A 71,757-nucleotide genomic window follows, 5' to 3' on the forward strand; every position below is an offset into this window, starting at 1 on the left:
TGAAAGGCAGGTTCAGGCTTGTCATCTGGTGTCCTGACACCCAGGCGAAGCTTCACCATCATTGTTAAGCGAGGTGCAGGCTTCTCATCTGGTGTCCTGACGCTGTGGGGAAGCTGCGCCTTCAGACTGAAAGTGAGGGGCAGGCTTCTCATCTGGTTTCTTGACACCCAGTCGAAGCTCCAGCTTCAGACGTAGAATTATGACCTGGTTGTTCACAAAGTAATCACAGTAGATAGATTCAATTTTTATTTACTTATTTATGTATTTGAAAACTCAGTTATAGAGAAGCAGAGATAAGAGAGAGAGAGAGACAGAGAGAGGGAGAGGGGGAGAGAGAAGTAGTCCATCCCCTGGTCCACTCTCCAAAGATATAAGTGCAGAGTCAGCACGCCTTTTCCTCATCTATAGGCTTTGCAGCCTGGACTCTAAGGAGGCAGCCAATTGGAGTTTTCAGAGGCCAGGGCTGAAGGGTTCAGAGAGCAGGCAGCAACTCCCTGCCTCCACTCAGCTCCTCTGGCTGCTGTCACTTGTTCAGCCATCTTGGCTGTATGCGGCCGTCTGGCCTGCTGACATGAGGTGGTCTTTAGAGCCAGATGCTTGGACCGAGAGTTAGGCCTGAGCCTGGGGAGAAGCTGGATGGGGCTGGCCGAGGGAGGGGGTCCCACTGGGGAAGAAGGAGGAGAGGCTTCTCCACGGCTCCAAGCACTAGATCCCCGCATTGTTCCCTAGCAGTTTTTCTGGCAATGAGGCACCATGACCTCCATGTGCCAAATCAAAGAGCAGACATCTTACCTGTGATTTCCTGGCTTCTTTTGGTAGAGTAGGTGTTTCTGGAGCTGCGAGATGGGGCTGAGAGGTATGCCCATGAGGCGGCTGTGGTTGATTTTATCTCCAGAAAGCAGGGAGGGGCTTCTTGGACAACATTTCTCCTTGGAAAGGCCTGAATCAGAGAAATACAGCTGATGGTTGAGGCAGAGAGGAGGGCAGGGAGAAAGGGCAGAGAGCAGGAGAGGGCAGCAGCAGAGTACTACCTGGAGGGAGCCCCGTCACCACCAGCAGCCTCGGCCCAGCAGGGGCCTAGAGTTAGGGTCACTGTGCAGCAGAGACTGGCTTTCTGGAAGAACACTGCCGTGCTGCTTGATCTTGGTGCCCGTTCCTTCTGCCTGCTGCAGCTGCCAGAGGTCAGAGCCCTTGCTGAGGTCCAGGGAGAATCAGGACCTTGTGTCCACAGAGGTCATAGCCCCCTTCCTTTGAGCTTTGGCCACCTGAAAAGATGCCACGTGTCCCCAAGCCTGGGCAAGCCATTCCCACAACCCCTGTGGTTCCCAGCATGTATGACTGTCACTCTGACTGCTACGACATCTTCCTACCTGCTCTGTGCCCTTGTGTCCATGGCAGCGAGGCACCTCCTCTCCTGCATGGCCCCCTAACCCCCTGCTCTGTTCCCTGACAGGCGCCCAAAGACTGCACTGCTCCTGCACCACCCTCTGCTGATGCCACTGTGTTACCTGGTGGTGTAGCGCCCCCTGGTGCTAGTCTACCTAGCATGACACCAACTCGGGTTTCTGCCTCTGTCCTTGTGCCTGCTACCCCATATGCTTGTACCATCTCCCTTCCCAGAGGACTGCGCCTGCTGTGCCTTCTCTTCTCCTTTCTTCCAGCAGCTTGGCTCCCAGTGCCAGGCACCCTTCCCAGCACTGGGGGGGGGGGCAGGCCAAGACAGGGCTTTCTCTTGAGCTTGTGGCAGTGGCAGGTTGCTGGAAGGAGATGGGCTCCTGCCACCCTGAGTGGTTCTTACTGGAAATCAGGTGATCACTGTCTCTTTGTTCTCCCTCAGATCCATGATGCTGACCATGGCCCTGTCCTCATAGATGAAACCAAGTGAGTGTCTTCCTGTGTGGGCAGCATTCCCTAAGCCATGGGAATGAGGGCAGGCCACGGCCCAAGGACCTCTTTTGCATCAAGCCCCTGCACCCCTGACCTCTGCGTGCCTGTCCCTAGGACATTGTCCTCCACGGAGAGCCTGCGTCAACCTGCTCGGCAGCTCAATGGTCTTGTCTCCGAGGTACCCCAGACACTGGGACTCAGGAAGAGAGGAGAGAGAGGAAAGGACAGAAATGGAGGCTGGGATTCCTGAGAGATGGGGAGATCCTGGGAGAGACTGACCTGCTGGGCTGTGTTGGGCAGGCTAGGTGTTGGCTTCTTCTTGGAAGCCATACAGATGAAGGACGTGGCCATGAGAACGGTGACCATGTATCTCAGCGCAGGAAGCACTGGGAGAGCATCATTCAGGAAGGGAGGGGGATGGTGATGAGACCCAGGAGAAGCTGGCATAGAGGGTGATGAGAGGAAGAGGCCAAGCTGGGCAGAGGAGTTGTCAGGTGAAGGTGGGAGGAGAGGTAGTCTGAGGGTAGGCATAGAGGGTGATGAGAGGAAGAGGCCAGGCTGGGCAGAGGAGTTGCCAGGTGGAGGTGGAGGTGGGAGGAGAGGTAGTCTGAGGGTAGGCATAGAGGGTGATGAGAGGAAGAGGCCAGGCTGGGCAGAGGAGTTGCCAGGTGGGGGGGGGAGGTAGTCTGAGGGTAGGCATAGATGAGAGGAAGAGGCCAGGCTGGGCGAAGAGTTGCCAGGTGGAGGTGGGGGGGGAGAGGTAGTCTGAGGGTAGGGACTTGGCGGTGGAGGGCGTAGCATCTCCATGGGAGCTCTTGTCTCTTCTAGTCAATGTCCTACATCGGTGGAGAGGGCCTCACATCTTCCTACATGAAGGATCTGGAGGTGAGTGGCTCTTCAGGGCCAGCCCCCCTCTTCTCCCACAGCAGGGGCTGAGTGCCCTGCTGCCAGCTGAGACAGCCCGTGCCCCCCCAGCCCTAATGACTGCTCTCTCTGCCTCTCCTCAAACCCTCCTGCAACTCCTCCTCTCTGCATGCACCTCAGAGCCAGTACCAAGAGCTGGCAGTAGCCCCAGACTCCAGCTATCTAACAAACAAACAACTCAGTAACACCATAGGGGAATTGGTAAGAGCCCAGTGGGGTCCCCTGATTCCATGCTGCCCACCCTGGGCTTCTGTTTCCCCGTGGGCTCTGAAGAAAGGGGCTGGGGGCCCCTGGTGCTGAGGGAGAGTGGGGTGCTGGGTGGGCCAGGTCTCAGCTGGAGGGACCCCAGAGCATGGAGCATGCAGCATGGCTCTCATCCTGTTGCTGCCCTCTCCACCTCCTCTCTTCTCCAGACACCCCTGCTTGCACCCTGGCCACACAGCCCTGGGATTGTGGCCTCTCATTCAGCGCTGGCCATGAGACTCATGTCCCCACCCTGACTCAGGCCCTGACCTGAGCTTTGAGTTTGGACAAGCGCCTCTCCACCCTGGGCTTGAGTTTCCCAAGGAGGTTGAAATGGCAGTTGTCAAAAGTCTCTTTTAGCTCTAAGAATCCAAGATTTCCAGGCTCCCTGGGACGTCAACCTCAGGGAGAGAAGGGATCTTACCTGTGCTTTTCATTCCTGTATCCCCGCTGTTAAGAGCAGCCCCAACCCCTATGTAGCACGTGCTGAGCTTTTGAACGATGCGCACACCCATGTAAATCCAAACCTTGCGGAAGGCCTGTCTTTTCTCACATTCTGTTTCTGGAGGCTCACCTTACTGTCCCCTAAGAAGAATCCCGATTCAGACGCAGTTCCATAGCTGTGAGCAAAAACCAGCAAAGACCCACATGCTCTTTCCTTGGGAGCCTCGGGACAGGCCCTGTGCCCATAGGGTCTGAGAATGTGCCAATCCCGCTCTGGCCCCCTGTGCACCCCCTCTTGCTCTGGGAGTGGAGTAGAGGGGACATCCTTAGTCACCTTCCTTTCTTTGACTCTCCCCACAGAAACAACAGCAGCATCGGTTTAGAGGGAGGCAGTGGCCCCTGCTCATGGCTCTTTTCCCTGTGCTCTGGGCAGCTCTGCACACTGAGGGAGGAAAAGGAGTGCAGCCTGAGTCAGGTGTGGGAGTTGGAGATCACCTTGGCCGAGCTCAAGAGCCAGATGGGTAAGCAGGGGCAGAGGTGGCCTGGGAGCAGGATGGGTGTTGGGTGCCCCGGTGAGTGGTGTTGTGGCAGAGGGAAGCAGGTCTGTGCTGGTGGATGGCGAGTCTTGTCATCTCTCTGAGCACAGGTGACCTCATCTGTAAATAGGGGTGGCGCACCCACTGTCCACCATGCACGCTCAAGCACTCTGTGTCCTGACTTGGAAGGGTAATGACCATCTGAATATGGAAAGTTGTTAGCCAAGAAGCCAGCACCGGGGTGGGGGCAAGCCGTTGGCCTGAGGAGCTAAGGACCAAGACAGGAGCTTTTTGAAAACCCAGAGGCTGGGGCCCCTGATGGCTGCTTCCTTTCTCAGCTGAGCCTCCCACCCCAGAGTCCCCAGCTTCCCCTGCGGGGCTGTCGGCGGTGGAACAGCAGCTGCAGGCGCAGGCTGAGCAGCTGCAGAAGGAGCTGGAGAGCCTGGCGGGACAGCTGTAGGCCCAGGTGCAGGACAATGCAGGCCTGAGTCGCCAGAACCAGCAGCAGGAACAGCGGCTGCTGCAGCTGGAGCGGGAGGCGGAGCTGTGGGGCAGCCAGGCTGAGGAGCACAAGCAGAGCGACCACGTGACCATCAGCCGTGCGCTCCTGCAGAACCGGGAGCTCAAGGAGCAGCTGGCCAAGCTGCAGGATGGCTTAGTGAGACTGGTATGTTCGGCCTCCCTGGACAAGGCCTCTGGTACAAAACACTTCCCTCTGGGCCTTCACTCCCCCCCCACCAAAGGGGACGGTGATGACCTAGGCAGGCACCCTGTGAGCCAGGACCCTGCTCAAATGTCTGTTGGAGGAGAGGGGCTGAGCTTCCAGCCCTCCCAGCACTGTGGGAGGTGGGCACCTGGTGCTGGGATCCGGATGCAGCCACTTTGGGTGGCAACGGATTGCTTCTCTCTGTGCAGAGCAATGACAACATGCGGCTCACCCTCTCGCTGCAGGCAGAGCAGCACATCAAGAATGAGCTGGCCAGGGAACTCGGCCAGCTGCAGGAGAAGCTGGGGGAGCTGAAGGAAACGGTAACGCTCAGCCCGACTGTGAAGGACTGGGCCATGGGGACAAGTCTCTGGGGAGGGCAGTGCTAGGCCCAGGAGGGAGGCCGCTCCAGTCTGGAGTGACAGGTGACCTCCATATCGACTGTCCTGCCTCTCTTAGGGCTGGTAGCCCCGGGCTCCTCCCAGGCCTGGACATCATTGTCCCACGAGAGGCGTTTCACCCACCTTAGCTACCCTTTGCTAAGCCTCAGATTCCTGACAAAGGAACTTAGCATTTTTTCCTTATACAGGTGTTGAGGATGAGCTGAGATTGTGCATGTAAAGTATTAGGCACGAGTGTTCCCCTAAAGATGATGCCTTCCCTCTCGTGTGTGGCCTCAAGTTAAAGTGATGGGAAAGAAGGGGATGAGGTGTGAGGCTGGGTGCAGGAGACGCAGCGCTCTGTGCCACTCCCCTGCAACCAATGGAATCAGTTAGCAAGCCACCACCTGCCCTCATGCTCCCCCCACCCGCCTTGGTCTTCCGCAGATGGAGCTGAAGAGCCAGGAGGCTCAGGGTCTGCACCAACAGCGCAACCAGTGCCTGTTCCACCTGCAGCAGCACATGGCCGCCTACACACAGCTGCACTCTGAGAAGAAGGTGCTACACAAGCAGAACCCTACTGTGCAGCAGCTCAGGAAGCAGCCACAGGAGATGCAGAACCCCCGGGAGCGCCCAGGCCTGGGCACCAACCGCTGCATCCCCTTCTTCTACTGGGCTGACGAGCATGACGACATTATCATCTAACACCAGATGCCATCAGCCCGGGGAGCCCCAACCCCATCCTTGCCACTCCACCCCTGCTAGCCACCCTATCCCCTGCCGTTCCTTCCCAGTTCCCTTCCCTCCTTAGCCAGAACCCCTGATGGGGAGAGAAAGGCCTCTTTAGGCTGCCTCTCTGGAGGACCCCGGGGGCTCCTGGGGCCTCCTCATTTCCAGCTCCATCCTCAGAGGCCGTGACCAACACAGGCAGCATTTGTGTGGCCCCCAGAACAGCCGAGACCAGGGGGTGCTCATCCACTTGGGCAAGTCAGCCAGGCAGTTTTCATCACCCCTCTTGGGGCTAACTGTCAGCCTGGCCAGCATAATCTGGCCGGGAACATCACGTGGGGGCATCAGCAGGCACAGACATGAGGGCATCAGGAGAGGAGGGCATCTGAGTGAGGGTCATTGCTGGTGGGGGGCACCCGGGCAAGGGCATCACTGGGCAGGGGTCACTTCTGGGGCAGGGGCATCATCATGGGCAAGGGTCACTTCCAGGCCAGGGGCATCGTGGGTAAGGGTATATGGGCGAGGAGGGCACAATAGGATGAGGGTCCTCTGGGCGAGGGCAGTCCCTTATTAAGGGAGGCTCCCGGTCCCAAATCGCAGGGTGGCCTAGGCAAGCTGAAGCTAATGGGAGGCCAAGCTTGGTCCAGCTCTTCACTCCGTGCCTGTGCCCCCAGGCAGGCCAGCTGGGAGGCACGGTCAACAGCCCTCAAAGGGTCGGCTGGGGCAGGTGATGCAGGGGCGCCTGTCCCCTTACTAAGAGAGGCACACCAGCCAGGCAGGGCTGAGGCAGGCTAGGCAGGCATTCGGGGGACTCCCTTTTCTTTGGAGGCACTTTGGGGCAGGGCAGTAGGCAGCATTCTGTCAGGCCCTAGGACAGTTGGGGCTAACTCTAGGCCTGATGAGGGGAAGAGGCTGCCTCCAGTGGGCCTCCCCACCCCCACCCCCACGTACATATTGTACTTGTGTATATTTTGTATATGCTGGGGGTAGGGCCTCCCCTGTATCATAGCTGAGGCTGGAGCTCGCAAATGAGGAGGAGGCCTTAATAATTATTTGGGGCTGGGAAACATTTATTGACAGTCTATGGCCCAGGAAAGAGGCGGAGACAGGGTTAAAGCACCATGGTGATGTGGCTCCTGTTATTATCTTGAAATAAAGAGATAGAGCCATACTGCTTGGCCCCGTGAGGAGCAGCTTTGTCGCAGGGTCCAGGGTCTGCTGTGCTGCGGGTGGGCACTGCACAGGGCAGCAGGGCCTGCCAGCAGTGGGCAGCCTCTGTGCTGTGCTGAGCATTCAGTGGGGTGAAGAGGCCTCTTCCAGGCTGGTCTCCTTACACTGCGACTCCAGGGGCACTACCACATGTGTGTGTGTGTGTGCGTGTGTGTGTGTGTATTTATGAGTACTTATAGATATTTATAGAACAGGGCAGAGGCAGGACCCCAGAAGGGCACAAATTTTCACCAAGGTCACGCCTGGAGGTATGAGCTCACCACACAACAGAAAGTCACAGATGAAGGGGAGGCTTTGGGGCTGAGGGGCCCTTGTCAAATCACAGAGCAGGTGTCCGGGCAGGCTTGGAAAGGGAGGTCTCTGAGGAAGAGGAGGGATCTGGTTAGAGGTCGAAGGGAGGCCTGGGGCTCTCAGGACGGGATGGCCTTGCCTGACCCAATCAGCTGGCAGTGGGAGAGAGAGCAGAGAGAACAGTGGAGAGAGAGGAGGGAGACAGGTGGTAAGGCAAGAGCAGCCAGGCCATGGCACTGGTGGGCAGGGCGGAGGTGGGAAGCAGCAGGAGGTGGGCACATGAGTGAGCTTTCTGGAAAAGGCCATGGACAGGAAGGGGAAGGAAGATGGGAGGAGGAGCTGGAGTGGGTGACCAGAGCTTCCGTGGAGTCGGGGTGGAGGCTGGAGAGGGCCTCCCCTGCCACTCACACCACCTCTCACACAGCACCCAGGCAGCACAGCCACAGTCCTGACACAAGCCTGGCCCTCTCAGACTTCCCTCCTCCCTGACGGCCCTGCCTTTGGACCCACGGGCCAGGGCCAGCACTAGCCTGGGAGGCTCATGTGGCAGCCAGAAGGCCTGATGGAGAAAGACAGGAGGAAGAACCCTGCTTGAACCAGGAGCACGCAGCTAAAACGGGTGGCTGGAGGGGGCGCTGGAGGCCCCTCGGGTACTCACAAACCCCAGGAGTCCTCTGAGGGGACCCTGGGGAGCGAGGGCCGGCAGGCGGCCATAAACTCAAAAATCTAAGAGGGGAGTCTCGGCTGGTCGGGGGGCTGCAGGTCATGGAGGCGAGGCAGGACCCTCCCTGCTGGAGAAAAGCAGAAGAAGGGGAGAGTCAGAGGCCAGCGAAGAGCGGCAGGTGGGGCCCTGGGCCAACTCTGAGGCCTGGCTGGGCTGAACTCAGAGTAGCTGACCTGTCCTGGCTAAGGGGCCTCATCCGGGGCTGAGGATCCCACCTTCAGCCAGTAGCAGGTGTGACAATGCCCAGGAGGGAGGCAGGAGGCCTGCACGTCCCTGCCTCGCCTGGGCTGATGGGTGCAGAGGATTCTCAGGCTTTGAGGTCATCAAGCAACCAAAGGCTTCACCCCCGGCCACTCTCAACTGCACACCCAAGGGACGAGGTGACCCCCGGCATGTCACCCTGGCCTGTGCTGGGGCTCCCAGGCTGGGGGCAGGATACCACCCTGCCCCCAGCAGCACAGCTCTGATTGGGGCAGGTGTGGCACACCCAGGAGGAAGTTCAAAGGCTTCTGGCTGTCCCACAACAACACCCCCCAAGTTCCCAGCCCCTACACCATCAACCACAAGCCCCTGGCCTCTCTGACAGCTCCAGAGGGCACCCACATCTGCCAGTGGTGCGGATCCTGTCTAGAGAACCCCCAGGCTCAGCCACGGAGGCCCTGGGCAGCGACACTGAGTCCCGAGGCTGCCTGGGAAGGGAGAGGAGAGAGCCAGCTGGCCCAAGGAAAGAAATAGGAATGAGGGAGTCTGGCGCTGCAGTAGGGAAAGGGAAGGGCCTGAGGTCCCAGGGGCACCCCCCAGTGTGGGGCTGGTGCAGTGCAGCAGATGCAGTCCTGAGGCAGGCAGAGTGTCAGGTACCTACCTTGGCTGACGCTCCTCAGGGGCCACTGAGAGGGATTCTGAAAGACAGCTCGGGAGCCTCCCGGAGTTTTGTCTGCTCAGGAAGACTGAGGAAGGCCCACCTGTGGGCTGTGGTTGGGGTGGGGGAGGGCTGGGGGTAGTCATGATGCCACTGTGTGGGGGGGGCACGTAGACAACCTCTCCCCAATTGGGTGGGCTCAGAAATCCTCATGGGGGATGGAGGGCATTGGCATCACAGGGGTTGGCGGGCGCTGGCAACCTCATGGGTCGGGGGACAGAGGCACCCTCACGGGTCGGGGGCATGGGCACCATCACCAGGGCGGGCAGCAGCCACCCTCATGGGGTTGGTAGTTCAGGCACACTCATGGGGCTGGGGATGCTGGCACCCTCATGGGTCGGGGGGCACTGGCACCACATGTTGGGGCCCCTGCACCCTCAAGGGATCATGTGGTATTATGAGAAGGCCATGCCAAGATGGCTGCTGGCAAGAAAGCATCAGTTACTCAGGAATTGCTTCAGAAACTCCCTGGGAAACCACCTGGCAATGGAGTCTGCCTGGCAACAGGCTGTGATTGGTCAGGGCATAAACCGCCCCTTGACAAGATTGGCTGCCTTGGCTATATAAACTGCTGCACCAACTGAAATAAACAAGTCTGCTGGCTGCTCACCTCTGGCCTGCTTTCACCCAACTCCCAGCATCTGTGTGGTGACTCTGCGCCTCTTGCCCCCACCACACTCCTCCTCTCAGAATGAATCCATAGCAACATCTGGCACCAACGTGACTGAGAGACAGTGTGTCGGACTCGGCGAGGTCCCCCCTTGATTTCAGCAAGTAGGCCCCTCGGTGTTTTGTGTGCTATTCGGTTCTGTGAGGGTGAGCACAGAACCCCCTCCTACGCCCCGTTCCTTGTCCTTGTCCTCGGTCTAAGTGACCCCAGGTTAGGCACACACTGCCCAGAAACCTAATGCCGCTTCGCGGCTCCTCCTTTTATTTTCAGTTCGCCTGGTGAATTCACATAAGGGACTGATCATCCCAGAATTTGGAACCAAGTCATCTACCCTCCCTTGAGAGAGTTGACGCTCCGGAGACACCATGTGGGCATACGGCCTTGACCTAACAAATCAAGGAAGTCCCTGCAGAGGACAACATATGACCTGATATACCACTGTCTGTCCGTCTAAAGTAGGGAACCCCTGCATAATGCCATCAACCACTGAGGTGCTAGGAATTTGTTTTGTTATGGCAGCAGTGCTGTGCGTGTCTTTCCTTTGGCTAGAGTTGGTGTGCCGTGCCACTCTTAAGCACTCAAACATGGGAAAGATACCCCCTCTCAGAAACCCACAGAGATGACCAAACATAATGAATCTGTGAGTGATGAGAGCCTGTCACTCCAGGTCCCTGTCTCACAGACATCAGTTGATGACTTAGGGAGAGAGCGCTCTGACAGTGAAAATGACGTGTCAGCAGACAACGCAGCAATGCCTGGTCAGACACCCCCCAGATACCCATGGGATGAACTTAGATGACCTTGAGGCAATAACCCATGTGAGGTCATCCCATCTGCACCCAGTGAGGATCCCCATGTTTGTGGCAGTCCCCAGGTACCCCAGGCTCCCAGAGCAGCTGCTAGACCCCATCCCATCTGCATGTTTGCCCTAAATGTAGGAGCAGATGTGGAATTCAGGCCCTGGATTCCAACACCCATAGAAAGGCTTTTGCTGACCAAGGGCCAAGGATATGCTTGTGTCTATCCAGAGAATGTGGGACAGCCCATTTGGGTACCAGCCAGAAACATCAAGCCTGCAACTGATAGTCAACCAGAACCAGCTGAACAAGACAGAGTCCACCTTGTTAGTGGATGCACCTGCTACCAATTGTCAAGCTGCTGCCCTATCATCCTACCCTCAGGAACTGCCCATAGCCACATCCACTACTGTTTTATATCCCCACTAGCTCTGGTCAGCCACTCAAATGGCCCACAGCCTGCATGTGGTTACCATTGTTCCTCATTCCTACCCCCATCTGAGCAAGCACTCCTATTGTCTCCCATTTTGAGCGCTGGTTAGTCAATGATGGGTAAGATCCCCTGGGGGACAACCTAAGACAGGCACAGCCATGAATGGAGACCACATGGAAATGGGGTCAACAATGGTATGGCCAAGAATCATGCCTCCCATTGCTCAAAAATAAACAAAAAGGGGGCAATGTGGTGGAACAAGAAGGCCATGCCAAGATGGCTGCTGGCAACGGAGCCTGCCTGGCAATAGACTGTGATTGGATGGCTTTGGAAACCACATGGCAATGGAGCCTGCCTGGCAACAGGCTGTGATTGGATGGCTTCCAAAACCACATGCAATGGAGTCTTCCTGGCAACAGGCTATTATTGGTTAGGGCATAAACCGCCCCTTGACTGGATTGGCTGCTTCGACTATATAAGCTGCTGTACCAACTGAAATAGATGAGTCTGCGGGCTGCTCGCCTCTCACCCGCTTTCACCCAACTCCTGGGATCTGTGTGGTGACTCCGCACCTCTTGCCCCCACCACGCTCCTCCTCTCAGAACGAATCCACAGTAACAATTAAGTTCGGGGGGAAGCAGGGGCTGCCTCAGAATGTGGATTAAAACTCGAGATTTGCACTCTGGCCCAGGGGCGCCTCTTTGAGGACAGCCAGGCCTGGATGCAGCTCCAGGAGCCCTGCAGGAACATACCTGCCAGAGAGAAGCTGCAGGGTGGCTCCTGTTAGTTACCTGATAACCCACCCTTGATTAGCTTGAAGGGTCTTACCCTGCTACTTCATTCCCCCATCCAAATTTTATCTTCTCTCCTTTATTCAGAAAGAAACTGCATTCTGCACCTGGATGTTGTTAACCAAGAATTCGTACTTAGCTTCCAGTCCAAGCCAGGTCTCCAGGTGCCACTTGGGGGATGCCTGACAAATGAACAGGTATCCACACCACATAAAAGAGATGTTCCAGTTACTGGTCTTACTTCTCTAACGATGAGGTGATTTGGGCCCCACGTGAATACTCATGAGCTTTGCACACACTGATACATAGACCAGCCCAGAGGTCCCCAAGGCCTGGATCCAGGAAGAGGATTCTCTCTAGTGCTTTGTACTTGGCTAGAGTTGAGGATGCCTGCACTCATTTCTGCCCACTCACACAGCCCCACACCCTGGGTGCCTAAGATCCATTCTCAGGCCTGCCTCACCACCACGGACCAGCATCAGGATATTCTGAGACTCCCCACAAAACCTCTGGAGGCTCTGAGAGTACACAGGGAGGGCAGGATGACTGAGCCAGAAGAGACTTTTGCCTATGGGGGCCTGAGGCTGCAGGAAATTGTTTTTTTTTTTCTCCCCCGGGCTATGGAGTAATGGAATCTAGGAGTAGAGATGCCCCTTGCAGCTCAGTGACTAGAGAACAACCTCTCTTTCATCCTTTCAAAAGGTCAGCACCTTCAAGACCAGAATGGGGTCATCCTGGCCCCCACTTTACATATGATCTCAGTGACAGCTCCAAGGCCAGCAGTCAGGCCTCTTGGAACCTGTCTGGGGCATGTAGGAAAAGAAGGGGCCTCTTGGGAGAGAACATGATGCCTTGGGCCACCTGGCCAGGTTTTCTGTGATATCCCCAGGACAATGGCAATCTCAAAAGCAAAAATAATCAGGCTTTGCAAAGAATGATGTTCATTTGGGAATGGTAGAGCAACACAATGGTTGAACATGTGTCATAATAGACTATGAGTGCACTCAAAGGGTCTGAAGGAGGGGGAGTTCTTAAAGGAAAACATAAGGAATGCTATACCAAATACCTTGAAACAACAATATTGGATCACAATGGATAATACCTAGGCTGAGTCCTTTACAATAGCTACTATTAGGCAACCAAGAGTTTAGCATCAGCTCCAGGGCTGCAGCAGGTTGGACATGACAGGAGCTGAGATGGCGCTATGGGACTCATGGTTGTTAGTGACCATACAGGAAGTGTCCCTAGAATGGTGGTAAATGCCCAATTAGGGTGAGCCCAAGAAAGAATGGCAGAAGCATGGACAAGAGTATACACACGAGTCCATGCTTCCTGCTGAAAAGAGAGTCAAGTGTTCACAAAGACATGTGATGCAGAGGTTTTGTCTCACAGATGAACATTGCATACGATGCTCAAACCATGCAAAGAGATTGATGCGAGACACTGGTAGAAAATCAACATACAAGGGACTTCAGAGTGCACTTACTTTAGAAATGAGAAATATCAACAAACAATTTCTCTTTGGTTTGTCTGTGCTTTGATGAGGGAAGATTGTCTTTCATCTGAGAGCCATTTTTCATTGTGTGGTATGCTGCAATTGCACCGAATTAAAATATTTTTCCTAGTTGTTTTCTTTCTCTGAAAATGTTCATCTTAAGGATGTATTTACAATAGGATTGCATTTTGGGACTGGTACTGTGGTGCAGTGGGTTAAACCACTGCTTGAGGTGCTTGCAGCACATACAGGTGCCAGTTTGAGTCCTGGCCACTCCACTTCCAATTCAGCTCCCTGCTAACGTACCTGGGGTAGTAGCAGAAGTGCTTGGGCCCCTGCACCCATGTGGGAGACCTGGAAGAAGCTCCCAGCTCCTGGCTTTGGTCTGGCCCAGCTTTGGCCATTGCAGCCATCTGGGCAGTGAAGTAGAAGACACCTCTCTCTCTCTCTCTCTCTCTCTCTCTCTCTCTCTCTCTCTCTCTCCCCTCTCTCTCTATTCCTCTAACTCTATCTTGCAAATAAAGTAAATAAATCATCTTAAAAGATATTGCATGTTATATACCTTATTACCATCAGATAGCTGAATAATTTTGGGGCTCCTAAGCTTACTGGGGATGCATTAAAGACCTGAATTTAAGGCCTACAACTAAATTTGCTAGGAGATAATATAGGGGAAACACTTCAAGGCATTGGTGTAGATGGTGACTTCTTGGTTAAGGTCTCCAAGGCATAGACAACAAAAGCAAAACTAGACAAATGGTATTATATCAAAACTCAGAAGCTTCTGCATGTCAAAGGAAAACATAGAGTGAAGAGACATCCAACAGAAAGTGCAAAAATACTTGTGAGCTACTCATCTGATAAGGGGTTAACATTCAGAATATATCAGCAACATAAAAAACTCAACAACAAACAACCAGTCGAGTTAAGAAATGGGGAAAGGACCTCAGAAGACAGTTCTCTAAAGAAGAAATGCAAATGGCTAACAAATATGGTGAGGGAATTCTTAGGGGATAATAATGTAAACCAACCCAAGCATTTGGTATATGGTTGTCCTTGAATTCAGAACATGGCCATCAGGAGGTAATTAGTTCTGACCAAATGATACTGCATTATTGGTTTTGTAATAATCGTCAAATATCATCAGTTTCTCATAGTGGATTCCAAAACATTTGGAGAGGCTTATTATTTTTTAGACATTTGGGAAAGGAAGGAGAGACTGTTCAGTGATCAGAAAGGTGTTCTTTAGAACCACCACAAGAGAGCAGTAAGATGTAGGCTTTAATATCTGCACCCCTGTTTCTCAGAGGCTTGGGAATATGTTTATTCCACCTTTCTTGTGTTAGTGTCTCCTTTTCTTCATTTTAAAATTCTCAAACATCTTAATAGAGATAAATTTACTTTCTCTGGAACCTTCTGATTGTGCATCTGTGTCTGTGTCTGTGTGCACATGTGCACGAGTATATGTTAGTGTTCACACGCATGCACTGTGATGTGTGTGCTTGTCTAACATATGTATACATCTCTGTTAGTGTTGCTATTGTATATCTTCATGTGTACCTTCATCTGTGTGTACTATGTAAGTGTGTGAAGGTTAAGTGTATGAGTGTGTGTGTACCTTTATGAAATATATGTTTGTGTATACCCACTCACATCAAATACTATGCACATGTATGTGTGTGTGTGTGTGTTAGATGTGCACTGTGGTGTGTCCATTTGTGTGGCTCAGGCCTATTCAAGTGTGGGCTAGGGTATGTGACATATGTGTGCCTGTGTTCATGTTTGTGGGATTTTGTTGGATGGGCAGGGAGATTTCAAATAGCATTTATATGTGTGTGTAATGACAAGGAACTAAACCAACTGCCCTCTTTTTAAAAGATTTATTCATTTATTTGAAAGTCAGAGTTACACAGGGAGAGGAGAGGCAGAGAGAGGGGGAGAGAGGTCTTCCATCTGATGGCTCATTCCCCAATTGGCCACAACAGCCAGAGCTGTGCCAATCTGAAGCCAGGAACCAGGAGCTTCCTCCATGATTCCCATGTGGGTGCAGGGACCCAAGGACTTGGGCCATATTCCACTGCTTTCCCAGGCCATAGCAGAGAGCTGGATTGGAAGTGGAGCAGCCAGGTCTTGAACCAGCACCCATATGGGATGCCAGTGCTTCAGGTCACATTGCTGTGCCACAGTGCCGGTCCTACAAACTGTCCGTAGAACTTTATTCCCAATTGAACACCTCACTCTGGCAGTATGCTGTCTGCACTCTCTGGAGAGATCAGAGGAAACCCTTTGACTCCCAAGTTGAGACCACTACTCTGTGTTTCTCTGTCCTGCACAACAGTTACATTCACTGGATTGTGTGGGGGCCATCGTAAGCCTATTTGTTCTGTGTAGAAGCTCTGAGTCTAAAGAGCACTTTAGTATTTATTTCTATCACCACACAGTCTTACTTTCTCTGATATTTGACCATTTCATCTCTAATGATTGACTTTCTTAGGAAAATACAGGTGTCAACTATCCTCTCAAATAATCTGTTTCTAATATGACCATTTTCTTGGCTTCAGCAGATTCTTTTGAAGTAAAACTTGTTAGCTTATCTTCCTAAAGCTTATTTATGCCCGCCTTTATTTTAAACTCTGTATTCCTTTGCAAAAATGCCAGAGGAACCTTCACAAGCTCTGTTTTCTTAAAAAGAATTGATTACTTGCTTTTGAGGTTTGTCTTGAAATGGTGTTCTCTGATCTTAGTGCCTGATATGTAGTCATTTTTCATGTTTTCCCACCTAGCATTTTCTTTTTATTTATTTATTTTTTGAAAATAACACACAGAGAGAAGGAGAGGCAGAGGTCTTCCATCCACTGGTTCATTCCCCAATTGGCTGCCATGGCTGGAGCTGCATCGATCCGAAGCCAGGAGCCAGGAGCTTCTTCTGAGTCTCCCACGTGGGTGCAGGGCTCCAAAGACTTGGACCATCTTCTACTGCTTTCCAAGGCAATAGCAAAGAGCTGGATTGGAAGTGGAGCAGCCTGGACTCAAACCGTCACCCATATGGGATGCCGGCACTGCTGGCAGCAGCTTTACCTGCTACACCATGATGCCAGCACCCCCACCTAGCGTTTTCTAACTTCATAGCATTCTGAAAGAGCAATGACTTTGCAAGCAGGGTAGCCCAAGATCAAACCAGGGGCCAAGTCAAATCACTTGGCCTTTACAGTAGTGGCATTGGCTATAGCCTGAACACTAAGTTATATAGTAGATTACCCATAAACTCCTACTGATTTTCATTTAAATTTTATGAAGGAAATGTTTTAAAAACAGTTTCTCAGACAAATTATAGTTGAAAGATGTTCATGTATGGTGGAATGAGAAGGCCATGCCAAAATGGCCACTGGCAAGCAAGCATCAGTTACTCAGCAGTGGCTTAGGAAACCCCCTGGGAACCCCCCGGCAACAGAGCATGACTGGCAACAGGCTGTGATTGGATGGCTTTGGATACTTCCTGGCAACAGGCTGTGATTGGTTAGGGCATAAACCACCCCTTAACCAGATAGGCTTTCTTGGCAATTTAAGCTGCTGTTGCAACTGAAATAGACGAGTCTGTGGGCTGCTCGCCTCTGGCCTGCTTTCACCTGACTCCCGGGGTCTGTGTGCTGACTCCACGCCTCTTGCCCCCACCATGCTCCTCCTCTCAGAATGAATCCACAGCAACAAATGTAGCTGATTTCCTGCATAAGAGTCAGAAAATATTAATTCTACATTATTCAAAATGGAGAACTTTATGCTTCAAAAGAACTCTAAAGCTACTGACCTAAAAATATGAGGGGCTCTTCAAAAATTCATAGAAAGTACATATTTTGAAAAAACTATGCATGGAGTTGAAACAGTTTTGCATCAAAAGATACATATCTTAATTTTATTTTTCCACAATTTTTGAAGCCCCCTTGTATACAGACTCTATAAATATTTCTATCAACACTTTTTATCCTACATAATGTTCAGTACTTGTTGACATCACAAGAAACAAGATTTGGGTGAGAAGACATTGCTCAAATAACCGAATCTTCAAAAAATTCCAAAGATTTTCAAATTATATCACTCCGAAGATGGATAGACATTTAAGCTATTTTGTAATTACATTCAATAAAAACACAAGCTATTGCTTTGCAAGATTATGTTTATCAGTTGACAGTATCAAATCAGCGTCAGCATAGGCATTTGGTTCAGTGGCTACACTGCCTCTTGTGACACCTGCATTGCCTACCAGAGCGCCTGGGTTGAAGTCCTGTCTCTGCTCCTAATTCCAGCTTCCAGCTAATGCAGACTCTCAGAAGGGATCCAATACTTGGGTGTGGGAGACCTGGATTGAACTTCCAGCTCCTGGCTTTGGCTTGGCCGAAGCCTGTCTGTTGCAGGCGCTTGGTGCATGAACCAGTGCATGAGAGTTCTGTCTGTCAGTCTTGCTGCCCCTCAAAAAAAATCTGCAAAACAATATAAAAAAACAGAAGCAAAATCAAGAGTTGGAAATGTGAATTCATCAGGAGGACACCTTCCCAACAAATTGATTTGTGCTTCCTGATCTGTGGTTATTCTCTCCATTCTTCCCATCCCCATTCAAGCTATGTCAGTGAACACTTCCCCCACTGTGAGACTAATCCATCCTTGATCCCAGTCCCTTCTTATGCTACTTTTTACCCTATAGTTAATCTGGCAGTGAGATCTCACCTATCTGAAATATGGCTTTTCAGAACTCAGTTCAAGTTCACTGATGTCTAAATCAAGTTCTTGTATACAGTTTTATACTCTGAAGATAAACACAATAATAATTCTCTACCCTATACTTATGTGGTTATAAGTCCTTAGGGTAACCACAAAAAACTAGAATATCTATAAATTTTAATTAATTATCTAACTTAGCTGCTTAAGAAATACTCAAATGTGAAAACAAGCCAAATACTTAAATCCTAAAAAAAGAAATTATGACAACAGTTGTCATGAGGGAAACGGGGCCAGTGCTGTGGTGTAGCAGGTAAAGCTGCTGCCTGCAGTGCCAGAATCCCATATGGGCTCCGGTTCAAGTTCCAGCTGCTCCACTTCCAATCCAGCTCTCTGCTGTGGCCTTGGAAAGCGCTGAAGGATGGCCCAAGTCCTTGGGCCCCTGTACCCACATGGGAGACCCAGAATATGCTTCTGGCTCCTGGCTTCAGATCAGCACAGCTCCAGCCCTTGCAGCCAACTGGGGAGTGAACCAGTGGATGAAAGACCTCTCTCTCTCTCTCTCTCTCTCTCTCTCTCTGTGTGTGTGTGTGTGTGTGTGTGTGTAATTCTGCCTTTCAAATAAATAAATAAATAAGTCTCTTTAAAAAAATAGGGGGGCAGCACTGTGGCGTAGCAGGTAAAGCCACCGCCTGCAGTGCTGGCATCCCATACGGGCACCCGTTGGAGTCTTGGATGCTCCACTTTTGATCCAGTTCTCAGTTATGGCCTGGGGAAGCAGTAGAAGATAACCCAAGTCCTTGGGCCCTCACACTCATGTGGGAGACCTGGAGGAAGCTCCTGGCTCCTGGCTTCAGATAGACTCAGCTCCAGCCATTGTAGCCATCTGGGGAGTGAACCAGCAGATTGAAAACTCTCTCTCTCTCTCTCTCTCTCTCTCTCTGCCTTTCAAATAAATAAATAAATAAATAAACCTTTTAAAAACAGGAATATCAGAATGTGTATCTATAAACAGCTAAAATCTTTTTTTAAGATTATTTATTTGAAAGAGTTACACAGAGAGGGAAGGAGGCAGAGACAGAGAGGTCTTCCATCCGCATCTTCTACTGCTTTCCTAGGCTGTAGCAGAGAGCTGGATTGAAGTGGAGCAGCCAGGTCTCGAACCGGCACCTATATGGGATGCTGGCACTACAGGCAGCGGTTTTACCCACTATGCCACTGTACCTGGCCCATTGCTAAAATCTTTTAAAAGAAACAGTAGCAGTTGCAATAAGAACTTGCATTCATCACTGTCCCACCCTCCCTGTAGATTTGAGAAGGAAATTGCTTTTGAAAACAATCATGTCAACACCATGCAGGAAAAACAGAGACCATCCAACTTTATTTAATACAGTAAGCCCACCAAGTCCAGTGCAGCCACCTGCCAAACCAATCAACCTTGTAGGATGTCACTATGCAGACATGATAGAGTAATACTGGAAGCCACACAGGGAACATCAAGTTAGTTTCAGAGATCAGATATCACACCATATTACAGGTCATCATGTGGACCTAAAAGTCAGTATTACAGGTCACTGTCCAGGCCTCATACTAGTTTCAGTGGCCAACTTTTTTTTTTTTTTGACAGACAGAGTTAGTGAGAGAGAGAGACAGAGAGAAAGGTCTTCCTTCCATTGGTTCACCCCACAAATGGCCGCTATGGCCAGCACTGCGCCGATCCGAAGCCAGGAGCCAGGCACCTCCTCCTGGTCTCCCATGCAGGTGCAGGGCCCAAGCACTTGGGCCATCCTCCACTGCCTTCCTGGGCCACAGCAGAGAGCTGGACTGGAAGAGGAGCAACTGGGACTAGTATCCAGCGCCCCAACTAGGACTAGAACCCGGGGTGCCAGCGCCACAGGTGGAGGATTAGTCTAGTGAGCCACGGCGCCGGCCATGGATATCTTATTGGTAGATATCTTGTGCTTTAGGTGGAATTTCTCCCCCTGTCCCCCAAGACCTTTCTGTGTCCAGCACTCTGAAGACCTGTCAGCCAGAGATTGGAAGCATTTTACAGAGTGCAGATCTGAGATTTCATCCTTGCTGGGGACCTGGCGCACTTCTCACACCCTTGATGGCTACAGCCAGAAGAGGCAGGCTCGCGCGCCCTCTGGTGGCTTCTAGGACTCGGCACAGGACTCGCGGCCGTTCGCCACAGACTACACCTCCCAGTGGTCCCCACGGGCATCCTGCGTCAGAGGACCGCGTCTCCCAGAACACCCCACGGGCTCTGGACTCAGACTCCATTTCCTAGGGTCCCGTGGGCGCCCGCCTCAGACTCCATCTCCCAGAGCCCCGTGGGCGCCCGCCTCAGACTCCATCTCCCAGAGCCCCGTGGGCGCCCGCCTCAGACTCCATCTCCAAGAGCCCCATGGGCGCCTGCCTCAGACTCCATCTCCAAGAGCCCCATGGGCGCCTGCCTCAGACTCCATCTCCAAGAGCCCCATGGGCGCCTGCCTCAGACTCCATCTCCCGGAGCCCCAGGGGCGCCTGCCTCAGACTGCATCTCCCGGAGCCCCGCGGACAGCCGACTTCCGAGTACTCCTCTCACGGAGGGCCCTGCGGGGGTGCCCTCTTTGAGGAGCCCGTCTTCCGTCTTCCAGAGCACTCTGCGCAAATCCCTAAGACCCCATCTCCAAGAGCCCCATGGGCGCCTCAGACTCGAACTCCCAGAGCCAGCGAGCGACAAGCCTCAAAGGACTCCATCTCCCAGTGGTCCCCGCGGGTGTCACGCATCAGAGGACCCCGTCTCCCAGAACACCTCACGGGCTCTGGACTCAGACTCCATTTCCCAGAGCCCCGTGGGCACCTCAGACTCCATTTCCCAGAGCCCGGTGGGCACCCGCCTCAGACTTCACCTCCCAGAGCCCCGTGGGCACCCGCCTCAGACTGCATCTCCCAGAGCCACATGGGCGCCTGCCTCAGACTGCATCTCCCAGAGCCCCGTGGGCGCCTGCCTCAGACTCCATCTCCCAGAGCCCCGTGGGTGTCCAGCTTCCTAGGGCTCCGTCTCACGGAGGGCCCTGCTGGGCTGCCCTCTTTGAGGACCCCAGCTTCCAGACCCCCTGAGCATGAAACCCTCAGAAAGCCATCTGCGAAAGCCCCGCGGGCGCCCCCCGCGACTCCAACTACCAGAGCCCAGCCAGCGACAAGCCTCGGAGGACTCCATCTCCCAGGGGTCCCCGCGGGCATCATACGTCAGAGGACCGCGTCTCCCAGAATGCACGGTGGTCTCCCGCTTCAGACTCCATCTCCCAGAGGTCCCCGCTCTCACTGTGCGTCAGAGGGCCACGTCTTCCAGAACACCTCGCGGGCGCTCATCTCAGACTAACTTTCCAGGGTCCTGTGAGCGCCTGCCTCAGACGCCATCTCCCAGAGTTCCTAGCAGGATGCTCACGTCAGAGGACCGCTTCTCCCAGAACACCTTGCAGGCGCTCGCCTCAGACTCCATCTCCAGCGGCAAGCTTCAAAGGACTCCATCTCCCTGCGTTCCCCGAGGGCGCACACACACACACACACACACGCGTTATCCTCAGAACGATGGAGCCCTAGAGTGTGGAGTGCAGAGCACGACAGGACATCTGTCACAGATGCGTGGAAACTCACGACGCGTGGTGGGAGACGGCGCTTGTGTGGAATCCACAGGCCGGAATGAAAGTGGAATGCACACGAGCAGTGCACCGTCCTTCTTACAGGGCCAACAGAGGCTTCGGGCGTCAGGCGTTGCGGCACAGCGGCTTAAGTGGCTGCCTGCAATGCCGGCATTCCCTGTGGGCGCTGCTTAGATCAAGCTACTGCACTCCCAATCCAGTTCCCCGCTGATGTGCCTGGGAAAGCCTTGGGTGGCGTCCAGAGTCTTGCACCCGTGCCACGCCCATGAACGGCACTGGGGGAGTTCCAGGCTCCTGGCTTCAGCTTGGCCCACCCCACCATTGTCGCCATTTGGGGAATGGAAGATCTGTCTCTCCCTCTGTCACTGTAGCTCAAGAAAGAAAGAGAGAGGGAGGGAGGGAGGGAAGGAAGGAAGCGAAAAAAAATGTAAAAAGAAAAAGAGAAAAGGAGTCTGAGGGAGCCCGTTTCACCGTCCCGCCATTCAAGGCCACAGCTGCAGACCCATCAGTGAAGAGCAGGTCTGCACCAGAAATCTCCAGAGCTTCAATCTTTGTCTACTGTCCAGGACCACGGGCAATAAATTACTGTTGTGATCTACTTCCTGAAAACCCATAACCCCAGGCCCATTGTGAGGAAAGTCAGAAAAGAGAAACTCATGGCATAGAGCTGGAGACCTAGAAGCCATGAGCGATTTTCTAGTAAAAATACATAAAAGTTGGGGCCAGTGCTGTGGTGTAGTGGGTTAAACCACAACCTGTAGTACCAGCATCCCATATAGGCATCGGGTAAGTCTCTCCCTGGTACTCTGACACCATCAGAAGCACATGTCCTGCCTCTCCAGTCTATGCATATCCTGGAGCCTGTGTGAAGTGGCACAGACCCTAAATGCCTCCCTTCCACTTTTATCTTCACTCATTTCCCAGCGTGCAATCTTTTCCCTGAGACCATGGATTGCAGGGGACACAGTGCACATCTGCGCTGGGAGATAAGTAGGAAGTGAGAGAAGCCTGGAAGGGGATTCCCTGAATCTGAGATCCCCAGAGGCAATCCCCAGCTCTGCCCTCCACTGCCTTCCTCTACAGTGGAGACTCCCTGGGTTCCTAAAGCCACGGGACAGGTGTGGAGAGTCCTCCCCTTTGTGGTGCATCCTGCAGAGCAGTGCAGTCGTGCACATTTATGTCGCAGCAAAACTGAGTTCCCATCTCCATGGAGAACCTTAGGAAAGGTCATGTGGGGTGAGCTCCTGTTTCTATGTCAGCTTTGCAACACTGAATGTAAAAATGGTCACTGGAAAACCCAGGAAGCTTGCTTATTGTGAGAGTTGAAGGATCAAATTCCACTCCATATTAACTGTAAATTTCAAGATTTAGAGGTGACTTTTTCTTTTTTAGTTTTCTTAAAGATTTTAAAATTTATATGAGAGTTACAGAGAAAGACAGAGAGGTCTTAGATCTACTGGCCCAGTCCCCAAAAGGCTACAATGGCCCAGACTGGTCCAGGCCAAAGTCAGGAGCCCAGAGATCTTTCCCAAGTCTCCTGCATGTGTGCAGGGGACCAAGCACTTGAGTCGTCTGCCACTGTTTTTCCAGGCAAATTAGCCCAGAGCTGGACTGGAGGTGAAACTGTCAGGTCCTGGACTTGTGCCCATACTGGATGCCAGCGTCACAGACGGCAGCTTAACCTGCTATACCACAATGTCAGCCCAAAGTAGTTTTATTTTTGAACATTGCCTTGGTTAATGAATTAATAAATCTATTCATCCTTGATTCTTCCAGTCATTTCTTTATTCTCTGTGAATTTGCATTTGCTCTTTGGGATACCAACCCTTCTGCATTATTGACTGCAAACATTATATGAGGTTCCCTCTGTCATTCATGAAGGGATGAAAGCATAAACTCATTTTAATGTGAACCTAAGGAGATCATTTTAACATTAGAGACAGATAATCTTTTTTTTTTACAGGCAGAGTGGACAGTGAGAGAGAGAGACAGAGAGAAAGGTCTTCCTTTGCCATTGGTTCACCCTGCAATGGCCGCCGTGAACGGTGCACCGCGCTGATCCGATGGCAGGAGCCAGGAGCCAGGTGCTTCTCCTGGTCTCCCATGGGGTGCAGGGCCCAAGCACCTGGGCCATCCTCCACTGCACTCCCTGGCCACAGCAGAGAGCTGTCCTGGAAGAGGGGCAACCAGGACAGAATCCGGCACCCCAACTGGGACTAGAACCCGGTGTGCCAGCGCCACTAGGCAGAGGATTAGCCTAGTGAGCCGTGGCGCCGGCCGAGATAGATAATCTTGAGGTAGTTTCCTTTTTCCCTTCATTTGCTCGATTTTATTTATTTCCCCACCTCTCTGGTGTAAGCATGGTTTTAATAGCACAAGTTCCCATTAGTTGTGTTTCCAGAGTGGCCATGAGAAGCCGCTCAGATGTAGTCAGCTGACGCCTAGTAATAGTTCTGCAGTATAAAGCATAAGCACATCAGAGCACTGTGTTGGTTTCTGATTTTCAGACTGCTTTTTCCTTTGCTTTTTGTAAACATCACAACTTGAATCTCAGTCCATTGCTGTGGATAGACGTTAAACCATGTGTTGTAGAAAATAGGGTGTGGAGGGAGAGTTTCTGGGGGATGTTCCATCTCTGTCTGGCTTCTTGGTGATTTGGACCTGGGTCAGTGATAAATTCATGCTTCTCTCTGGTCTGCTTTGCCTTCTAGGAGTCCAACTGTATATTATTCTAGCTATTTGTTCCTCCAGGTTATTGCTTTGCAGGTTCCTTTGAATGCCTGTTATAATTCAGGCCTATTTTTGGTTAGGAACAGCAGCAGTGGAGATGAATGTATGTGTTACTGTTGTCCCGCTAAGCAGCCTGGACTAGAGCCGATAGGTTTACTTGACAGTGTGAACTTCCCTTAGTGTCCCTGGAAGCAGCCTCGCCCACTGCGTGCAGGCAACAAGGTAGCAGGACAGAGGCACAGCAAACAATGCCATGGAAATTTACTGTTGCAGGGAGCTAGGCCATGCTGCATTGGCTTCTGCATTGGCAGTGCTTAGCCTCGACTGCAGAGCCATCTGCTGGGGCTGCCTCCTTCATACGGCCAGCCCTTCTTTCTTAGTGACCATGGCTCCTGTGACAGCAAAGCTACAGGTTTGGGTGGTGGAAACCGTGGAGGAGTCAACAATGTGGAGCAGCTTGAGTAGATTTCTTTGGTGCTTGAATGATCCTGGCCCACCCATACAGCTTCTGTGTCTAACATCACTGCCTTCTGCTGCATGGTGGCTCTGCTCTGTTGTGTGTCAGAGACCTTTGGGTGGCATTTCCATTTATAGAGCATGAGCCTAGAAATGTCACTTCCCCAGTGGTTTTAAGTATTAGTTCTTTGGCCTCAGTTTCTGGAAACTCTCTGTCTTAATGTCATGGCCCAGCACAGAGATGGTGTTTTTCTGGCACTTGCTGTGTTGAGGCGGCTGTGTGGCCTTCCTGCTTTATTCCATAAGTGAATGAAATCCTGTTTCAAAGATCAGAAACGTGATTTGTTCGTTTCTGAGTCATGGACAGCAGGCTACCTCACTGGCAAGGCATGCATAAATGGTTATCCCATGATACCTGGTAAAAGCCACTTGATTCTTCCTTTAGTTCTGAAAAACTAGAGCTTGTAGAGTGTTTTTGTAGGCTACAAGCTGACCATTATTGAAGGTGCTGTGAGCATGTGGTAACCCTGTATTCCTAGTCTTGGTTAGCACGTGAACAGTTGTGTTTAATGTATGAAAAAATATATAGATATATATTTCTAAACCTCCAAGAAATAAATAAAGGAAACAAATTGCTTTCAAATGCTTGTGAGTATTTAAATCTTTGGTAAGTAAAATAGTAGTATCATAGGCTTAATAATAGTAGCTCTGTCTCCTCATACATACATGTTATAAAAAGTTACTAGGAAATTACTGAAAACAATGGCTAGCTTTCTTTAATATTATTTCTCTCTAGAGTAGAGTCTAGATCCTTTCTAAGCCAGATAAAGTACTGAAACAGTAACTACTGAACATAAGTTTATGTATTCTATTTGACATCTTGCTTCTGTATGATAAGGAGAAGCAAAATATCTTGGAGTATCTTAATGAATATGAAAAAGATAAGCCAGCACTGTGGCTCACTAGGCTAATCCTCCACCTTGTGGTGCCAGCACACCGGGTTCTAGTCCTGGTTGGGGCACCGGATTCTGTTCCAGTTGCACCTCTTCCAGGCCAGCTCTCTGCTGTGGCCAGGGAGTGCAGTGGAGGATGGCCCAAGTACTTGGGCCCTGCACCCCATGGGAGACCAGGATAAGTACCTGGCTCCTGCCATTGGATCAGTGCGGTGCACCAGCTGCAGCACACCAGCTGCAGCAGTCATTGGAGGGTGAACCAATGGCAAAGGAAGAACTTTCTCTCTGTCTCTCTCTCACTGTCTACTCTGCCTATCAAAAAAAAAAAGAATTACAGAATCAAATTGTTGCAGGAGTTTGAGTCAGGTTTTATTTCAGGTTGGATAATGAGTGTGAGAAAAAGGAGAAGTAAAGTTTTGCTGAGGAGGGGATCCAAGGGAGTGTTCCAGTAAGGTTGTGGACAACACAGCTTATTTAGCGATTGCCTGTTGATTGATCAATTGCCTATGTCGGGGCCTGCTTTGTTGCTTTGTTTCATGTTTGCATGTTTTCTTCAAGAATCTGGTTTCTGGTGAATTGAGAAATGGCTTCCTTACATACATTTCAGGAAGTGGTCATTGTCTCTGACCAGGTTATCTCTCTATTGAGGTCTGATCTGGCTTCCAATATCTGGAACATTCTATACATCTGGGAAGTGGTCCTGGTCTCTGATGAGCTGAGAATGTCATCTTTCTGAGTAGAAAGAGTTGAAAGACGTTACCTCACTGATCACTATAGAAATGCCATAGTTGGAAACTGTTGCTGACAGGTTGAAAATGTGGTGGTCTGCTCTGACACCAGAACCTGGTATCTTGTAGTTATTTAAGAAAAAAGGACACTTCTATATCCCAGAACCCGTTATTTTCCTATCTTTCTGCTGGTATTTCACTTACTGCATTCTCACAAGATAGTTACTCAAGGAGCATCCCCCTGTTACCCTCACAATGCTATAGTTGATCTGCTGACTGATGTGAGATGAGAAGGCCATAGATATCCAACTGCAGCACCAGCAACAATAAGCACAAAGAAACACATAGGAACATCTGACTACAGAATTGCCCACTTTTGGCAACTGAGGTTTATCTTCAGTTATTGAAACTGGAGTTAGAGAAGTATTTAACTTCATAATAGTAAATGAGAAATGGGCATATCTTTCCCATTCATAAGATTCTTTTTTCAGTTGCTGACTGAGTGTGGTGGCTGCAGCTGACCAATTCTACAATAGCTTCTCTGTGCTGAGAACGACAGGCTGCACTGGGAGGCCAAGATGCAGCCCCTCTCCTACCAACAGCTCTTTTTCTGTTCTATCCTCCATGGTAGGAAGGTTTGATTGCTTCTACAACACAAAACTCAGAGATCGCAACCAGTTAAATTTGTGTTTTAACTCTGGTATACTACACATAAAACATGAATGCCATGGCATTGTTCTTAACCATCATTTTTGTACTATGCCAGTGATGATTACTAATTATTCTGTAAAGAATTTCAATGGCATTCATGTTTGCAGGGAATTTCTCCCTATATTAATTATCTGGTTTTTTGAAGTTCCTTCTCCATAGACTTCTCTTAATAATTCTGTTTCTGTGAATTCATTTGTAACAGTCTATGTTTCATTTCTGAGTTAAGATTCTGAGTCTCTCGTTTGTAATCTAAATGTTTGTAATATGTGTTCATTTGTCAAAGAATCAAGTTTGATTCTGGTGATTTTTAAAAAGATGTACTTATTTAAAGGCAAAGATGGAGGGGGGTAGGGAGGGAAAGAGAGAGATATCTTTGACTTTCTGATTTAATCACCAGATCAGCACAGTAGCCTGGGCATAATCAGGCCAAAGCCAAGAGTACAGAACTCATTCAGGGTCTTCAAAATGGTGGCAAAACCCCAGGTATTGGAACGCACATCTTCTGCTTCCTATTTGCACAGCAGTGAGCTGGATGGGGAGCAAAGCAATGTGATTGTTTACTTCCCACATACTCAATACAGTCAGGTCCAGGCTTGCCTAAAGCCAGAAGCTTGGAACTCTACAGCTATATCCCACATTGGTGGCCAGGACCCAGGTTCCTGTGCCATCACATGCTGCTCTCTGTGATCTACATTAGCAGAACAGGTACCAGTAGCCATAACTGTGACTAGAAACCAAGTATACGCATATGGTGCTTAGGCATCCTAACTGGTTGGTATCTTAACCAATAGGCCAAATGCCTATTCCATATTGTATGTTCTTTTTTAAAACATTTTATTTATTTTATTTGAGAGGCAGAGTTACAGACAGTGAGAAGGAGAATCGGGAAAGAAAGGTCTTCCCTCCATTGGTTCACTCCCCAAATGGCTGCAATGGCCAGAGCTGCGCCAATCCGAAGCCAGGGGCCAAGAGCTTCCTCCAGGTCTCCCACATGGGTGCAGGGACCCAAGGACTTGGGCCATCTTCCAGTGCTTTTCCAGGCCTGAGAAAAGAGCTGGATTGGCGGTGGAGCAGCCAGGACCAGAACCGGCAACCAGATGGGATGCCAGTGCTGCAGGTGGAAAGATTAACCCACTACGCCACGGCACTGGCCCCTCCATATTATATGTTCTTAACACAGTAATTTGTATCAATATGTAATGTCCTTTTTGTCTCCTGCAATGATTTTTGTCTCTCATATAATTGTCTGATGGTAGTATAACCACACCAGTTGGATTTTTACCTATGATACAATTCTACATTTCCTTTTCTGTCCATCACTTTGAACCTCCTTTCTATTGAATCTACAGTGATTTTATGTAGACAGTGTATGGATGGGTTTAGTTTTAAAGCATTCTGATATCTGCTTTTTCATTAGAGTGTTGACACTATTTATATTGGAATAATTATGACATTACTTCTGAAATTTTACATTTGCTTTTTGTTCTCTCTTAGACTATTTTTATCTCATTTCAACCCACACAGCATTTTCTTCATTTCCTTGAATTTTGTAGTGGACACTTTTGATTCCCTTCTCATTTTCCTATTTGTACATGTTTAGGATACTTTTGTTCTTATTACCAATACTTACCTTGGCAAGATTAATATAGGAGAAAAAGAAGAACATTATTTTGAGGAAAATTACTGGGTCAAGAAGACAATATGGGGTTGGAATTGGGCCTGTTAGTTAATGCACCAGTAAGGATGCATGCCCCAAATGTGTAAAAAAATCTCAAATGTATATTATATATAACATTCTGAATACATAGCCACTTAGCCTGAGTTGATGCCACCTGCAATAGCACACAAAGACAATGTTCCTATACACCTCAGTCCAACCCTTTTTTTTCTTGGTCAAAGATAACATTATTATAACTTCTGTGCACTAACATGCTTATTTCTAATTATGTTTATGTATTTCTCTTTTAATTGTAATAAGAAATAAAAGGAAAGGATGGACAACTATAAAACCATCCTCAATTCACCATCCTCTCAAATAGAGCAGGAGCTGAGGAGGGTCATGGTGTAGTTGGTTTTCATGGTGGCATTAAACTTTGTTCCCTCTCTACATTCAGGAAACACCTTCAGAGCTACAGGGATTTCCCAGAGTTACCTTGATCTTTTCTCTTTGTTCTCAGTCATCTGGATTCTCCAACTTTCCTTCTAACAATAAACACATGGCCACTATGCTTGAATGTGCACTGGTCCTGGGGTTCTTCACACATCACACTTTTTAAAAATGCTTTGGGAGGTAGCTAGAGTGCCAATTTCAGGGGTTCCCAATGGCCAGCCCGAATCCCTTCCTCATGCAGAACAATGTGTCATTACAAGCTTCTTCTGAAACTTTTTCTCTGGAACAATGAACAGTCAAGGTGAATCCAGATCATGTACCTGCTTCATGCAACATTTGAGGGAACTACAGGTCAGGGTGGTGAAAGCCATGGCCACAAGTGACACAGCTGGCAGGCAGGCATGGTGTTCTCTAGATGGTCAGATCCTCACAACATTTTGTTTCTCATCTTATAAAATGTGAACCATTGTCTTCTTTCCTCCTTCACCAAAAGTTCATCACACCAGAGTCAGTTGGCATATACACTGGGAGGAAAAATGATCCCAAGAAAGGATGTGTGCCACATTTGCACATGAGCTGCTGGATAGCCTGAACCACAAGGGCTCAGGCTTTAGGAAACTGCTCTCTCACTCTAGAGTTTTACACTTTCATTTTTTTTATTTTTTTATTTTTTTTTTTATTTTTGATAGGCAGAGTGGACAGTGAGAGAGAGAGACAGAGAGAGAAAGGTCTTCCTTTTGCCGTTGGTTCACCCTCCAATGGCCGCCGCTGCAGCCGGCACACCGCGATGATCCGATGGCAGGAGCCAGGAGCCAGGTGCTTTTCCTGGTCTCCCATGGGGTGCAGGGCCCAAGCACCTGGGCCATCCTCCACTGCACTCCCTGGCCATAGCAGAGAGCTGGCCTGGAAGAGGGGCAACCGGGACAGAATCCGGTGTCCCGACCGGGACTAGAACCCGGTGTGCCGGCGCCGCAAGGTGGAGGATTAGCCTATTGAGCCACGGCGCCAGCTCGAGTTTTACACTTTCTGCTTGACCCTATGGGACTGTTTGTCTTTGGCTATTCACCTTTCCAGCCTCATCATTTTCCTGCTCCCTAGTAAAATCCTTCCCTCAGCTCCCTTGTGAACCTGTTCTCCCCTTCCTAACCCTTCTTCCTCCTCCTGCCTGTCTTTGCTTATCTAGGGTTATGGCTATGAATGCCAAAATCCTGCCTTAATCTTGGAGTTTTATTTTCTGTGTGCTCATAGTATGAACGTTAATTTTAAATAATAACTGGCCTGAACCACCAACTGCCCATACATTTGGCCCAGCCTCATTCTCGATGTGTCTATATGGGAATTTCTGGGTAGGTGTAACATCTGAACAGATAGAGTTTGTAAAGGAAATTGCCCTTCCTGGTGAGGCTTGAATAGAGCAACAGGACTGAACAGTCTGATCAAGAGGGCACCCCCTTCCTTCATAGAACATGTGAGGGAACTTAGGGGCAGGGAAGTGAAAGACCTCACCCCAGTTGACACAGCTGACAGCCATTGCATTTTCCTGGTGATGGTTCCTCTCACCATTCTGGGTATGAATGTCACAAAATTTGAGCATAGGAACCATTATCTGCTTGCCTTCTTCAGCAAAGGTTCATTGTAACAGAGCTGCTTGGCATGTAACTTAGGGATGGCAAATGATTCCAAGAAGCACTGTTTCACATTTGCACATGAGCCATATGATGTCCTGAACCATGAATGCTACTGAAAGAGATACTAGGGATCTCTGAATGTGGAGAAAGGAGGGGAAATGTCCCAGATGCTCCTGAGGAAGTAGGAGCATTGGATTCCCCCTGCTGGGTGTTTCCTTGGTGGAGAAGCCATTGCAGGTGCATGTTTGACATTTTGTTTTTGTTTTGTTTCAGATGAATAATTCCAATTCATATTTATCTGGAACCCAAGAGAGAAACAAGCAGAGTCAGTGTGGGCTATTGGAAGCAGGCATGAGGTAAGTGTTTTCCATCATCATCCACACAGTCCCTCACTCCATTCTCAGATCATCCCCAAGGTGCAGGCATCATTATCTTCACTTTGTGGGTGAGAAGACTGAGGCTCACAGAGGTAAAAGAACTTGTTTTAGCAAAGAAGGACTCAAAACCAGGGGAAAAAATAGCCAACTTGGACTTGATATAGAAAATTTGTAATGCTGCAAATCTACACCATCCTTTTAGGTTTCTCAACCAGAGAATAGCTTGATGAAAACACATGGGAGAGCTGGCTGGTAGCATTTATAAAGGATTTACAGAGGTAGGAAGAAACTGGAGCATAGAGCAATGGCATAGAATGTGGGGAGCAACTCGGACTAGACTAAGTTACTGGAATTAAGACTTATTCTATGCATCTGCTCTCCCACAATATGGTGCTGGGAGAGGAGTAAACAGCTTCTACACAGCTGCCTTTCACCAACTTGACAAGCTGTAGGAGCTGGTCCTGATTGGAGGAGAGCAGCGTACTCGGCGTGTGGGTAGCAGAGTTGGGATTGGTGGAAGAGGACTATAAAGGAGGAGAGAGACAACATGCACCAGGAACATCTAAGGGGAACATCCGGATAACATCTGAGCAGCCCCCAAGAGAGCCGGCCGGCGGTGTGCCGCTCCCCCGCGGAAGTGGGGAAAGAAGTGGCAGGGGGCACCGCCCTTCCACGGAGGTGGAAGGATCAGCAGCCAACCCAGGAAGAACCAGCAGCAAACCCGGGGAGGGCCAAGCAGACAAAAGCACAGCGCAGGGTCCTGTGTCATTCTTCCGCGAAGAGGGGGAGCGACATAATGGTGCCATGACTCGGATATGAAGCCTAGGCAGGGTTTAGTGTCGTTCTTCCATGAAGAGGGGGAGCGACATAATGGTGCCGTGACTCGGATATGAAGCCTAGGCAGGGTTTAGTGTCGTTCCTCCATGAAGAGGGGGAGCGACATAATGGTGCCGTGACTCGGATATGAAGCCTAGGCAGGGTTTAGTGTCGTTCCTCCACGAAGAGGGGGAGCAACAATAGAAGGCTGTGACTGCAATCCAGACACTGGAGATGGAGCAGAGTTTGGAACTAGCAAGCCTTGGTCCAGGACAGGCCTACTGGTTAACACACTGGTTGGGATGCCCATATTCCATATTGGAACGTCTGGGTTCAAGTCCAGGCACAGCTTCAGATTCTAGCTTCCTGCTAATGTGCACCCTTGGAGGCAGCAGGTCATGGGTCAAGTAGTTAGGTTCCTGCTACCCACAGGCAAGACCTGGATGGAGTTCTTGGCTCTCAGTTTCAGCCTGGCCCAGACCTGGTAATTTCTGGCATTTGAGGAGTTGGATTAGCAGACAGGAGCTTGTTTTCTCTGCCTCTCAAAAAATACATTAAAAAAACCCCAAAACACCCACAAGACCTTGTCTTGTCCCTGCCATGCTTCCATTACTGCTGGGAACCCTGAGCAAGTCACAGCCATTTCTCTGAAGCTTTGTAATTTGTCCCGAAGATGCTGATGAACTGATAATAGAAAACCCTGAGGTTCTTTCAAACTCTAAAATTCTGCCTGAGATTTATAAATTTTAATGCACTCTGAATACCATCTTGAATCCAGAAGAGAATATAGATGTAGTAATTCTTAACATAATCTTGTCAAAGTACAAAGGAATAGGCTTGATTTTAAGGATTTTAAGAATGCTTTTTTTTTTTTTTTGGACAGGCAGAGTGGACAGTGAGAAAGAGAGGAGAAAAAGGTCTTCCTTTTTCCATTGGTTCACCCTCCAGTGGCCGCTGCACTGATCCAAAGCCAGGTGCTTCTCCTGGTCTCCCATGTGGGTGCAGGGCCCAAGGACATGGGCCATCCTCCTCTGCACTCCCGGACCACAGCAGAGAGCTGGCCTGGAAGAGGAGCAACCGGGACAGAATCCAGCATTCTGACCAGGACTAGAACCTGGTGTGCTGGCGCCGCAGGCGGAGGATTAGCCTATTGAGCCACAGCGCCGGCCAAGAATACTTTTTAAACCAGATTACATCACAACAAGCCCATCATTTCAGCATCTTTCTGTTTTCCTTGTTTATGAATATGATTTGGACACTGCTGCTATAGCAGTAGTTGACATTAAAGTCAAATAAGAATATTATGTTTGAAACAGAGGAGAGGATTTAAGCTTATCTTTCTAAGAAATTTATGAAAATATACTCGGTAGACAGAAATTGCATTGTCATCAAATTAGTTTTCTAAGCTCAAATTTAATTAAAATGAGACACTTCTACAACTGATTCAATCAACAGAGTGTAAAGAGATTTTGGAGGGGCTGGCACTGTGACACAGTGGGCTAATGTCCTGGCCTGAAGCACCGGCATCCCTTAAGGGCACCAATTCAAGATCTGGCTGCTCCACTTCTGATCCAGCTCTCTGCTATGGCCTGGGAAAGCAGTAGAAGATGGCCCAAGTCCTTGGGCCCCTGCACCCATGTGGGAGACCAGGAAGAAGCTTCTGGCTCCTGGCTTTGGATCAGTGCAGTTCCAGCCATTGCGGCCAATTGGGGAGTGAACCAGTGGTTGGAAGACCTCTCTCTCTCTCTCTCTCTCTCTCTCCCCCTCTCCTCTCTCTATGTAACTCTGAATTTCAAATAAATAAATAAATCTTTAAAAAACAGAGATTTTGAATGGAGCACACAGGAAATAAATACAGTACCACTCGAGCAAATAACCAATACAACAGTTGTGTCTGCTGTTGCTGGTGATGCTTCTCAAATATCTTTAACGACTTTTGGATGAATTGGCTTCTGCTGGTGTGAAGCAGGCTAATCACGCCTGGCTCACACTTGCAAATTTAGTTCTGTAAGAACAAGAGCTCCCTCTTGGGGAAAAGACCTTAATTCATTTATCGAGGCTCCACTTCTATAACTGACACACTTCCTACTAGGTGCCATGTCCAAAAACTGTCCCGTTGAATAATTAAAGTTCCAAACCATGAACTTTTTTCTTTTTCCCAGAATGTAAGTCCACCATTTCAGCTGTTTTCATGAAAGTGTAAGTTGGCAACTCTTTTTTTTTTTTTTTTTTTGACAGGCAGAGTGGACAGTGAGAGAGAGACAGAGAGAAAGGTCTTCCTTTTGCCGTTGGTTCACCCTCCAATGGCCGCTGCAGCTGGCACACCATGCTGATCCAAAGCCAGGAGCCAGGTGATTCCTCCTGGTCTCCCATGGGGTGCAGGGCTCAAGGGCCTGGGCCATCCTCCACTGCCTTCCCAGGCCACAGCAGAGAGCTGGACTGGAAGAGGAGCAACTGAGACAGAATCCGGTGCCCCGACTGGGACTAGAACCTGGTGTGCTGGTGCCGCAGGTGGAGGATTAGGCTATTAAGCCGCAGCGCCGGCCCAAACCATCAACTTTTAATGGACACTTTGAAACCACAGTGCTATTTAAACCCTATCAGGTTTTTTTTTTTTTGGTAGAATAGTTTCCTGGGTGACTTTTGTGATACCTCTCAACCAAGGGATAGGATACGTGTATACAATTAATACTTTCCCACACATTGATTGTACACTGGAGATAATATAAAGGGCTGATGTCAGTCACAAACACCAAGTGGACTCATGGGGTGATTTACTGGGGACTGTTGACGGAGGCCCATGAGAATGTCACTTAAGTAAGTTAGTTGACCCTCGCTGCCTGATAGATGGTGACAAACAGTTAACAATGCATCTGGTTACATGAAATGTGTGAGGTCTGGAAAACCTTGGGGATATCAAAGTCACATAAACAACACAACCTTGATCTGACTTGCATGATCCAGGCAGGGGCTAGTCATAGTTGTGAAAAGCACCAACATATCTCCCGGAATTTCTAGCTTCCCATCCTTATTAATCCTACGAGAAAGCATATTCTCACACTGGCAATTTTACCATACAGCTGTGTATATTGGGGACCTCTTGACCAAAGGAATAAGATGCTTCTCTGAGAGTTCTTTACCACAAAGCCAGATTAATAGGAGAGATACATGAGGGAGCAACATTGTTTTCAGTTTGGTTTGTATTGACTGCATAGTCAGATACTCATGATTCATTTAAGGTGCACTCCTGTCCATGTTTGGCTTCGTCTCCATTGTGTAGCTTATGCTAACAGTTTTGGCAAGAAGGCTCTGCATTGCTTTGCTTGGGAGGTCAGGCGGACATGCAAGAAGGGCTTGCAATCCCTTCTCACTGTATTTCTTCTGAGCAGAAGCCAGGTGAATTGGGTTGAAGTGATAGGTCTTTTCCCTTAGCAGAAATTCCCACCTGGGTCTGTTCTTCTGGGAAGGGCTCAAAGCCAATGTCATGACACCAAGCACCTCCCTGTAGCTGAGGGCATTGGGCTCTAGTCACAGCTATGGCTACAGATTGTTTTTCACAATGATGTAGCTGACAGACAGCAGTATGTGATGGCTGAAGAACTACGTGGGAGATACCACATAGTTCTCAACTTCGGGCTGTGGATTGGCCTGGAGCTGACTCTCTTGAATATTTGAGATGTGAACACTCCATTTGCTCTGCTCTCAATTCAGCTCACTGCTGTGCAACCAGGATGCAGCAGATGATGGCTCAAACACTGAGTATTTGCCACCATTTGCAGGACCAGATGGAGTTCTGGGCTCCTGGCATTAGCCTGATTCTGCCCAGGCTACAGTGCTGATCTAGGGAGTAAATCAGCAGGCCAAAGACACATTCTCTCCCCAAATTGTGTGGCTTTGCCTTTCAAATACAATGATTGACTTTTTTAAAGTAAGACTGCTAGGTTATGTGCACCTGAAAGCTTTTAGGCAAACAGATGAAACAAATGCCAGGAAGATTGTGACCTCAGCCAATTGTAACTCAGGCAATGAGGATTCTAACTCAAAGACTGTAACTCAGCCAATGAGGAACCAGGGGAGGGATCTGCATGCTAGGTAATAAATAGGTCGCACTAAACTTCCCCTCGTGTGCTGGCCTACCAAGCATGATGTCTTGAAGGCAGATAATCCAGTCTCAATTTTGGTGCACTTCCAGATTCCATCGCTTGACTGGATGGGTGAGGCTGTTTCTCACACAGAGGTGCCTTAAAAATCAACAGTTGACAAAGGCAGGGCCATCTGTGCTGAGTGTGTGTGCATTCATGAGTAAGTAGGAGTATTGGATTCCCCCTTCTTTGCGTTTCCTTGGTGGAGAAGCCATTGTTGCTCTTGTTTAAGATTTTGAAATTTGAGACCCATGCCTGGAAAGTTACTTATTCTGCATGCAGGGCTGTGTTCACTGGCTCTCTGGGATGGAGGGTCTGATTGCTACCCCAGTAATTTTCATTAGAATGAGGTTCCAGGCCTCATGTAGGAGGACTCCTGGGCCATTGGGCATGGTTTCAGGGCTCATTTAGGGACTATCATTATCTGAAGTCAGCTGATAAATGTGAATTCTTTGTTTCTCCAGCCTTTTGATTTGTTGTAAGCCAGATACCAGACTGGATAATCTACACAACGGTTTATTCTGGTTCATGGTTCTGGGAGCCAGCATTTCCAAGGTCTGGTAGTTAGAGCTGGTGAGACTCTGAGGCTGTCTCGTCTTGTGGCAGAGTCAGTGGAGGGCAGTGAAGGGAACAACACAGAGGGGGAGTCCTTGCTTTATTCCTACTCACTTTTGTGATAACAAATCTGATTTGGAAGAGAAAACACTCCTGGGAGAAAAACATGAATTCATTTATCCAGGGTCTACTCAAATGGCTGACTCAATTCCCACTATCTACCACTCCCTAAATCCTTCCCATTGAGTAATCAAGGTTCTAACCTGTGTACTTTTAGCAGACACTTTGAACCCATACCGTTACTTAACCATTATAAGATTTTTGTAGAGAAGCTTCATGGTTGACTTTTGTGACACCTCTGAATCAAGGGAGAGGGGAATTTCACGTGAATGCTGACTCTGCACACATTGCTTCTACTCTGAAGTTAATATGAAGGTCTGAGGCAGACACTTAGCATTCAGAGAAACAACATGTGCATTCCGTGTGTAAATAAATTGGAGAACATGGACATAGGCCGATGAGAATGTCACTTCTGTAACTTAGTTGACCCTTGCAGCCTGATAGATGACAAAAGATTAACAAAATGCATCTGGCTGCATGCAATGTGAGGTCTGGAAAGCCTAGAAGATACCAAAGTCACATTAGCAAACATTGCTTTGATCAGATGTGCATGATCCAGGCAGGCTAGTCATTAATTGTCAAAATCACCAACATATTTCCCAGAGTTTGTAGCTTCCCATCCATGCTTATCCTAGGAGAACAGCATATTCCCACTCGGGCAGTTTTATCATACAGGTGTGCATGTTGGGGGCCTAGTGACCTAAGGAAGAATAATATCCTCTCCAAGAGTTCTCTACAGCAAAGCCCTGTTGATAGGAGAGATTCATGAGGGAGCAATATTGGTTTAGGTTTGGGGTTATTGACTGCATAGTCAGATACTCATGATTCATTTAAGGTGCACTCCTGTCCATGTTTGGCTTCGTCTCCATTGTGTAGCTTATGCCAACAGTTTAGGCAAGAAGGCTCTGCATTGCTTTGCTTGGAAGGTCAGGCAGACATGCAAGAAGGGCTCGCAATCCCTTCTCACTGTATTTCTTCTGAGCAGAAGCCAGGTGAATTGGGTTGAAGTGATAGGTCTTTTCCCTTAGCAGAAATTCCCACCTGGGTCTGTTCTTCTGGGAGGGGCTCAAAGCCAATGTCATGACACCAAGCACCTCCCTGTAGCTGAGGGCATTGGGTTCTAGTCACAGCTATGGCTACAGATTGCTTTTCACAATGATGTAGCTGACAGACAGCAGCATGTGATGGCTGAAGAACCTGGGTCCCTGCCACAAAGGTGGGAGATGTCCACCTGGTTCCAAACTATGGCCTGGCTGGGACCTGACTCTTTGGAATATTTGAGATGTGAACACTCCATTTACTCTGCTCTCAATTCAGCTCACTGCTGTGCAACCAGGATGCAGCAGATGATGGTTCAAATACTTGGTATTTGCTACAATTTGTAGGACACAGAAGGAGTTTTGAGCTCCTGGCTTTAGCCTGATTCTGAAATAAACCTTGATTTATGTTTTAAAGTAAGACTGCTAGGTTACAAGCACCTGAAAGCTTTTAGGCAAACAACATAAACAGGAGTATAGTGGCAAGAACCAGTGAAGAGAATGCAGGACAGCTTGTAACCCCAGTGTTTCAGCCTGTGAGGAAGCAGGGGAGGGATCTCCATGCTAGGAAATCAATGGTCGGCTCTAACCGCCCCAGGTATGCTGACCTACCAAGCTGGAAATCTTGCAAGATTGTTAACCAAGTTTCGATGTTGATGCATGCACTTCCTGAACCCATCACTTGACTGGATGAGTGAGGTTGTTCATCACACAGATGAGTCTATGAAGCATCAGTCAACAAATGCAGGGCCATCCACGGTGAGTATGTGTCCCTAGAGAGACACACACACATGTGTTGTCCTTCATTACTTGGCTGTGGTTTCCTGTACTAAACTGAATTCCAAAGACGCCCAGAAATGAGGGCAGGCAGGAGCCCCATTTCACTGCTGTGGGTACTGAGGAGCTGCCTGTGGATGAACCTTTTGTGTGAGTGAGAGAGTTGTTTGGAGATGGCTGCCCATGTCTACTCTGATACCTTCTTCCTGTATTTGGGGAAATGGGCCCTGGTTGGCCCAGTGATATTTTTGGTCATCTTGGGGTGAGGGAGGAGGGATTGAGGTAAACTTGGGGGCTCAGGCTTCAGATACAGCTCTCACTCCAGAGTTTTACTCCTTCCGCTCACCCCTCAGGAACTGTTTTCTCTTTGGTCATTTGCCTTTTCAGTCTCATCATTTTCCTGCCCTCTGGTATACCCCTTCTCTGGGCTCCCTTTTTTACTTCTTCTCCCTTTCCAGCCCCCTTCTTCCTGCCTGACTATGCATATCAAGGATTATGGCTATGAGTGCAAAAACCCTGCCTTAATCTTGTTTTTATTTTTTTTATTTTCTGTGTGGTCATAGTATGCTAGTTAATTTTACATAATGACTGGATTGGGCCACCGAGTGTCCATACATTTGGCCTAGCCTCATTCTTGATGTGTCTACGTGGGTATTTCTGGCTTGGTTTAACATCTGAACAGCTACAGTGTGCAAAGAAAATGGCCCTTCCTGGTGAGGCTTGAATAGAGCAAAAGGACAGAGCAGTCTGTAATCAAGAGGTCACACTCCTTCCTTCACTGTCTTAGATAATTGACGTCAGAATATTCTGGATAGTGTTCTAGAATTTGATGAATGACTCTCCTGGGTATCCAGATTGGGAAATGGGCACACACGAAGGTTTCTGCAGTAATGTTTGATCTTTCCTTCATAGGACCTCTGCCTCCACCTCTATGTGAATATGCATTAGTCCTGGGTGTCTTCCACATACCACACTTGTTTCAATGCCTTTGGGAGGTGGCTTAGGTGCCAGTTTCAGGGGTTTTCAATGTCAGCCTCTGTCCTTCCCACATGCACACCAGCTGTGACATTGCAGACTTTTTCTGAAACTTTCATCTGGAAAAATGATGAACAGTCTAGATGCATGCAGATTATGTACTTTCTTCATAGAACATTTGAGGGAACTAAGGGCAAGGGATAAAGTTTGTTAATTTCAGAGCATCTTTCTAGTATAAACCTCAGGGAAAAGCACAAAAGTGTCCATTCCTTTCCTTGACACTCACAACCTAGCAGAGATATTTTCCAGACCAATCTTTCTAGTCTAGCACCATGTACCGGAATATTTGTTTTTGAAGGATCCCATATCTCGGAAAATTTAAAAAACATTTTTATAATGATTGGCTGGTATCAGGAATCCCATCCTGCTTCGCCAATTTCACTGTAGTCTCACAAAGTCTCTCAGTATGGATTTTAACTTTCATGTGAAGTGTAGATGCTGGCAAAATCTTTCCATTCTTTCCATATTCTCCATATCCTTTATTTCCAAACATATTTATAAAGTCGTTCACAATGGTCAATAGCATGTCTTGATTAGGATCAGTGCAGTTTGAGATCTTGTCCAAGTTAAGATATTGAGGAAGCAGTTTCTGCTGATTAACTGGAAGTGATCAAAATTCTCTTTCTATTCAGTGTGCTAACTCTTACATTCTGGGGCCATAGTGGCTGAGAGCATTCGTGATCTTCCAGAAGTGCTAGTGCTCCAGCCTCTCCTTTTCCTCCTCCATGCTGCTCAAGGCAGCAGAGGACATCGCCATGGCTGAGCCCCAGTGCAGGGTGGAGAACAGTGATTCCACCGCACCACTTCCAGCACAGCTGCCGCTGCTTTCTGGCCAGCAGCCTTTGGCAGCTGAGTGGCGGGAAGCTGTGCTAAACTCCTCTGCTGCATCCCTGCCACCATCCTTGGCTTGGTGGCAGCTGCTCCGTCCTCCTCTTGATGGTGCCAACAAGGACCTGCTGCAAACTCAGTGCACATTTCACTCCCTGCTCTCCTCAGTGCTGCCTCCATGCTGGAAGCCCTGAGGTGCTGAGGGATCCTTGGCATTCCCCACAGGGTTAAAGGGCTGTGCATGGCCTTAGTAAGAGTTGGCCCAAGGCACAGTGACAGGATTTGTGCACGTATTACCATGAAATATTTCCAAGGTCCTGTACTCTGATGTGCCATGGGCACAATTCCTGGGGCCAATGGCAATGGAGATCTTCCCACAGCTGCAGGGGCTGTTGTATGCCACTCCAAGGCTTCCCAAGATACAGCTCAGACACCCGGTGTAAGCCTGGTGGGTCATCTCTGGGCATCAAGCTCAGCAAAGCAGAGCTGCTTCCATTCATACTCTCCCATTGGTCCCTGGACCAAAGCAGATGGGTCTAAGGAAGACAGGGCAGGGCTGGGCCCAGGCACCTGAAGCCATCCTTTCTAGTCTTTGTGATCTGACTGGAGCTTAGCTGTCTGACCCTGCCCACCCCCTTCACTTTTGCTTTCTTGTCTGCCAGTTACAAACTCTATTCCTGCCTTTACAGGAGAGAGAAGCTGTGGTCTAGCTTCTTCTGCAAGTAGATGCAGGACCCTGAAGTGTGCCTCAGTGAGATGCATGCACCTAACCTCCTGTGAGCACACTTGTCATTAGACAAACATCCTGTCATCCGGTGCTCCCAAACATGAGTATTTCCTTCTCCCTGCTTGCCTTGTTCTGGCTTTGATCCCTTACCTTCCTGCCCTTGAGTTCTCATTTTTGTTCCCCTAAAACAATGCCCTGGTCCCCTTTACCTCATTCCACCTCTGACTATGTAGACATGTCTCAGCACTTCAGACTTAATGGGTTAGAATTCACTTGCTCTATCAAGCATTTAACACAATCATAACTAGGGTGCTGTGTTGTGGAGCAGCAGGCTGGGCAGCTGCTTGCAAAGTCAGCACTCATAAGGTCATGAATGTGTTAGTACCTGTAACCCCACTTCCTATCTAGGCTCCCTTGGATAATGCCTGGCAGGAAAGCAGAAAATTGTCCCATTCCTTGGGTGCATGCCTCCCATGTAGGAGACCCAGATGGAGCTCCATGTCCTGGCTGTGGCCTGGCCCAACCACTGCTGCGGTGGCCATTTGGACAACAACCCAGAGGATAGAAGATGTCTGTCTGTCTCTCAAGCTCTCTCCCTGTTACTTTGCTTTTCAAATGCTAACAAAAATGTACATCTCTAAAGTTACTCACCACTAGCCTAAGCTCATGCAAAAGAGGAGCCCTGTTTTATTAACCACAGCATCTGTAGTGCCAGGGACATCTCCGTCCTTTCAAAAACAGGTACAAATCAGACACTGTTCTTTTAAATATTTATTTACTTGAAAGTCAGAGTTACACAGAGAGAAGGAGAGGCAGAGAGAGAGAGAGAGAGCTCTTCCATCTGCTGGTTCACTCTCTAGTTGGCTGCAAGGGCTGGAGCTGGGCCAATCCGAAGCCAGGAGCTTCTTCCAGGTCTCCGACATGGGTGCAGGGGCCCAATGACTTGGGCCATCTTCTGCTTTCCCAGGCCATAGCAGAGAGCTGGATCAGAAGAGGAACAGCTGGCACTCAAACCAGTGCCCCATGGGATACTGGCACTGCAGGGGTTGTCTTTATTCACTATGCCACAGCACCAGCCCTGAGACATGTTGTTTGTAAACTTGGGCCATTGTCTGTCCCAGATTGCAGAAAATGCAGTGAGCGATAAGGACTGTGTCATACATGTACCTGATGGGATGCATTCAGCCTCCCAGCCTGCATTTGTGGTCTGCCTTGTCAGGCTGTCCTTAGTATGCGCCATCTGATAATCCCGTCAGATTCTCAAGTCCGTGTATTGAGTTTACAGAGTCTAGATTGTGCCTACTGTTTCTGAGCCTATTTCTGGAGGGGGAGGTATGAACTAGAGTATTCATGAGGAAATAAAATTATAACTTGTTCTTAGACCTTCGTACTCTGAGGCCTATATTTTGTTTTTTACTATTTTCCCTCTCCAGTCTCTGGAGAAGCTGAATGCAAGTGACAGAGAAGTCACCTGCACTCTGAATGACTCTGAATGAGAGCCAGATTTGAACTTGAGCATGGTCTAATCAAGTGAGCAATGTGAAACCTTCTTAGACTGAAAAGGAAAACAACGCATCTGCTAAAGGCATCCTCACAAAATGTATATATGTCACTTTTGCATGTTGATTCATGTACATGTGTTCATTTAAATGGTGTAGCAGGTAGCCCACATTCTCAGATTGCCCTCCAGTCTCTCCTCACCTGAGGAAGAGGCCAACGGTGGGGATCATGAGAGCAGTTGTGTCCAGCAAGCCCATTATCACTGACTCAATATTGCACCCCCTTCTCATGTGCAGGGAAATTGGCAAACTTGTCTTTCTTATTCCCTGGAGGTCTGTCCAGCTTGAAGTCACCTCCCTGTAAAATCTCAGGATGAGCTGTGGAGGGCATGCCAAGGCAGCAATGCAGATCTGTCTCCCAGAGAGTCTACTCATGGGAGGTGGGCCTGAGAAACTTCTGTTTGCTTGGTTTGGGATAGTACCAAGGAGATCTGTGGATGGAGACCTTTGAGCAGGGGCCCCATGCTATCTCTGGTTGTCTTGAGCAGAGGGAAGTAGAGGTTGGGGAGAGAAGTAGAAGGTGTAGAATATTGCATGACATGTTTAAGCTGTTCTGAATTGTGGAGAGGCATCCTCCAAGATTCTGGGCCCCCAGGCACCTCCTCTCTCTCTTGCTTCAGTCTCCTCATGGCTCTGGGATGGACAGGAAAAAAACAACTCACTTTGCTCTTAGCAGATGACCCTCTTCATGAACTAGCTATGCACTGCAAAAGGAGAGGGGGTGAAGAAAATGAGTTGAAATATTTTGACACAAATGGATCTATGGTATCACATCATGCTACCAAGAACAACATCCCACATTGTCTGCTTCCACTGATTATTTTTTAAAGATTTATTAATTTAAAAGTGACCATGACAGAGACAAAGGAACACACACACAAACACACACACACATTAAGTGGGGGTGTAAAGGGGGGGAGAGAGAGGGAGGGGGGAGGGGGAGAGGGAGAGAGAGTAAGGGAGGGAATGAGGGAAGTCTTCAACCCACAGGTTCAACAAGCGCTGGACAGGTAGAATCCAGAATTCAGGAACTCCATGGGGGTCTCCCAGGTGGGAGCCAGGGACTCAAGTCCTTGAACCATGGTCTGCTGCCTCCTAGGGATGTTAACATGGAGATGGCTTGGAAACAGAGCATCTGGGACTTGGTCTGCCATTCTGATGTCAGCTGAGCAGCAGAAGCCTAACTTGCTGTGCCACAACACCCACTCTGATTTTTTGTAAAGCTTTATTTGAAGGAGAGAATGACTAACTGACTGATTGATTGATTCAGAGACAAAGAAGATCTTCCATCTGTTGGTGCCCTCCCCAAATGACTGCAGTGATTGGAGCTAGGACAATCTGATGACAGGAGATTCTTGTGTGTCTCCCACAAGGGTGCAAGGACCTAAATACTTGAGATTCTCTGACTTTCCCAGGTGCATTGTGGAGCTGGATTGGAAGTGGAGCAGCTGGAGCTTGAACTGCCCAAGTGGCAACATTATGCTACAGCACCAGTCCCATCCATGATTTCTTTTTTCACCAAGAAGACTTTCATTTAAGGAATACAAACTTCATGCGTTTCATAAGTACGGCTTTAGGAATATAGTGATTGTTCCCACCATACCCACCCTCCCACCACTCTCTCATCCCACCTCCTGCTCCCTGACACATTGCCAGTCCCATTTTCTACTAAGGTCCATTTTCAATTAACTTTTTTCTTTTTCTAACTTTTATTTAATGAATATAAATTTTCAAAGTACAGCTTATGGATTACAATGGCTTCCCCCCCATAACTTCCCTCCCACCCACAACCCTCTCCTCTCCCGCTCCCTCTCCCCTTCCATTCACATCAAGATTCATTTTCAATTCTCTTTATATACAGAAGATCAATTTAATATATATTAGTAAAGATTTCAGCAGTTTGTACCCACACAGAAACACAAAGTGAAAAATACTGTTTGAGTACTAGTTATAGCATTAAATCACAATGTACAGCACATTAAGGAAAGAGATCCTACATGAGGAGTAAGTGCACTGTGATTCCTGTTGTTGACTTAACAAATTGACACTCTTGTTTATGGCACCAGTAATCACCCTAGGCTCTTGTCATGAGTTGCCAAGGCTATGGAGGCCTTTTGGGTTAACTTTATACACAGAAGACCAGCTCTTTACTAAGCAAAGAGTTCCACAGTTTGCACCAAAAAACTGTTCTTGACAGTTGAGACAAGGACTGTTCAAAGTCCTTTCACCTTGGAGTTAGTTTCACTTCATTTTTTTAGAAACTTAATTAACTTTAAAGAAGCACTGAAGAATGATACATCGTTTTGCAAGCACCTAAACATAATACAACTCTTAGAGGTACTTCATGAGAAGTTAGTGCACAGCAACTCCTGTGTTAACAGTTAAAACTCTTGGCCAGCACCGCGGCTCACTTGACTAATCCTCTGCCTGCAGCGCCGGTACCCAGGGTTCTAGTCCCGGTTTCTCCTCTTCCAGTCCACCTCTCTGCTGTGGCCCGGGAAGGCAATGGAGGATGGCCCAAATCCTTGGGCCCTGTACTGGCCTGGGAGACCAGGAGGAAGCTCCTGGCTTCATATCAGTGCAGCATGCAGGCCATGGTGGCCATTTGGGGGGTGAACCAATGGAAGGAAGACCTTTCTGTCTGTCTCTCACTCTCACTCTCACTGTCTAACTCTGCCAGTCAAAAAAAAAAACAGTTAAAACTCTTATGTATAATGTCAGTGACCACCCAAGGCCCTTGACATGAGCTCCCTAGGCTATGGAAGCCTTTTCAATCCACAAACTCCATCAGCATTTAGACAAGGCCATAAGCAAAGTGGAAGTCCTCTCTTGCCTTCAGAGAAAAGTACCTCCTTCTTTGATGACCACTTCTTTCCACTGAGCTCTTGCCCATGAAGTTCCTTCTTGTCAGATATTTTTTGCACAGTGTCTGGCTTTTGATGCCTGAAATGCTCTCATGGACTTTTCAGACCAAGAAGACTTAAAGGGCTGATTCTGAGGTCAGAGTGCTACTTAAAGGGATTGTCTATCAGAAGCTATTCAGATTCTGAGTCTGCTGTGTGGACTGCTAATCATGTTGGAACATCCATTCCTTTTTAATTATTACAAGACCCCTAATCCTACCCATATGATCAATTTAACATTTAAGATGATATATTTACCACCCAGTTTAATGGTATTTGAGATCCCATGGCAAGTATTTAAACTGCAAGTAAGTCCGTGGGAAAGTATGCAGAACTATACAGCTTTAGAGTTAGAAACTCCACATGCTTCATAATTACAACTTTAGAAACATGGTGATTCTTCCCACTGTGCCCACCCTCATGCCCATACTCCCACCCCTCTTCCTCCTCCTCTTATTCCTACTCTTACTTTTTACTGAGATCTATTTTCAATTGACTATATACACATATGTTAAACTGTTAAGAGTTTGACAAATAGTATAAAAAAATTCCTCAACAATAAGACAAGGGCTGTTAGAGTCATTGTGTCTCTTCTACAGATTTCTTTTTAGGTGTTCTATTGTCACAGATCAGGGAGAACTTATGGTAGTTGTCCCTTTGGGACTGGCTTATTTCAGTAAGTATGATTTCCACATTCATTCATTTTGTTGTAAATGATCAGATTTCATTTTTATAACCCCTGTGTGGTATTCCAAGGTGTACATATCCCATAATTTCTTTATCCAGTCTTCAGTTGATAGGCATTTGAGTTGCTTCCATGATTTAGCTAGTGTAAACTGAGTTGCAATAAACATGGGGGGGGTGCAGATAACTCTCATATGCTGATTTCATTTCCCTTGGGCAAATCCCCAGGAATGGGATGGCTGGGACATATGGTACATCTATATTCAGATTTCTGAGCTATCTCCATACTGTCCTCCACAGTGGTTTTATCAGTTTACATTCTCACCGACAGTGGGTTAGGGTACCTTTATCCTCACATCCTCCCCAGCATTTGTTGATTCCTGTATGGAAGCCATTCTTACTGGGGTGAGGTGAAACCTCATTGTGGTTTTGATTTGCATTTCTCTGGTGGCTAGTGATCCTGAGCCTTTTTTCTGTGTCTGTTGGCCATTTGGATTTCCTCTTTTGAAAAATGTCTAAGTCCTTTGCCCATTTCTTCACTGGGTTGCTTGCTTTGTTGCTGTGGAGTTTCTTGATCTTTTTATATATTTTGGTTATTAAACCTTTATAAGTTGTATAGTTTGCAAATAATTTCTCCCACGCAGTCATTTGCCTCTTCAAATAGTTGAATGTTTCTTTTGCACTGCATAACTTCCCAATTGGATATAATCCCATTTGTTAATTTGGCTTTGATTGCTTGTGCCTCTGGGGTCTTTTCCAAGAATGGTTTGCGTGTTCCAAAGTCTTACAGGGTTTCCCCAATGTTCTCTAATAATTTGATGGTATCGGGTCACAGATTTAAGTCCTTAATCTATGTTGAGTGGATGGTTAAGATGTAAGGTAGGGATCCTGCTTCCTACTTCTGAATGTGGAAATCCAATTTTCCTAACACCATTTGTTGAAGAGACTGTCCTTGCTCCAGGGATTGGTTTTAGATCCTAGGTCAAATATAAGTTGGTTGTAGATGCTTGGAATGAATTCTGGCAATTCTACTCTGTTCCATTGGTCTATCCATCTGTTTTTGTACCAGAACCAGGCTATTTTGCTTACAACTGCCTTGTAGTATGTCTTGAAATCTGGTATTGTGATGCCTTCAGCTTGGTTTTTGTTGTATAAGATTGTTTTAGCTATTTGAGGTCTCCAGTGTTTCCATATGAATTTCAGCATCACTTTTTATCCTTGGTATTTGATTGGAACTGCATTGAAATTGTAAATTACCTTTGGAAGAATGGACATTTTGATGTTAATGCTTCGAATCCATGAACATGGCAGATTTTTCCATTTTTTTGGTATCTTCTATTTCTTTAATATTTATAATTCTCATCATAGAGATCCTTGACATCCTTGGTTAAATTTATTCCAAGGTATGATTTTTTTGGAACTATTATGAATGGAATTGATCTTAAAAGTTCTTTCTCAGCCTTGGCTTTGTGTATTCAAAGGCTGTTGATTTTTCTGAATTGACCTTATATCCTGCTACTTTACCTAACTTTTCTATGAGGTCCAATAGTCTTTTAGTGGAGTCTTTTGGATTCTCTATATAGAATCATGTCATGTGCAAATAGGAATAATTTGACTTCCCCCTTCCCATTTTGTATCCCTTTGACTTATTTTTCTTGCATAATGGCTCTGGCTAAAACTTCCAGGAATGTTTTAAATAGAAATGTTGAGAGTGGGCATCCTTGTCTGGTTCCATATCTCAGTGGGAATGGTTCCAACTTTTCCTCATTCAATAGGATGCTGGCTGTGGGTTTGTCATAAAATGCCTTGAATGTATTGAGGAATGTTGATTCTTTACCCAATTTTCTTAGAGTATTCATCATGAAAGGGTGTTGTATTTTATCCAATGGCTTCTCTGCAGCCATTGGATCACATGGTTTTTGTTCTTCAGGTTGGTAATGTGATGTTTGACATTGTTTGCTTTGTGAATGTTGACCTATTCCTGCATACCAGGAATAAATCCCACTTGGTCCAGCTGAATGGTCTTTCTGATGTGTTGTTGGATTCAATTGGCTAACATTTTTTTGAGGATTTTTGTGTCTATGTTCATCAGGGAAATTGGTCTGTAGTTCTCTTTTTCTGTTGCATCTTTTTCAGGTTTATGAATTAAGGTGATGCTGGCTTCATAGAATGAATTCGGGAGGATCCCCCCCCCTTTCAATAGTTTCTGAATAGCTTGAGAAGGATTGGACCTTCTTCAAATTCCTGTTAGAATTCAGTAAAGCCATCCAGTCGTGGGCTACTCTTTGCTGGAAGGGTCTTTATTACTGATTCAGTTTCTGTCTTGGTAATGATTTCTTAAAGTTGTTTTACTGTGTGGCACTTTGTGTCTCTACTTTTGTTTCTTCTGCTCGTTTTTGATGGATTTAGGTTCTTTTTTGCTTGTTCTTAAATATGTTCAAAGAATTGATTGATTTCAGATATTTGTTTTTTATTGTAGTTGCTTGTAGGTATAAATTTTCTTCTAGGCCCTGATTTTACTTCATCCATTAGGTGATTGTATTTTGTTTTCATTGAAATTAAAATTCTAAGTGTTTTGCAATCTCTTTTTGACATCTTTGTTAACCTACTGTGTGTATGTGTGTGTGTGCACTTCCATACCTGTGGCAAGCAAGATGTATTTAAGTCAGGATGCTCTTTCCACAGAGATCAGGAGGGGCCTCCAAGAGAGAAGAAAATTCTGGAAATGACAGATGGGTCCTTTAGTACAATTGAGTTGAGGTACAGGATTTCAGGTAACAGATGGTAAGGGCCCAACTCAAGCCTGGAAATGCAGTCCCCTATAGACTGCTCACGATAAAATACAAAAGCTGTCAGAAGTATGCAATAGTAAACTTATATTCTCATGATAAAACTAGAGACCCAGGGGTTCGGTGCCATGGCTCACTCAGTTAATTCTCCGCCTGCAGTGCTGGCATCCATATGGGAGCCAGGTTCTAGTCCTGGTTGCTCCTCTTCCAGTCCAGCTCTCTGCTGTGGCCCGGGAAGGCAGTGGAGGATGGCCCAAGTGCTTGGGCCCCTGCACCCGCATGGGAGACCAGGAGAAGCACCTGGACCCTGGCTTCAGTGTAGCTCCAGCCGTCGTGGCCATTTGAGGGGTGAACCAACAGAAGGAAGACCTTTCTCTCTGTCTCTCTTGCTGTCAAATAAATTAAAAAAAAAAAACTAGAGACCCAGAATCATGGAATTGGCACTTTTGTCTTGCTAACGGTCTTTTTCTTTTTTTTTTAAACTTTTATTTAGTAAATATAAATTTCCAAAGTACAGTTTATGGATTACAATGGCTTTTTCCCCACCATAACTTCCCTGCCTCCTGCAACCCTCCCATCTCCCACTCCCTCTCCCATTCATTCACATCAAGATTCATTTTTAATTATATACAGAAGATCAACTTAGTATATATTAAGTAAAGATTTCATCAGTTTTGCTAACGGTCTTGTCCATGCTTAAAGGGACATCCTCTTTCCCCATTTCAGTGGGGAACTGACCTAACTGTTCTTTCAAATACCTCCTCACATTACCACCCCCTCCCCACCCAGAAGAATGGACCCTAACTGCAGTTAGGGATACGGGGACTGCTACCATACTGATGGCTTCATGCTAAATGGGGCACCCTTCAGGGACAGCAGTAGGGCATCCTTCTGAGTGCTGATCTAAGGTCTCCACTAGAAGGCAGATTTCTCAGGGTGTCATCTGGAGTACTTCCTAGTGTTTGACTCTGGTTGTTTAGTCCTGGATAAAACAAAGCAGGTAAGGGAATTACTATCTCTCCCCTACTTCATGTTGACATTTTCAAATGGGAGAATTCACATTTGTGAATTCCAGGAATCTACCTAGAAGCATCAAGGTCAAAGACTAAGTGTCAGAGCTGAAGACATGCTCTGATGTGGGATGGGGGTGTGCTCATTGGCATCTTATGGAGATGGGCAGATATGGTTCCCCAATTTTTTTATAATTTGAGTATAAAATATCTCAATTTGGATGTCTTTGAGGTTTATTCTGCCATGGATTTGTTGTGTGTCTTCAAGGTGTAGGCTCAAGCTTTTCCTCCACCTGTAACTTTTCAGATAGTGTTTATGTCATTATTGTTTCTGCTTCTTAAAGTCTCCTTTTCTTATGCAGCTTATCTTGTACAAGACATGGTACATTTGATACAGTTTCACTGCTTTTAAACTCTGTTCTTCATTATTTTTCCTCTGTTCCTTGCACTGGGACATCTCAATTATCTGGCACTTAGGCTCACTATTCTTCATCACACTCAAATCCACTTTTAAGATTTGTTTGATTTTTTTTAACTTTTATTTAATGAATATAAATTTCCAAAGTACAGCTTATGGATTAAAATGGCTTCCCCCCCATATCGTCTCTCCCACCCGCATCCCTCCCCTTTCCCACTCCCTCTCCCCTTCCATTCACATGAGGATTCATTTTTGATTCTCTTTATATACAAAAGATCAGTTTAGCATACATTAAGTAAAGATTTCAACAGTTTGCTCCCACACAAACATAAAGTGAAAAATAATAGATGATTTTTTAAATGATGATGAAATCAGATCAGACCTATTGTCATGTTTAATCCCAGTGAGAGTCAAGTTGGGAATTGATAATTTCTTCTTTTTTTTTTTTACAGAAGATCAGCTTAGTATACATTAAGTAAAGATTTCAACAGTTTGCACCCCCATAGAAACACAAAGCAAAATATACTGTTTGAGTACTCATTATAGCATTAAGTCCCAATGTACAGCACATTAAGGACAGAGATCCTACATGAGGAGTAAGTGCACAGTGACTCCTGTTGTTGACTTTACAAATTGACACTCCTGTTTATGGCATCAGTAATCTCCCTATGCACCAGTCATGAGTTTCCAAGGCTATGGAAGCCCTCTGAATTCTCCGACTCTTATCTTGTTTAGACAAGGTCATACTCAAAGTGGAGGTTCTCTTCTCCCTTCAGAGAAAGGTACCTCCTTCTTTGATGACCTGTTCTTTCCACTGGGATCTCACTCACAGAGATCTTTCATTTAGGGTTTTTGTTTGTTTGTTTGTTTGTTTTGTTTTGTTTTGTTTTGCCAGAGTGTCTTGGCTTTCCATGCCTGAAATACTCTCATGGGCTTTTCAGCCAGATCGGAATGCCTCTAGGGCTGATTCTGAGGCCAGAGTGCTGTTTAGGACATCCACCATTCTATGAGTCTGCTGAGTATCTCGCTTCCCATGTTGGATCACTCTCCCCTTTATTTATTCTACCAGTTAGTATTAGCAGGTACTAGACTTGTTTATGTGCTTCCTTTGACTCTTAGTCCTTTCATTATGATCAATTGTGAACTGAAATTGATCACTTGGACTGGTGAGATGGCATTGGTACATGCCACCTTGATGGGATTGAATTGGAGTCCCCTGGTATGTTTCTAACTCTACCATCTGGGGCAAGTCAGCTTGAGCATGTCCCAAATTGTACATCTCTTCCCTCTCTTATTCCTACTCTTATGTTTAACAGGGATCACATTTCAGTTAATTTTCAACACTTAAGAATAACTGTGTATTAATTACAGAATTAAACCGGTCATATTAAGTAGAACAGACAAAAAAACTACTAAGAGGGATAATGTATTAAGTTGTTCATTAACAATCAGGGCTATGCTGATCAAGTCACCGTTTCCCATAGTGTCCATTTCACTTCAACAGGTTTCCTTTTTGGTGTTCAGTCAGTTGTTTTTTGTTTTCATTTCAGTTCTGCTTTGCAGCTCTAGAATTTATTTGCTTCCTGTTTAAAATTTGTTTCTTTGAAGACATTCTTATTTTGGTCATGTGTGGTTTTCCCAATTTGCTCTAGATCTTTATGATTTGATTATTTTTGTGCAAAATAAAATTGACTTGTTATGACAATAGGTCTGATCTGATTTCATCATTAAAAAAATCATCTATTATTTTTCACTTTATGTTTCTGTGTGGGATCAAACTGTTGAAATCCTTACTTAATGTATACTAAGCTGATCTTCTGTATATTAAGATAATCAAAAATGAATCTTGATGTGAATGGAAGGGGAGAGGGAGCGGGAAAGGGGAGGGTTGTGGGTGGGAGGGACGGTATGGGGGGGAAGCCATTTTAATCCATAAGCTGTACTTTGGAAATTTATATTCATTAAATAAAAGTTTTTAAAAAATTGACTTCTTTTTGTCCTTGTAGAATATTTCTATGTTTTCACTTTCTTGTAAAAGAGACTTGCTTTCGTGTTTCTTTGCATGGCACACAATTTCTTACCCAAGACATATAGCTCTCGTCATCTCTGCCCCAACCCCACCTCAGGTTCATTGTTCCAATTTTTTGTGGGCCTATGTGTTCATTTTCTTTTATCATCTCTTTTTGGAATGTCTGTCTTATGTTTTCTGTGTCTACTGAAGTGTTCAGCTTCTGTTCCTAAAATTCTTTAAGTCAAAGGAAACTGAGGTAAAGAAAATCCTTTTCCAGTCCTGCAGATTGACTCCATGTTGCTCTACTCCTTCAGTGCTTTTCAGCAACTTGTCCTCTGTGCCACACTCAACACCTCCTGTGTGCATCCTGCACATCAGCCAGAGCTGAAATCTTGGGACACTTCTCCCATCTCCTGTGCACACAGCCCACCTCGCAGATGTGATGATGTCCGTGATTACAAGGCATACACAAGAAGTTTAAATGTCCTGCTATCCCAAGTAGCTCCTGACCCGTCCCCTCACTTACCCCTCTTCAGAGTATCTGTGGCTCATCCCATCTGATCTCTGGTCCCTCGGCCTTCTGGGGCCAATGCTGTGCCTTTCTGGACTTTCTGCAAATGTCGCCTGAGAAGCTATCACATCCTTGGAAAGGCTTCAAGCTGGGCACACCAGAGGCAAGCAGCCTCCGTGCCACACCTCAGAGACCTTCTCACAGTCCAGTGGAGAAGCGTGGTCTTTGAGACTGATGTTGGCATTGCCCCTTCTGGTCTGAGTAGCTTGTGTCCGGAGTTTGTATTGCTGCCATTAGCACTGCCGCTCACCTGAGAATGGAACATCGGGCAGGGATTTAAACTGCAGCAGCGCTTCCTTAAAGCTGCAGCTTTCTGTATGAATCCCTCCCCTGACTGCTGTAAGGTGGTAAATCCATCCCAGGTTCTGGAAACTTGATTCCTGTGGATTTTCTAGGTTTTGTTGCTGCTGGGGCACAATGGAGCACTAGATCTCCCTGCTTGGGAATTTTTAGTGATGTTACCATGAATGTACTTTTGATTATGAAAATGGGTCTAACATGTGTGGCTGAGGTCATTCAGATGAGTGCAATCTGATGTCTGTTTTCACCCAAAGACTCCTTAACCCCTAGAAATGCATCATTAGTAAAAGATGGGCATTCTGCAATCAGAATGCCTGGCCAGGTGACCCAGAGGCTCTGTGGCTATTGGGCAAAACATTTTTGTTTAGGAAACAAACTATTTTGAGCAGATCAACCTGTCAGATGAATTCAGGCCTTACATTCCAAAAATTCTATCACTCTATTCCCAAAGTCATCTCGGAATTTCCAAAGCATGTTAAATGGAATTGCAGTTCTCTCCAGACACAAATTCATGTTGAAGCTCAACATCCCAGGATTTCAAATGTAAAGATATTTATTAGGCATTAGCAGAGCTGTTGAATTAAAATGAGATCGCTCAGCCATAATCCAGCTGGAGTGTTCATTGAAGAAAGGAATATCAGGACACACTCAGAAAAGCAGTGGGGAGCTTTGTGCACTGACGGCAAGCCAGGTGAGGACAGTGTGAGGAGGCAGCCATCTGCAAACAAAGAGAGAGGCCAGAAGAAATGATACCTGCCCTTAGTGTGCTCTTTGTAACCCTTCCTCCAGAACTGTGAGGAATAAGCTCTTCTTTTACTTCGTTATAGGTGGAGTTCTGCATTGAGTTCCCTAGAAAATTCATAAGGGCATTTCCTCTATCAAAACATGTTTCCTGTTTGGTCTAAAACATTCACAATGTGCACCTCATCCCACTGTGATTATTTTGGTTCTTAAACTTTGATTTTGATTGAAAGGCAGAATCACACAGATTTTCCGGTAGCCAGTTCACTCCCCAGGTGGCTACAATAGCCCAGGCTGGCTCGGACTGAGGGACTGAAGCCCAGAGACAGGGGCATCATTCAGGCTTCCCATGTGGATTTCATTCAGAAATCAAGATTCTAGCTGGGGTGAGGTGAAACTTCATTGTGGTTTTGATTTTCATTTCCCTCATGGCTAGTGATCCTGAGCATTTTTTTTTGACAGGCAGAGTGGACAGAGAGAGAGACAGAGAGTAAGGTCTTCCTTTTTCTGTTGGTTCACCCTCCAATGACCGCTGCGGCCAGCGCACCGTGCTGATCTGATGGCAGGAGCCAGGTGCTTCTCCTGGTCTCTCATGGGGTGCAGGGCCCAAGCACTTGGGCCATCCTCCACTGCACTCCCTGGCCACTATGAGAATAGTTAAAGAATGCTTTAACTATTCAAAGTCCCCTGTGATTCCATGTGAATTTCAGCATCATATTTTCTATATTTGAAAAAAAGTCCTTGGTATTTTGATTGGTATCACAATGAATCTGAAAATTGCTTTCAGGAGAATGGACATTTGATGATATTGATAATTCCAATCCATGGACATGGAAGATTTTTCCAATTTTTTTGGTATCTGCTTCTATTTCTTTCTTTCATATTTGTTAATTCTCATTGTGCAGGTCTTTGACTACCTTGGTTACATTTATTCCAAGGTATTTGATTTTTTTGTAGTTATTGTGAATGGGATTCATTTTTGAGGTTGTTTCTCAGTATTGGCATTCTCTGTGTATACAAAGGCCATTTTTTGTATTAATTTTATTTCCTGCTACTTTCCCACACTCTTCTATGAGTTCTAATAGTCTCTTGGTAGAGACTTTTGGATCCCCTATATAGAAATATTTTCTGCTAATAAGGATAGTTTGAATTCCTTCTTCCCAGTTTGTATCCATTTGATTTCTTTTTCTTGCCTAATGGCTCTGGCTAAAACATCCAGGAATATATTAAACATCAATGGTGAAAGTGGGCATCCTAGTCCAGTTCTGGATCTCAGTGGGAATGCTTCCAAGTCTTCCCCATTCAATAGGATGCTGGCCGTGGTTGTGTCATAAATTGCCTTGATTATGTTGAGGAATGTTCCTTCTATACCCAGTTTGCTTAGAGTTTTCATCATGAAAGGGTGTTGTATTTTTTCAAATTTTTCTCTGCATCTATTGAGACAATCACATGGTTTTTGTTCTGCAGTTTGTTAATGTGGTGTATCATATTGATTGATTTGCAAATGTTGAACTATCCCTGCTTACCAAGGATAAATTCCACTTGGTCCATCTGGGTGGATGATCTTTCTAATATGTTGTTGAATTTGATTGGCTAGAATTTTGTTCAGTATTGTTGCATCTATGTTCATCAGGGGAATTGATCTGTAATTCATTGTTTCAGTTGCATCTTTTTCAGGTTTAGAGATTAAGGTGATGGCTGGCTTCATAGAATTTGGGAGGATTCCCTCCCTTTCAATTGTTTTGAATAACATGAGAAGAATTGCAGTTAGTTCTTTAAATGTCTGGTAGAATTCAGCAGTGAGGCCATCTGGTCACAGGCTGTTCTTTTTTGCGAGGCTCTTTATTATTGATTCAATTTATGACTGGGTAATTGGTTTGTTTAGGTTTCCTATGTCTTCATGGCTCAACTCAGGAACGTTGTATGTGGCCTGGAATCTGTCCATTTCTTGTAGGTTTCCCAGTTTGTTGGCATAGAGCTCTCTCGAGTAATTTCTGATTTTTTTTCCTGTGGTGTCTTTTGTTGCACTTCCTTTTTCACTTCTAATTTTATTGATTTGGGTCTTCTCTCTCTCTTGATGGCTAGTGGGAAAAATGTTCTGCCAATTTTGTTTATTGCATAAAAAACAGCTCTTTGTTTTGCTTATCTTTTGTATTTTTTGTTTGAATTTTATTGATTTCCTCTCACTTTAATTTTTTTTCCTATTAGTTTTGAGTTTGGTTTCCTGCTGTTTTTCTAGGTACTTGAGATGCATTGACAGCTCATTTATGTAGTGTATACACCAATTGCTATAAACTTTCCTCTTAACACTTCTTTTGCTAAATCCCATAAGTTTTGGTATGTTGTATTGTCATCATCATTTGCTTTCAGAATTTTTTTTACTTCTTATTTTTTAAACTTTTATTTAACAGATATGAATTTTCAAAGTACAGCTTTTGGATTACAGTGGCTTTTTCCCCCCATAACTTCCCTCCCACCTGCAACCCTCCCATCTCCTGCTCCCTCTCCCATTCCATTCACATCAACATTCATTTTCAATTCTCTTTATATACAGAAGATCAATTTAGTATATACTAAGTAAAGATTTCAACAGTTTGTACCCACACAGAAACACAAAGTGTAAAGTACTGTTTGAGTACTAGTTATAGCATTAATTCACATTGTGCAACACATTAAGGAAAGAGATCCTACATGAGGAGTAAGTACACAGTGACTCCTGTTGTTGACTTAACAAATTGACACTCTTGTTTATAGTGTCAGTAATCACTCTAGGCTCTTGTCGTGAGTTGCCAAGGCTATGGAAGCCTTTTGAGTTTGCCGACTTCGATCTTATTTAGACAAGGTCGTAGTCCAAGTGGAAGTTCTCGCCTCCCTTCAGAGAAAGGTACCTCCTTCTTTGATGGCCCATTCTTTCCGCTGGGATCTCACTTGCAGAGATCTTTCATTTAGTTTTTTTCTTTCTTTTTTTTTTTTTTTTGCCAGAGTGTCTTGGCTTTCCATGCCTAAAATACTCTCATGGGCTCTTCAGCCAGATCTGAATGCCTTAACGGCTGATTCTGAGGCCAGAGTGCTATTTAGGACATCTGCCATTCTATGAGTCTGCTGTGTATCCTGCTTCCCATGTTGGATCGTTCTCTCCTTTTTAATGTTATCAGTTAGTATTAGCAGACACTAGGCTTGTTTATGTGATCATTTTGACTCTAATCCTATCATTATGATTGATTGTGAACTGAAACTGATCACTTTGACTAGTGAGATGGCATTGGTACATGCCACCTTGATGGGATTGAGTTGAAATCCCTTGGCACGTTTCTAACTCCACCATTTGGGGCAAGCCAGCTTGTGCATGTCCCAAATTGTACATCTTCTCCCTCTCTTGTTCCCACTCTTATATTTTACAGGGATGACTTTTCAGTTAAGTTTCAACACTTAAGAATAATTGTGTGTTAATTAAAGAGTTCAACCAATAGTATTAAGTATTAAGTAGAACCAAAAAAACCTAAAAGGGATAAAGTATTAAGTTGTTCCCCGACAGTCAGGACAAGGGCTGATCAAGTCACTGTTTCTCATAGTGTCCATTTCACTTCAACAGGTTTCCTTTTTGGTGCTCAGTCAAAATCTCTTGATTTCTTCTGAGATCCACTGCTCATTCAGGAGCATGGTGTTCAGTCTTCATGTGATTGCATATGTTCTAGAGATTACTGAGTTGCTGAATTCCAGTTTCATTCCATGATGGTCCGAGAAGATGCATGGTATGATGATGACTCTTTGGAACTGGTGAGACTTGCTTTATTGCCTAGCATGTGGCTGATATTAGAGAAAGTTCCATACACTGGAGAGAGAGATCTGTTAGGTCCATTGGTCTATAGTATCAATAACCTCTTCTGTTTCCTTGCTGATTTTCTGTCTGGTTCATCTATCCATTGCTTAAGTGTGGTGTGAAGTGCCCCATTAATATTGCATTTGAGTCTATGTCTCCATTTAGATTCCTTAACATTTATTTAAATAGCCAGCTACCCTGAAATTGGGTGCATATACGTTTATAATAGTCACATCTTCCTATTGAATTGATCCCTTAATCATTACACAGTGCCCTTCTTTGTCTCTTAAGTTTTTTTGTTAAGGTCTATTTTGTCTGATATTAGGATGCCTACACAAGCCTTCCGAAAGGAACCCAGCCCACCAGAAATAGAAGAAAAGGAAGATCCCGAATCTGGAAATCAATCCAGAATATGCTCAAGAATGTTCATCCCCTTGGCCCAGCAGCTCAATGGGCTTTGCAGGGCTACGAGCACATTTAAAGAAAAGAAAAGGGAGGACTGTTAGGGAACCATTCATGGAGAAAGTAACTGTAGCACCCTTTGAAAGAAAATAACTGTGCAGCCGCAGTCGCAGTCGCAGTCGCGCCCAGCTTGAAGGAAACGTAGAGTAGTAGCCACCCTAGCTGGTAAGATTTGAAAACCGATGGCCTAGAGGGCCTAACCACAAACTGTCATTGCCATGATGATGGGACCCTGGGGGGTGGGAATGTGGGCAGGGCTAGCCTCTAGAAACTATATAAAGGGACCCTCAGCTGCTGTAAACCAGAGGTTGCTCAGCCTCTCTCCCGGGTCCGTAGTGCCTAGTGCCCACGGGGAGAAGCTCCTGGTCCGTACTGCCTAACGTCCGCAGGAGTAGGCTTGAGCGATCTCTCCTCCTAGTCGCCTAGAGTATCAATAAAGTGTGTTTAGCTTGACCTTCCTCAGAATCCTCGACTCTTCCTTCGTGGTAACCTGGCCATTTCCCGAAGGGGGAGATCCTGACACAAAGGAAGCTCCTGGTTCCTGGCTTCAGATCAGCACAGCTCTGGCCATTGTGGCCATCTGGGGGTGAGACAGTGGATGAAGACCTCTCTGTCTCTACCTATTTCAAATAAATAAAATAAATCATAAAAAAGAATCACTATGGTACATTGTGCACCTCCCTGTGTGCCACTCACCAGACAGCTGGCTGGGGAGTTTTGGATTCCACCCAAAGACTCTTCTTCTAGGTGTAACAATAGATTATTCCTAGAAACCAAAGAAACAATCTTCCTTCCCCAGAGAAGCTACTGTATCATTTGCAACTAGATTTGGTTAGACAGGTCCCAGGGGAGCATGAACAATTTAGCTCCTCCATTCCAAGAGTATCTCACTGAAGCTGTGACCACGGATCTAATCTGGGATGAGAACACACTAGTACATCACCACTAGCAGTTCAGCCATCAGACAGAGAGCTTGGACAAACTATTTCAGCACCATGCAGGGCATTTTGCAAGGAGGGAATCTAATGCCTGGCCAGACCCACAGGCTCAGGCAAGGCTGAAACGTGTTGAGATCTTCGGGTCATCACAGCTCAGGGGTCTACCCAGGTGTGGCTGATAGACAGCCAACGTGGAGGAATCAGCTCATCTAAGGAAAAACCAGGGTGTCTTACTGCTCCTACCGATCCCCGAAACAGGTGAGTTAATTTTATTCTGACCACAATTGGCCTCATTGCGGATTACACAGGCACACATTTCAACTGTGCTCCTGTTCTGCGAGACAAAGCATCTCCCTGTGCTCTACTTTGATTTGTTCTTTGTCTTCTTAGGTGAGTTTGCTTTATCTACCCACCAAGCTTGTGCGTTCAGGGTACACTGCCGTTTCTTTCATCTTTACAAAACCACACTGCCTGACACCTTAGCATAATTCAGATCCTCAAGATTTCTGTGGAAATTAACCAGAAATGCCAATGTAAGTAGAAACAACAGAATGCAGAAGTCTCCATGTATGTGCATCTGTTGAATCTATTTAACCATCCATTCATCCCTCTATGTATCTGGCATTTGCCTGTATTGGCAAAGAAAGATGCATTATACAGCTACTGACACTCCTGAGTCATTTGGGGAGGATCCCAGGGACCAACATGTCCATGTCCCCATCTGGAGACCCAGGAGAGCCATTCATTCAATTCTAGGACACTATCAGAGTATTGGTCAGTTATCTAAGGCACTAAGGTAGGAGGGTCCGCTCCTGCTCACGGACTGAGTAGCCCTTTTGCTCTACTCAAACCTCACCAGGAAGGGCGATTTCCCTGACAAAGTCTACAGATGTTAAACCTAGCCAGAAGTACCCACACAGAAACATCAAATTTATGCCTGGCCAAATGTGTGGGCACTTGGTGGCCCCGTCCAGTCATTACATAAAATCACCTTTCATACTAGAATCAAACATGAAATGAAACACCAGGAGTAAGGCAGGCCTTTGCATTCACAGCCATAACAGTTGATATGCATAGGCAGACAGGAGGAGGAAGGGCTGGAGGGGAGAAGGGGTGAAAAAACAGGCAAGGGGAGGGGCTCACTGGAGGACAGGAAGATGGAGAGTTTGGAAACACCAGGAATCAGAAGACAAGACAGGGGCTAGCGCTGTGCTGCAGCGGCTTAATGCCCTGGCCTGAAGGGCCAGCATCCCTATGGGCACTGGTTCAAGACCCGCCTGCTCCACTTCTGATCCAGCTCTCTGCTATGGCCTGGGAAAGCAGAGGAAGATGGTCCAAGTCCTGGAGGAAGCTCCTGGGTTCATGATCAGCACAGCTCCAGCCGTTGCGGCCAATTGCAGATGGAAGACCTGTGTGTGTGTGTGTGTGTGTGTGTGTAAAACTCTGACTTTCAAATAAATAAATCTTCAAAAAAAAAGCACAACAATGTCATAAGGATGAACAGCACTGTGGCATAGCAGGTAAAGCCGCCACCTGCAGTGCCGGCATCCCATATGGGTGCCAGTTCAAGACCTGGCTGAACCACTTCTGATCCAGCTCTCTGCTAAGGCCTGGGAAAGCAGTAGAAGCTGGCCCAAGTCCTTGGGCCCCTATACCTGCATGGGAGACTCAGAAGAAGCTCCTGACTCCTGGCTTCAGATCAGCACAGTTCTGGCCATTATGGCCAACTGGGGAGTGAACCAGCAGATGGAAGACTGACATCTCCCTCTCTGTCTCTGCCTGCCTCTCTGTCTCTGCCTCTGCCTCTCTCTCTCTCTGCCTCTCTCTGCCTCTCCTTCTCTGTGTAACTCTTTCAAATACATAAAAAAAGGCATCAGCAGAAAGAGTAAAACTTCAGACTAAGCACAGCCCCCTGAAGCGGAGCCCTGAGCTCTAGCTCAGTCCCTCACCCTCACCCCATTGTGACCAGCACTGCAACCAGGGCCAAGTTTCCTGAACTCAGGAAGCAGCTCTGCTAGCTGCTAGATGTGCAGCCTTCTCCAAACAACCCTCTCATGTGGGCAAAATGTATGCTTTCACGGGCATCACCTCAGTTCCCACAGCAAGGAAACTGCAGTCCCTGCCTTCTCTCATCCCTGGGGGTCTTTGAAGCTCAGGATAGCCCAGGAAACCACAGGCACATAATGAAGGCAAGACCACGCATGTTTGCCTCTCGGGGAACACACACACACACCACGGGCAGCCCTCCATTGGCTGACAGATGATTCCTAAAGCTTGGTCTGTGTGAGAAACAGCCTCACTCATTCACTCAAGCGATGGACTCGACTCAGCGAGTGCAACAAGAGCGAGACCCAACTTCCGATCTTGCAACGCTTTGTGCCAGCACACTGGGAGCAGGTTCCAGAAAGCTATTTATTTCCTAGCAAGCAGATCCCTCCCCCAGTTCCTCATTGGCTGAGTAACAACAGCGTGACAATCTTCCTGGCATTTGCTTCAGCTGTTTGGCCACAACCTTCCTGGGTTCCTAAAAACTCATGTGCACGGAATCTACCATTCTTACTTTGAAAATGAACCAAGTGTTTACTTCTCACAGGGAGGAATAGTGAAGAGGAGTTCTTGGGCAAGGCACCTTTGTGCAGAGCAGTATGTGTGAGGGGTGAACAAGGACTTGTCTAGGAGAAGATATACTATATTGGCTAACACAAATCTGCACTCATGTAGAAAACTCACACTCTCATCTGAGGGAAATCATCTCCCACTCCTGAATATGGCCCGGAAAGGGTCTATTGTAAACTGCCTGCATGTCTGTATCCTCCGGCAAATTACAAATTCCCAAACACACCCCCCGGCAGTCTTAGCCTAGTACTTCTCCTAGTGGTGGCATGGATTCCAAGAAGTAGCTTGGGGGTTTTGCCCCCACATGCTTGAAACAATGGGATTCAGACTCATCTCTGTGCCTTGGTTGTCAGCTTCTAAGCAGATGTGTTTCCAGCTCCCATTCCATGACAAGCAAAGTCCCGTATCATCCACGCCCACCCACACTCCAACACTGGAGCCCACAAAGAACTGTGGGCTGTGTTTTGGGCCCTTGTGAGACTTGTTGTCTCCCACAGTGCACATCAGGAGGAAGCTGAAATCAGGACTGGACCAGATGTAAACCCAGGAAATCCTATGTGGGATGTAGACACCAAGAGGTGACTTATTGCTGCCCCAGGAATCCACCTTTTACTCCTACAACACTTAAGAGGGAATTACATAAAATTAATTATACACAGGCAAGTTTGTGCACACAAGGCATGACTATGTTATCAATAACAAGAAAAGCAGTATTGGACCAAGGCACACAGGAGCAGAATTTGTGTATGCTATTGTAGGTGGCATGGACTCAGACTAAGGGGCTATATATTTAGGATGCTGTATGTGATCTCAGTATCAACATATTTTTGATAATCTTTTAGAGATTTATTTTTATTTATTTGAAAGGCAGAGTTATAGGGAGAGGGGGGGAGAGAGGCAGATCTTCTATCCACTGGTTCACTACCCAAATGGCCTCATGGCTGAAGCTGGCCCTGACCAAAGTCAAGAACCAGGAGCCAGGAGCTTCTTCCAGATCTCACATGGCTGCAGGAGCCCAAACACTTGTGCCATCCTCCACTAATTTCCCAGGTGCATTAGCAAGGAGCTGGACTGGAAGTGGAGCAGCCAGGACTTGAACTGGTGCCCATATGGGATGCTGGCATCACAGGCAGCAGCATTACCTGCTACATCACAAACACCAGCCCCTAGATAATTTTTGTGTACATGGGGGACAAGTTCAAGGGCATTTAACTAGCTGTGAGCCAAAGCCATACCAAGGGTGCTCGAGGCTGGCCAGGATGCCACACGGCCCCTCAGGGCTCAGGCTGCGAGCACCTCCAGGCAGCAGCAGAGGTTAGGGTGCATCAGAATGAACTTTGAAAAATGGATTTGAGGGGCCAGTACCATGGTGTAGCAAGTTAAGCCTCTGCCTGCAGCACCGGCATCCCATATGGGTGCCAGTTCAAATCCCAGCTGCTGCACTTTTGATCCAGCTCCCTGCTGATGCACCTGGGAAAGTAGCAGAGGATGGCCTAAGAAATGGAAGTGCAACAAACACAACAATGCACCTCAAGGACCGCAAAAAGCAAGAAAATCCCAGAGTTAGAAGACAGAAATATCAGAACTGAAACATGAAATAAAATTTTTTTAAAAAGGTGAGTTGCAGGTGTGCACCTTCCAGATAGGTTAATGCCAGAGAGACCTCAGAGACACCAGACGCGTTTATCGGCTTTTCAGCTTCCACTTTATTTTTTAGCAGACTCGGACTCGGGTTACATGTCGTGAACACCCGCTGTCTTCGCCTCCTCCAACCCTCTTATATATCCCTCTCCCACCGTCCACCTGTTTATATATGATTCACGGAAAACATGTTACCAAATCAGCAAGTAACAAAACTTAGTAAATGTGGGAAACATGCAATAACAGGATGCTTAAAGTCAAAACAGGATCTTGCGGTTAGCAACGGGCAGGGTGGAAAAAGCCCAGCACTAAACTTCTTGTGCTTGTACATGTCGGGAGGGGCACAGCTGGCCAGGCTGTCCCATTCCCCAACATCTCCCCCTTATTGCTTTGCAAAATGGAGTGATACTGTGCCTGTCTTAGGTGACCAACAGCATCTATCGGGCTTACCCATCATTGGCACATGAACATGAGGTGTGGAGGGAGCGTTCATGCCCTGTCTTAGGTTGCCTTGAAGACCTCTCAGAACTTACCCGTCTTTGACTACCAGTCCAGCAGATTCAGCCACACCTGAATCTGTCCATTTTGCATGGGGTACTGGTTATTGAATGTTAGCATGGCTTATTTAACCACCATTTGTGTATTACGCTGACACCTGAGCAGCCCTTGCAAGATCCGAGCAATAATTGATCCTGTTATAAGCACAAGAGCCAGCCCTATAATAGCGGCCCATTGTTCAACTGGATTCCAACTACCATTTAAATGCTACCCAAAAGATGGGACTGATTAGCGGCAAATGAGAAGTGGTTGTAGGGGTAGGCGGTAACACAAACTGCAGTAGATCGAATAACACAGGGTATGCCAGCCAGGCCTGATCTTGCAATAAATCCGTTCATTGAGTTAACAGCTGAATAGCAGTATATCATCAAGTGCCTGGGCGGTAGATCTTGTGATGCTATCAAGTGTGGACAGTGTGGAGGTTTGGCTCACGGCCATGCCAATAGTGGCCACACCAGCTTATAACGCCGCAATTACTGCAACAACGACTGCGGTGACCCCAAAGTCTCTCCTGTGTCAAACAGCCATTGAGAAGTCCTTCTCAGGCACCGCAACTGGTACAGGAACCCAAATGGGAATCCGCACAACCACCAGTGTTTCCACTTCATTTAATTTTCCTTTAACACATGAGGAAATAACTCCTGTAGTGCAAGTATTATTAGTAGCATTACAGCAATACCAAAAGAAGGGAGGCTGAAGGCAAACAGCGGATGATACATGGGTTTCGTTGGGTGATGAAAAGGCAAATCAAGAAGCTGCAAAGAAATTAACATTAAGGAGCAACAGGGAATCGATCAGAGGTGGACAGGCATCTGGAGAATTGGGGGTGCCTGAGGAGTGCAAGAAGGAAGTGGATTGGTAGGAGGGTAAGGAGCAAATGGTCTGTGACACTCCTGGCACCTGAGAGGTAGTGACTCAGATCAAAAGGCTATAAGTTCCCCTGTAATATTGGCTGTGTAAGAACTACCTGACTCATTCCAGTTGATAACATCTCCCATGGAATAAGTGGCCAAATTAATGCATGGCATAGGAAAGCCGGTATAATTATAACCACAAAGATCTGTACCAAACTTGGGCTTATGGAAGCATAGCGCTCCCGAAAGGTGGATGGGTAAGTTAACCTGGCCCTGATGGGAAGAATTGACAAGACTGTTGTAAGGCACTCCGAATCTTTCACCTATGGTAGAGTTATGCAAATACACAACTGGCAGAAGGTTAGAAGAATTAGAAACAGGTAGAAGGAGAGGTAGGGCTCTCAAGAGACCCCAATACTCATCCAGCTTGGCCATCATCGGTGACAGTTGTGTCATTATTAGTAGGAGTAGAATCACGATCATCTCGCTACTCTATTGTTCTTGTCCGTCTTTCTGGAGTCCAGATTGGATTTTTTTCTTCCTGTGGGAGAAAACAAACAGAACCTCATACCCTTCTTATTAATGGGTATGGGCCTTTCCATTTGTTATCTTCTGGGTCTTTCCACATAATCATTTTTCTAACGGGTGGCTGAGCTTCTGTCGGTTCATGGGGTTTATTACTATTGGGGGTCTGTTCCGAGATTACATAACGTTCTGCCGGGGTGAGACCATCAGCTTTTTTATTTAAAAAATTTATGGTAAGTAAGGCGAGGTTGAGAATGTCTTTAAGGGGAACGGGATAGTGCCCCTATTCCCCCTTTTTGTTTTAATACAAAATTTTTCAGATACAGATTAGTGCCACCACAACGGCTTGTCCAGTAGGGTTATATGGGATGCCGGTTAAATGAGAGATATGAAAAGTTGCTAAAAACTCAGCAAAAGCCTTAGAAGTATAAGCAGGTCCATTATCAGTTTTTATTATATTAGGAATTCCCCAAGAAGCAAAACATTGTAACATATGTTGCATTACATGGGAGGCAGACTCTTTGGTGGTGGTGGTAGCCATAACTACTCCTGAGTAAGTATCCACCGTAACATGGACACAGGATAGCTTGCCAAAGGCAGGGATATGCGTTACATCCATTTGCCAAATGTGACATGGATAAAGGCCCCGGGGATTAGCTCCAGTGGGCATAGTAACAGGCTGATGAATAACACATTTTTCACAATTTTGGACAATAGATTTAGCTTTACGAATAGGGATATTAAACCTCATCCTTAAGGTCTTACTATTAACATGCCAAAGTTTGTGATATTCCGTTGCCTGTTCCATGGCAGTGCAAGCTAAAAGGAAGCGGGAATGTTGATCAGCAAGGGCATTTCCCGCGGTGAGAGGACCTGGCAGAGAGGTATGTGCTCTAATATGGGTGATAAAAATGGGATCTGATCTCCTAAATAAAGCGTGCTGAACAAGCTCAAAATAAGGAAACACTGTAGAACTTTTGGATATTAGCGAAGGGGAGCCTAGCCTCTTAACAGCATTAACAACATATAAGCTATCAGAAACGATATTAATAGGACCCTCAACCATATTTTTTTAATTTTTTTAAATTATTTTTTAACTTTTATTTAATGAATATAAATTTCCAAAGTACGACTTATGGATTACAATGGCTTCCCCCCCATACCGTCCCTCCCACCAACAACCCTCCCCTTTCCTGCTCCCTCTCCCCTTCCATTCACATCAAGATTCATTTTTGATTATCTTAATATACAGAAGATCAGCTTAGTATACATTAAGTAAAGATTTCAACAGTTTGCTCCCACACAGAAACATAAAGTGAAAAATAATAGATGATTTTTTTAAATGATGATGAAATCAGATCAGACCTATTGTCATGTTTAATCCCAGTGAGAGTCAAGTTGGGAATTGATAATTTCTTTTTTTTTTTAACAGAAGATCAGTTTAGTATGCATTAAGTAAAGATTTCAACAGTTTGCACCCCCATAGAAACACAAAGTGAAATATACTGTTTGAGTACTCATTATAGCATTAAATCTCAATGCACAGCACATTAAGGACAGAGATCCTACATGAGGAGTAAGTGCACAATGACTCCTGTTGTTGACTTTACCAATTGACACTCCTGTCTATGGCATCAGTAATCTCCCTATGCTCCAGTCATGAGTTTCCAAGGCTATGGAAGCCCCTTGAGTTCTCCGACTCTTATCTTGTTTAGACAAGGTCATAGTCAAAGTGGAGGTTCTCTCCTCCCTTCAGAGAAAGGTACCTCCTTCTTTGATGACCTGTTCTTTCCACAGGGATCTCACTCACAGAGATCTATTGCCAGAGTGTCTTGGCTTTCCATGCCTGAAATACTCTCATGGACTTTTCAGCCAGCTCCGAATGCCTTTAGGGCTGATTCTGAGGCCAGAGTGCTATTTAGGACATCTGCCATTCTATGAGTCTGCTGAGTATCTCACTTCCCATGTTGGATCACTCTCCCCTTTATTTATTCTATCGGTTAGTGTTAGCAGGTACTAGGCTTGTTTATGTGCTCCCTTTGACTCTTAGTCCTTTCATTATGATCAATTGTGAACTGAAATTGATCACTTGGACTGGTGAGATGGCATTGGTACATGCCACCTTGATGGGATTGAATTGGAATCCCCTGGTATGTTTCTAACTCTACCATTTGGGGCAAGTCAGCTTGAGCATGTCCCAAATTATACATCTCTTCCCTCTCTTATTCCCACTCTTATGTTTAACAGGGATCACATTTCAGTTAATTTTCAACACTTAAGAATAACTGTACATTAATTACAGAATTAAACCAGTCATATTAAGTAGAACAGACAAAAAAACTACTAAGAGGGATAATGTATTAAGTTGTTCATTAACAGTCAGGGCTATGCTGATCAAGTCACCATTTCCCATAGTGTCCATTTCACTTCAACAGGTTTCCTTTTGTCTCCTCAGGAAGACTGAGGAAGGCCCACCTGTGGGCTGTGGTTGGGGTGGGGGAGGGCTGGGGGTAGTCATGATGCCACTGTGTGGGGGGGGCACGCAGACATCCTCCCCACATTGGGTGGGCTCAGAAATCCTCACGGGATGGAGGGCATTGGCACCCACACAGAATTGGGGGTGCTGGCACACTCATGGATTGGAGGCCACTGGCAACTTCATGTGTTGGGGGGCACGGGCTCCCTCATGGGTCGGGGGGCACGGGCATTCTCACAGTGTTGGGGGCCCAGGCACACTCACAGGGTTGGGGTGCTGGCATCTTCTCTGATCGGTGGATGCCGGCACCCTCATGGGTCGAGGGGCCCAGGAAACCTCAAGAGGTCGGGGGTGCAGCCCCCCATGGGGTTGGGAGGCACTGGCACCCTCACAGGGTTGGGAGGTGCTGGCACCCTCACGGGGTTGATGTCTACTGCAGCCCCCCGCACGGGGTTGGGGTCCACAGCCATGCTCACGGCTCGGTGGCCTGGACATCCTCACTGGTCGGGGGTCTCAGGCACACTCATGGGGTTGGGGGGGCGTAGACTTCCTCACAGGTCAGGGGGCGCAGGCCCCCTCACGGTTCGGGAGGCACAGAAATCCTCACAGGGTCTGGGGGCTTTGGCACATGCACGGAGTCAGGGGGCGCAGGCACCCCCACTGGTTGGGGGCGCAGACATCCGCGTGGATCTGGGAACGCAGGCACACGCACGAGGTCTGGGGGCACAGACTTCCTCACGGGTCGGGGGGGTGCAGCCACCATGACGGGGTCGGGAGGTGCTAGCATCCTCACGGGGTCTGGGTCCGTAGCCATGCTCATGGTTCGGGAGCGCAAACATCCTCACGGATAGGGGGGGCGCAGGCTCACTCATGGAGTTGGGAGGTGCAGGCACGCTCACGGGTCGGGGGCACAGACACCCTCACGGGATGGGGTCCGCAACCATCCGCACGGGTCGGGGGGGGCGCAGGCACACGCACGGGGTCGGGGGGCGCGGGCTACTCACCGTGACCGGAAGGTCCCGAGGCAGCTGCGGCCGGGTCCTGCTCAGCCCTGGAGGGAAGCGTGGGAGAGGCTGAGGCCCCGGAGCTGCTCTGAGGGGAAAGGGGGCCCGTGGGGGTGCGGGAGGAGGAGCCGCCAGGACCTGGGCGTGCCCGACTGGATCCAGCTGGGCGGGGTCAGCGTGGGGCTCCTCGAGGAAGGGCTGGGTGTGAGAGGGCAGTGTCTGGAGGACGTGAAAGGGACCCTGAGGGGATTTCTGAAAGGAGAACGTCTGGGGCACATCTGGGAGGAGTCAGAAAGGGGTCGTGAACTGATGCAGTGTCCCCTGCTCTGCGCTCCGCGCCCACCTCCTGAGCCCTGGGGTCCGAGGGCCCCGGTTCGGGGGCGCCTGTGGAGAAAAGGGGTCCAGGGCGCGGGCCGGAGAGCGGCCTCTGGGGTCCGCAGACTAACTAGAATTCTGTGTCGGACGCCATGAGAGGCTCCCAGAAAGCTGCGCCCGCACCCAAGGGAAATCGCCCCGCCCCCAGAGTGGGCGGTGACAGAGCTGCATGTGCAGCTCCCATTTTGACGCCTCGGACCACGCCCCTCTTTGTTTCGTCTTTCTCACTGACCAATGGGCTTGAAGTGTGGCGACCACGCCCACCCAGCCCCTCCGAGTTCTGCCCTGAACCTGCGTCTCCTGGCTCAGTCACACACCTGCGCGGTAGCTGCCGGGAGCAACTTGCGTTGGTTGCCGGGATCATGGTGATGTGGCCCCCCTCCCTCGCCCCCTCCCCGCCCCGCGATGTCGGAGGAAACCAGACAGAGCAAGCTGGCTGCGGCCAAGAAAAAGGTAAAACGTTGGGGTCGCGCCCCCCCGGCCCAGCCCACTGCCCCTCTGACAGCCGGTCCGTGGCGGGGTCTGTGTGGCTCCTCAGACACTCGGGTTGAGCCCCAGCACTTCTTGGCTTCCCCCACCCAAGTCCTCTCAACCAGCACCACCCCCTCAGCACCCAGCCCCCGCCCTGGCTTGTCGCCCCTGGGTGACTTTGGGCCATTGGCTCCTGGGGCTCCTCGGCCCAGCCTCAGACCTCGTCTCCAGCCTCCTGCCTTAAAAACGGCAGTAGCCCTGAGACAACCACTTCTCAGGGTTGTCACTCAACTGAGGATGTGAGTCTTGGCTGGCCAGGCTGCTGGGGGCTCGGGGGCTAAGGGGCAATGGGGGGTGGGGGTTGGGGATCCAGAGGACAATGGAAGATGGTGGAAGGGAGTGTTAGATACTGGTCAAGGATTCTGGGTCTGAATGCTCCCTTTCCCTCTGCTAGGGATATAATGTAAGGCAAACTGTTCAAGCTTTCTGGGCCTCTCTCTCCACATCTGTAAAATAGATGGGGCTGATGTTTTACTTACAAAGTTTGAGAGTTTTTGCTGTTCTCGTATTAATCCAGAATACAGGGTCTTGTAACATTCATAGTCGCTGGTATTTGCGACTTCCTCATCCCCGGCCTCAGGAAAAGCCAGGTCAGCGAGAGCAGCCCGGCCATCGGGCTGTGCCCTTAGGAAGCCCCAGGCACTGGGATTCAGCCTTGGCTCTGGATGACCTCAGAAAAGTCACAGCCTCCCCTGGGCTTCCGTTTCAGGCTGTCAGATATTATTGGATTGGAACAGTGTCTTCTAATTGTTGAGCTGTAGCCTCCCTGTTCAAGAGAACCCTTCTGCAGATGTCTGGTTTTAACATGGAGAGTGGAGGTCGTGTCTGGGGGAGGGTCTGAGAGCCGTGCTGGTCAGTGACTGCGCTTCCTGTGACTCTGGGGCCTGGGGACTTTTCCCTCTGTCTGGCGAGGCAGCAATGGCCAGTCTGAGAGGATGGCCTGGGGGCCACGGTTTGGATCTCTGCTCTTCCTCAGCCTCCGTTTCCTCACTCCACCTCTTCCTTCCCCGACATCCTCGCCTCTCTCTAAGCCACGTCTTGTGGGGAGCAATCCGGACTAGACTGAGTTACTGGAATTAAGACTTATTCTATGCATCTGCTCTCCCACAGTATGGCGCTGGGAGAGAAGTAAACAGCTTCCGCACAGCTGCCTCCAGTTCAGCTAATAAACTGTAGGACTTGCTCCTGATTGGAGGAGAGCAGTGTACTTGGCGTGTGGGCAGCCGAGTTAGGATTGGCGGAGGAGGACTATAAAGGAGGAGAGAGACGGCATGCACCAGGAACATCTAAGGGGAACATCTAAGGGGAACATCTAGCTGAAGGAACACCTGTGCAGCCCCCGAGAAGAGCCGGCCGGCGGTGTGCCGCTCCCCTGCGGAAGTGGGGAATGTGGCCAGGGGGAACTGCCCTTCCACGGAGGTGGAAGGGACAGTAGCCAACCCAGGAAGAACCAGCAGCAAACCCAGGGAGGGCCGAGCAGACGAAAGAACAGCGCAGGGTCCTGTGTCGTTCCTCCACGAAGAGGGGGAGCGACATAATGGTGCCGTGACTCGGATAGGAAACTTAGGATGGATATGAAACTTAGGAGGGAAGAAATGGGAAGAAGTGGAAAATATCGGAGAGAGAGACTAGCAAACAGCCTAGGGAAAAGCCGGACGAAAGAGGTGCCGGAAGAAGCTATTGAA

General features: G+C 47.6%; 1 protein-coding gene, 1 long non-coding RNA gene and 1 pseudogene across 3 annotated transcripts in view; 2 read left to right on the forward strand and 1 right to left on the reverse strand.

The window, feature by feature from the left end:
* The first annotated feature begins 36,190 nt into the window (after positions 1–36,190).
* Positions 36,191–59,102, forward strand: LOC149120281 (uncharacterized). Of its 2 annotated transcripts, XR_016225752.1 has the most exons (4): positions 36,191–36,367; positions 38,518–38,678; positions 57,865–58,049; positions 58,418–59,102. It is a non-coding gene; the product is annotated as an uncharacterized LOC149120281 (long non-coding RNA). The 2 variants fall into 2 exon arrangements; XR_016225751.1 differs by lacking the exon at positions 38,518–38,678 and having other exon boundaries at positions 58,418–59,099.
* Positions 39,839–43,043, reverse strand: LOC138846887 (protein-L-histidine N-pros-methyltransferase CARNMT1 pseudogene; annotated as a pseudogene).
* A 10,844-nt stretch (positions 59,103–69,946) lies between the features above and the next one.
* Positions 69,947–71,757, forward strand: part of LOC149120282 (golgin subfamily A member 2-like) — a 21,599-nt gene continuing 19,788 nt past the window's right edge. Inside the window, exons 1-2 of the mRNA XM_089321934.1 lie at positions 69,947–69,994; positions 70,590–70,784. Of these exons, the coding sequence (XP_089178060.1) occupies positions 69,947–69,994; positions 70,590–70,784 (243 nt within the window). The remainder of the gene's footprint in view (positions 69,995–70,589; positions 70,785–71,757) is intronic.

Source organism: Oryctolagus cuniculus, chromosome 19 (genome assembly GCF_051225735.1).
Source record: "Oryctolagus cuniculus isolate XC-2025 breed Fujian yellow rabbit chromosome 19, ASM5122573v1, whole genome shotgun sequence".
Lineage (NCBI taxonomy): Eukaryota > Metazoa > Chordata > Mammalia > Lagomorpha > Leporidae > Oryctolagus > Oryctolagus cuniculus.